This window comes from Ovis aries, chromosome 12, assembly GCF_016772045.2.
Source record: "Ovis aries strain OAR_USU_Benz2616 breed Rambouillet chromosome 12, ARS-UI_Ramb_v3.0, whole genome shotgun sequence".
Lineage (NCBI taxonomy): Eukaryota > Metazoa > Chordata > Mammalia > Artiodactyla > Bovidae > Ovis > Ovis aries.
Genome location: NC_056065.1, coordinates 70,399,280 through 70,470,696, shown reverse-complemented (window position 1 = coordinate 70,470,696; position 71,417 = coordinate 70,399,280). Strand labels below are relative to the sequence as shown.

General features: G+C 45.4%; 1 protein-coding gene and 1 long non-coding RNA gene across 8 annotated transcripts; one reads left to right on the top strand and one right to left on the bottom strand.

Moving 5' to 3' along the window:
• Window positions 1–12,307: 12,307 nt before the first annotated feature.
• On the top strand, window positions 12,308–70,713 carry ATF3 (activating transcription factor 3). 6 transcript variants are annotated; one of them, XM_060396719.1, is made up of 4 exons: window positions 12,308–12,381; window positions 64,196–64,439; window positions 67,758–67,865; window positions 69,262–70,713. In XM_060396719.1, the coding sequence occupies exons 1-4, from the start codon at window positions 12,308–12,310 to the stop codon at window positions 69,457–69,459; spliced, it is 624 nt and encodes a 207-aa protein (XP_060252702.1). In that variant the 3' UTR covers window positions 69,460–70,713. The 6 variants fall into 6 exon arrangements, with proteins under 6 accessions (XP_060252702.1, XP_060252701.1, XP_060252705.1 ...); XM_015099372.3 differs by lacking the exon at window positions 12,308–12,381 and adding an exon at window positions 57,818–58,011; XM_060396718.1 differs by having other exon boundaries at window positions 67,758–70,713.
• LOC105607667 (uncharacterized) lies at window positions 52,300–56,230 on the bottom strand. Of its 2 annotated transcripts, XR_009595872.1 has the most exons (4): window positions 56,134–56,230; window positions 54,954–55,482; window positions 54,052–54,223; window positions 52,300–52,841 (listed from the first exon to the last, which is right to left on the bottom strand). It is a non-coding gene; the product is annotated as an uncharacterized LOC105607667 (long non-coding RNA). The 2 variants fall into 2 exon arrangements; XR_009595873.1 differs by lacking the exon at window positions 54,954–55,482 and having other exon boundaries at window positions 52,434–52,841.
• Window positions 70,714–71,417: the final 704 nt, after the last annotated feature.

Sequence of the window (71,417 nt, the reverse complement as noted above, 5' to 3'; positions counted from 1 at the left end):
GACTGTGCTCCCAAGGCAGGGGACCGGGGTTCAATCCCTGGTCAGGGAACCTGAGCCCACACGCTGCACCTGAAGATCCTGCATGCTGCAATGAAGACTGAAGATCCTGTGTGCCCTAACTAAGACTTGGCTCAACTAACTAAACAAATATTTTTTTTAAACCCACAAGAAAGAGTAAATAAGTGATGTTTCTTCTTTATTAAGGCTTCAGTAGAAACAAATATATCCAAGAAACCATTTACAAAGGACCCAGCCTCAGAATTGTTTTAGAGACCAAAGTCATTCCCTTGCCACTGGAATTTGCTTGTGAAATAGTACAAAATTGCACATCAGACTTCTCAGAGTTTTATGATTCCTACTTTAATACCCTCTGTTTTTATTCTCCCAGACACACCAAAGACCACCAGGTCAATTTAAATTAGGAGGAGTAATGTAATTCCAAGCTCTGGAAACCCTAGAATAGACTGTAACAGGAAGAGGAATTATCTTACCTTGATTAAAATAATATACTTGTGGCAGATGTCATTTGTCAATCAAAAAACACATACTTGATTTTTTTCTAATATGGCAGAAAGTAAAAGTGAAGTCGCTCAGTCGTGTCTGACTCTTTGCGACCCGTGGACTGTAGCCCACCAAGCTCCTCCGTCCATGGGATCCTCCAGGCAAGAATACTGGAGGGGTTGCCATTTCCTTCTCCAGGGGATCTTCCCGACCCAGGGATCAAACCCAGGTCTCCCACATTGCGGGCAGATGCTTTAACCTCTGCACCACCAGGGAAGCCCAATATGGCAGAAGGATGTATCAATATTTTTATTTGTGGCTTTGATAAAAATACCCGTTAAGTGTATTGTGCTTGGTCAGTTAACTTTTGGAAGAATGAAATATCCCTTAAGTGAAAATACGTGACAACTATCTGTTAACAAGTGTCCTCTCTCAAAGAAGCTCATCTTCCAAAATCTATCTTAAAATTTTCAGTTTTTTAAAGATTTGTCAGGCTTGACCATAACTCTTGAATATCAATAAAATCTGACTTTTTCCATTAAAAATGTTTTCTAATGTTTTTATCTTGAATAACAATTAAAAAACAGCATAAATATCTCTGAGAAAGTACTACTTTTTAGGAATGACCATGCTCTGTATATTAACGGACAATTAACTTGCTAAAAAAAAAATGCTCTGACTAGCAAGTGTTGGTAAGGACATGGAGAAATTAGAACCTCATATACTTCTGGTGGGATTATAAATTAGTACAGCCACTTTAGAAAGCAGCTGCTCACAGCTGGAGGGTTTAGAGGGAATGGGTGCAAGATTTTTTGAGACAGTGATGGAAATGTACTAAAATTAATGAATCCTGGTGACTGTTGCTCAATTCTGTTGCTGCTGCTGCTGTTGCTAAGTCACTTCAGTCGTGTCCGACTCTGTGCGACCCCATAGACGGCAGCCCACCAGGCTCCCCCATCCCTGGGATTCTCCAGGCAAGAACACTGGAGTGGGTTGCCACTGCCTTCTCCAATGCATGAAAGTGAAAAGTGAAAGTGAAGTCGCTCAGCTGTGTCCGACTCTTAGCGACCCCACTGACCGCAGCCCACCAGGCTCCTCCGTCCATAATGTACTATTAACTCCTACCCTTTAAAAGTTGCTAAGTTGAAAGGTATGTGAATTATATTTGAATAAAGCTGATGCAAAACTAAAAAAAAAAAAACCCAAACACAAATGTTCTAAGACTGTTCATGAAAAAATGAAGAACTAGCATAATGATATCCATGAAAACTGCCTAACATGTCCTAGGATGTAGCAGAATAGTGCCAATCAGGCAAAAATTAATGTTTCTATTCTTTTCAGAATAACCAACAAATTTTATAAACAGTATTTATTAAAAGTACATATAACAGATCACGGAAATACTGTTAAATAACCAATCTGCGGGCTGTGGGTTCACAAGACCGAACTCGACCAAGTGAAACCCCTGCAGTGACAGTGCCTTGTTTTGGGGGGAGGGGTAGAGAGGTTAGAGAACCAAAGTGACAGTAACAGTGATGGTAGTCAAGAGTAAACGATCAGAAAGCTTGGTCCGAAGGAGGTGGCTGAGAGAAGGGAAGCAGCTCAAGGGCTCGCTGGGCTCTACCACCAAGGAAGAGGATGAACGCGGAGTCAGGTAAGACTCGATAGTGTGGTGGGCATAAGTTCAAGGGTTACATGCAGAGAGAATCAGAAAGCTTGGAGTGTAATTTGAAGGCTGGGAAGTTATTCTAAGGAGGCGAATGGTTGTGTTGCATGTGCTCTTCAGAAAAGGATTCTGAGTTGGTGACTGATATTCAAACACCTGCAATAATTAGGTGTGCTTATGTAGTAAAGAGGGGCAGGGATTGTGACAGGTATTCCAGGTGAGGGGGGAAAGACTCAGGGTTAAAGCAACTTTGTGAAACCTCGAGTGGGAGGGTGCCATTGTGAAAGAACATTCAAAGCAAGGGCTTCGGAAATCAAATGGATCTGGATAACACTTTATTAACCAGCTATTTGATCAAATATTATCCGGGTGTTTCCTTGAGGGGGGTTTGGGAAGAGATTGGCCCTTAAATTGGTAGACGAATGAAGCAGATTGCCCGTGATGTAGATGGCCCTCAGTCAGTTGAAGGCCTGAAGAAACAGGCTGCCTCACCTCAGAGTAAAAGGGAATTCTTCTGCCTCATGGCCTTCAAACTGGAACATCAGCTTTTTCCTGCCTTTTGGACCCAGAATGGAATACTTCTGGCTTTCTTGGGTCTCCAGATTGCCAATTCACCCTGCACATTTGGGGACTTGCCATGAGCCAGTTCCTTATATCCTTGTACTAAATCTCTCAATATATGTTATATACATTACCTGGGCTTCCCAGGTGGCGCTAGTAATAAAGAACCCACCTGCCAAGGCAGGAGACATAAAGAGGCACAGGTCTGATCCCTGGTTTGGGAAGATCCTCTGGAGGAGGGCACGGCAACCCACTCCAGTATTCTTGCCTGGAGAATCCCATGGACAGAGGAGCCTGGTGGGCTACAGTCCAAAGGGTCGCAAAGAGTTGAACATAACTAAAGTGACTCGCAAATGCACATATATCACACATGTATGTTTGGACTTCCCTAGTGGCTCAGACTGTAAAGCGTCTGTCTACAATGAGGGAGACCAGGGTTCAATCCCTGGTTTGGGAAGATCCGCTGGAGAAGGAAATGGCAATCCACTCCAGTGCTCTCGCCTGGAAAATCCCATGGACGGAGGAGCCTGGTGGGCTACAGTACATGGGGTCGCAAAGAGTCGGACACGACTGAGTGACTTCATTTTCACTTTCATGTTTGGAGAAGACCCTTGAGAGTCCCTTGGACTGCAAGGAGCTCAAATCAATCTTAAAGGAAATCAACCCTGAATATTCACTGGAAGGACTGAGGCTGAAGCTCCAATACTTCAGCCACCTAATTCGGAGAGCTGACTCATTGAAAAGACCCTGATGCTGGGAAAGATTGAAGGCAGGAGAAGGGAGTGGCAGAGGATGAGATGGTTAGATAGCATCCATCTCAAAGGACATGAATATGAGCAAAGTCCAGGAGATAGTGGAGGACAGGGAAGCCTGGCATGCTGCAGTCCATAGGGTTGCAAAGAGTTGAACACGACTTATCCATTGACCAACAACGTATATTACATACACACACACACACATCCTATTGCTTCTGTTTCTTCAGAGAACCCTAATACAATCTCAGTTCAAATCACAGCTGTTTCTTAATAGCTATATGACCTTAAGTAAGCCCTTTAACCTCCCTGAGCCTATAAAATAGAAATAATTAAACATCCGTATAGCATAGGATTGTAACAAAGATTAGCTGAAATAACTTCATGAAGCATTGAGCACAGTGTCTGACACATAGTGCTCAGTAACTGGAAGTTGTTGTCCATTTTATTTTTTATTACTATTACAGAAGACTCTCTTTTGAGGAAAAAAATACAAGTAAAACAGGGCCTGAAGATGTATTTTTGGTGAGAAGGATGGTAGGCAAGTGAGTAGGAACTGCTAAAATTTTACCTAGTCACCAGCAAAAAGTCCCTTCTCTTCTGTTTTCAACAAAAAGCTACTTTTCTGTTTCATCCCTCTCAGGTAATTCTTTGCATGGCAAAATTCAGCTGAACCACTTTCTAAAACCTAATTAAAATCTTGTTAGAAAATCTTCCCAAATATACATCATCCTTTCTTGACTTAAACATAGTGGGTGTAAAAATGTGGACCATCTGATTTTGAATGTTGCAGAAGTACTGCGTTATTACAGAAAATATTAGTAATCACTGTTATGTACTGTGTATATATTTTCAAAACGAAATCTCCGATAGCAACTTATTCTGCTGTCAACCTTCTGTAAAATTCAGTGTCTGACATCAATTCCAGTTTGCTAAGAGTTTTGGCTAGTAAAACTTTACTGTAAAAATCCCCTCCCTTTGACCAGTTTAAGGAAGAGAATAAGTACATTATCTTCATTTTATATACTTAAATCCTTTCTCAGGGTAAGCATTAAGCATCATTGTGCAGAAACCCATTCTATTTCAAATGTAAACATTCCATTCACCAACCAGTCTTAACTGTCCAGTCACAGCAGAGGTCCTGAATTTCCTATTTTTTTTTTTTTTTAAGAGTAAAGACTGGACAACTGCTCTGTGAAAAGAACCTGACTAATGCCAGTGTGTGGATTAGTTCTGGACGGGAGAGCCAAGGTTCTATCATCTTGACTCTAAAAGTACAGTATACTATTGAGATCCCAAAATAAGGTAGAGTCTGGTTGTTGGCTTTATTTTCCTCGGCTTCTTGCTCGTGGGTGGTGGTGGTGGTGGTACCAGGGAACAGGTTACAGCAGATCTGGAAAAGAAAGGAACTGACTGCCCTACAACAGCAATACAGGTCCACCCTCTCAGCTACTAACAAAACGAAACAAAACCTCTCTTCCCAACATGTGCGATTTGATTTGGAACACTCAGGTTATTCAATGAAACAAAACACCACCAAAGTAGCTCTTTCTTACTACACGCCAGCCCTATTCTAGATGCCAGAGCTACAAAGACAGACACTAGCTCATGGGCCCAGGAGTTTAGTCTAGCGGGAGAAACAAACCAGTAAGTGAACAATCAGGGCACAGGGAACAACTGAAGAACAGATGACTCAAAGAAAGCAGGGACAACGTGGGGGCAGGGAAGACCTCACAGAAACACTCCCAGGCTGTCTTCAGGATGCACATGGCCCATTTCAAGGTGAAGCATTCTTAAAGCAAGAACTCAGCTTCCGGACTAAAAACCTTAACTTCTGAACGTGAAAAACTTGACGTTCAGGTTCTTATACATTATATACACACACAACAATAACCTTACACAAAGGGAAATTAGCTCAGTCTGAGACCATGATTCATCAACACTGACACCTGCTCAACTGAAGTCCCAAATAGGCACCATTGAGGAATATGTGGTAGCAACCATCCAAAATTAGGACAAAGAGCCTTCTGTTGCTAGAACAATATAAAACACTATGCATACCTCCGGATGTATTCAGTTGTGAAGACTGTAAACTGCTAGTCCTTTCTAAACTGTTAAGATGGATACTGAATGGGGAATAAACACTCTTGCAGTTTCCATATTTATATCTGAAAAAGATCTCCAATTTACCAAAACCAATGCGGTATTTCTTGGGGAAAAAAATGAAAATTACGTATCTGATTTACAGATTTGTCATTCATTTATGTCACAATCCTCAAGGCTACCTTTATTCCACAACGAACTTTCCACCATTTCTAAGAAAAGGACATACGCAAAGTTGCTTTTTTTTAAAGTTTCCAGCCTTCAACAACTTGAAATGTAAATTTGAAAGGTCCAACAATTAGAAAAGTTACCCTACCACCATTTGGCATTCCCAGTTTATCATTCTATTTAATATTATTTTGTAACATCTAACACCCTTCACCTAATAAGGTCAAAGGAACCGTTCTTCAATACTGTTTTACAAGCTGCCTACAAACTCCGGGAGATGGTGAAGGACGCAGGAAAGCCTGGCCTGCTGCAGTTCACGGGGTCTCAAAAAGTCAGACACGACTTGGCAATCGAACAAGAAACAATCCCTGTGAAATCTGAGGATGCCAGCCAACAAGAATGCAGGTCCACCGAGGAATAGCAGACCACTATTAAAGTGGTCAAAATTGCTGTTCACTTTATGATCACAGAGCCTCTTTCCAAAACTACCCCCCAGTTCCTTCAGACAGACGCTCAGTCATGTCCGACTCTGCCACCAAATGGACTGCAGCATGCCAGGCTTCTCCGTCCATCACCAACTCCCAGAGCCTACTCAAACTCATGTCCATCGCATCGGTCCCCCACCTCCCAAAGAACAAGAGAGTATCGATTTCACAAGGTGTCGGGCACTGCTTTCTTTAAAATAAAGCTTTCATGATTCCTGGAAGGTCACCTGGGTAACTCCCGGTGCTCGGGATGGAGCCTCTGGGTTTTTGAGCATCTCCGATGTCTCCTCAACTTGAGGCCTCTGTACTTAGCCCACCCCCTGGACGGCCACCACACCACTGAGGGCACCGTCCCTACCGCTGTCACTGACTTGGGCGTGGCTGCTCACGGAGGGTCCCGGCCGCCTTCCCTCCCCGCCCACACCACCACCTCCCCCAGCTGTGGGCCGCACCGGCCAATCCCGGGGTCCACTCGGAGAGGCCAGGCGGTCGCCCGGGGAGGTCACCGAGGGCTGACGCCCGAGCCCTGCTCTTGCTCTGACTTCAGCCCCCAGGGAACTTTCCAGAACCCTGGCCCTCTCTGGGAAGCCCCGCGTCGCATCCAGGAGGGAACCCCGATTCTGTTTATTGAGCGCCTACGCCAAGCTCAGGACCGGGCTTGCAATCGCCCGCACTCCAGCAGCTCGGGCCGGGACCCGTCCTCCAGGAGAACCGACGGCGGGGCAGCAAGGGACGGGCAGAACCGCGCCCCCAGCCCCCCGCGTCCCCTCTGCTGGCCTTTACCTCGCCCGACCCCATGGGGGCTGCCGGAGCTAAAATTAGGCGAGCGCGGGGCGCGCTCACGTGCACCCGGCGCACGGGGGCCAGGGGCGCGGCCCGAGTGACTCACGGCCCCGCCCCCACCCGCAGAGGACGCGCTGACGTCAGCCGCTTCCCCGAAGGGTGACGTCAGCGCGCCTCGGGAAGGCCGCGGGGCCAGCCTAGAATGTTCACTGAGTTTCGATGCCTTAAAGGGACCAGGCCTCGGATCGTGAAAGATGTGGGGCGAGGACCCCGCTCACCCACCCGTAGAGTGGGAGCCAGTTTTATATTCCTTTGTACTGAGAGAAGGTGATTGCTGAGATAGGAATGAAAAAACGGAAAGCAACTGAGCCTCATTGGAGGCGCCCAGAAGCCCCTGAACCTCCTCCTGGAAGCCCTCCTTGCTTAACCAGAATCAGCTCTTGACCCAAAAGTCGAGAAGTTTTCCATGGCCCTTGACTGCCTACTCCTTCACTTACACCTCTGCTGACAGAGAAAGGCTGTGATTTGAATGTCTGATAATTCATCAACTTGGGCCCCCTTGGCCCTTTTATCAGTATTTTTTGACCTTGTCCAAATTCTCTTGTTAGGTGTGCGACCTGGAACAAGAGACTCTATGGATGTGAACTTTGTGAACTGGTATCCACGCCTCCTTTTAGGCTAATGTTGCCTGTGGACGTTCCGGAGGCAGGAACACCATCCAGTGCTTCGCCACTGAGCACGATCACAGTCTCACTGGGGACTAAGAATCCCCTGAGGTTTACCGTGTGGCAGGTTTGTTCATTATGCTGCCTCCGCTCTTGTTAATTCTCTCTTCTGAGATGGTTCTTATTGTCCCCATTTTACGGACGAGGAAGGGAATCCGGGCACAGCAGGATTAAGCACGTTTCCCTAGGTTACACAGCTTAAGGAACAGCAACCTGCAAGTCACTCCCAAGTCAGTTGGACTCCAAGTCAGTGTTTTTGGTGATGAATGTGGGCTGTGATACTGTGTTTTATTCTGGGTGTATTGAGTCCTGGAGAGTAGTTTTTCCCCTTTAACTGCAATTCCAGTGCCTCTGAACAGGTAACCCAATAGTAACCCCAGCCTGCGGATACAGGAGAGCGAGACTTCAGAGCCTGGCCCGCATGAGAGTAACGTGAGTGAAGAGGCGCTTCCTCTCGGTGTCCTTCCTGTACCTGCGGGCACCCGAGAGAGAGCGGGCACCTCCTTGAGGTTTGCACTCTAGGCACCTCACCACACCCTAGTCCCAGCCCTGCCACGCCTACCCTTGGCTCTGTTTTCTCTCTGGAAACGAGAGAGGGCATCCCGCTTAATGCGTCCAGTTCTGCCCCAGTGCTGAAGAAATACCTTGTTTCTCCTGCATCATCATTTCCTCTCTGTAAAGCAGCTATTTCCTATTGAAACAGCATCGTCATGCCAAGATGAAATGAGACAACAGCTTCTTAACAGCTTTGAGCAAAACGCTGCTGCCTGTGTCCTGGAAGTGGAGGTGGGCCGTGAGCCGCTATCACTGGTAGCCTCAGACAGTCGTTACCGGTCTTTGGCTGAGCGTCACAAGCGCGTCCTCAGGTCACACCTGCCAGGTCTATCTATCAGGGCTGCCTTCCTCCCCCGGCTCAGCCCCCAGAGACATTTAGAACTGACCCCTCTCCCCTAATACCCAGTCTCCAGCCAACACCCAGCTCTGTCTGTGTGCCCTGCTGCTGGCACCCCCATCAGGCTGATGAAGTCCCTGCCACTGCTCTTCCTGTTCTCCGGGTTTTCTGGAGCCTCTGACCGAACACCCTGTGTGTCTCCGATGGCAGCCTTGGGAGAAGATGGAGAAAACCACCAGCTGTGGCCAGCAGCTCTCCCTCTGTATGGGGCTGGACACGCAGACATGGAAGCTTAGAGCAGTAGGGGACCTTCAGGCCAGCCAGGCCAGCCCCTATTTTACCACCAGAAAACTGAGGTCCGGGTGAAGTGACCTGCCTGGGGCCACGTGGCCTGTTATGCAGAGAGTCCTAGTCACTTGATTAGTAGCTCACTGTGCCTTTCACGGTTCACGCCTCTGTTAGGAGTCTCAGGTGAAACAGTGAGCATAAATGTGCACGGGGACCTTCCCGACCCAGGGATCACACCTGTGTCTCCCACACTGCAGGCAGGTTCTTTACCATCTGAGCCAACTTAGGCGCATTTCCCAGTGGAATGAGAACAACAATGAGTTGGGCTGCTGTTTTTAAACCTTTGGTAATCAAGATGCTGTGTGTCATTCAGGTTTTGATTATTTGATCTCCCAGCCTTTACTTCCCATCATTTTCCTATCCCCCAAAAACCTCATTAAATGTTGGTAAGAACCATCAGTGTAATTGGCTGCTAACCTGGAAGGACTGTGATTCCAGCAGACAGCCCCAGCAAAGAAAGGAGCAGGGATCCTGGATCTGTTCCCAACTGTGCCAGTGACTCACTGGATGATACAAAGCAAAGTGCTTCTTTTTTGTGGGGGCGAAATGGAGAATGGCACTCACAGCTACTTGCCTAACAAAAGTGCAGGTTGTGATGTAGGGAGCCGTTGGCAGGCTCCCAGCATAGCGGAAGCCCAGGGGTCTCTGGGTACACCCAGGTCCTCGATGACCGCTTAGCAGTGGCTGCAGGGTTAACCCTGAGCTCTGTCTTGCTTGAGCACCAGCCTCCAGTGGAGCCACTAAGATGGTTGGGTGCGATTATGGCACTTGCCCTTCGTGATGTCATTCTCATTGGTTAAGAATGCACCCTGGTTATTCCTAACTCCACTTTAATAACGTGTTATAGATCTGCTCTCCAGGAATTTATTTGAAGCTTTCTTTAATCTATTTTTATTTCAGCTTGTACAGCGTGTTCAGGCAACAAGGAGGTTTACCATCTATGTAAAAGCACTAAAGGGGTTCCCTGGTGATTCAGTGGTAAAGAATCCGCCTGCCAATGCCGGAGACATGGGTTCAGTCTGTGTGTCGGGAAGACCCCTTGGAGAAGGAAATGGCAACCTACACCAGTATTCCTGCCTGGGAAATCTCATGGACAAAGGAGCCTGGCGAGCTACAGTCCATTGGGGTCACAAATGAGTTGGACACGACTTAGCAACTAAAGAACAACAACAAAAAACACACCAAAACACAGAAAGCGCTATATAAGGACTTTTATTGTAATCATACCAATAGTTTTTTAATTATAATGTTAAGTGTAATTAATTATAATTGGATGATGCTAATTCAGATGGTCTCACAGGCTTATTTTTAGTCACTGTGTTTGCCTTTGTTTTTGTCTACACACACACACACACACACACACACACACCAGCAAAAAGTCTTTATTCATGGAGCAGGGTGCTGTGATAGATGTAAGTGCATGCAAATTTACATAAACACGTTCAGTGTCCTCTAGAGACTTTCCATCTAAGACCGACATAGAGGAGGTACTCAGTAAATAGTTTTGGGTGGTTGGATGGCTGGAATTAAAAAAAGAAAAGAAAACCTGTGTGGTAACTGGTGAGATATATTAGGAATGATTGTGTTGGGGGCTGGAGGGTAAACATTGGGCTGAAGGAAGAAGGGAACGTGAGATGGTTTGGCCACGTGCATGTATGAGCTCTCCTCAGATTGCCTTAGTGCTTGTTCTGGAGGAATAGCTGGTTCCCAGGCTGCAAAATGATGCATAGCAAGAGAGACCAAAGTGGCACCCCCTGACAGGTGCCATGTGGGTGGCAGTAGTGAGGAGGTAGGTATGAGGTCCAGGAGAGAAAGACCAGTTCTTGTGGCTATCTCTGTTTTTAATGTAAACCACTATAGAATGAATGGTTCAGCGAGTAAAAAATCCACCTGCAGTGCAGGAGACACAGGAGACTCGGGTTCGATCTTTAGGTCAGGATGATCCTGTGGAGAAGGAAATGGCAAGCCACGGCAGTATTCTTGCCTGGAGAATCCCATGGACAGAGGAGCCTGGTGGGCTATAGTCCAAAGGGTTGCAAAGAGTCTGAGCAACTAAGCACGCACACATAGTAGAATGAAATTTTAAAAGCTAGGTGATTCAGCAGGTGAATGGACAGATAAATGGTGGTACTTCCAGACAATGGAATATTATTCAGCACCAAAAATAAAGAGAGCCATGGAAAGACACAGAGGAACAGTAAATGCATATCACTAAGTCAAAGGAGCCAACCTGCAAAGGCTACATACTATGTGATTCCAATCATATGACATTCTGGGAAAGACAAAGCTATGAAGACAGTAAAAATGTGAGCGCTTACAAAGGGTTAGAAGGGAGAGTGGGATGAATTGGGGAAGCACAGGGGATTTTTAGGACAGTGAACCTACTCTGTGATATTCAGTGATGTATACATTCATCATACATTTGTCCAAACCCACAGAATGTGCATCCCCAAGAGTGAACTGTCATGTAAACTGGACTTTGGGGATTATGATATGTCAGTGTAGGCTCTTCTGTTGTAACAAATATACCATTCTGGTACATCTAAGTTGAGGAGAGTGGAGGTGAGGATGGGTAGGGGCACATGGGAAAAACTGTACTTTCTGCTCAATTTTGCTGTAAATCTATAACTGCTCTACAAAATAAAGTCTCTTTTTAAAAAAATTCATGTGAGGTGATGACACTCTTCTGTATGTAGAGTTCAGTCCATCCTGGGTCACAGAGACTTGGGCTGGCATCTGAGCCCTACCACGATCAGCTCTGCAACTTTGGGAAAGTCCTTAACCCCGCTGACCTCAGTTTCTCTAACTCCACAGGATTGTGTTGTCTTCCTCAGGGCATTTGGAAAATTAAATAAAAAACCATATGTAAAATGTCTAACAGTACTTAGGTTATGCAAGTAAATATATACAACCCCCTCCCCAATTCCTCGCTAATGACTCTGATTATTAAACATCCTGATGGCTACTAATTTCAAAGTCAGGCCAGTGGAGGAAAGTCAGTATGGGACTGGACATGTGTGTGCTCACATGCTCGGTCACAGATGCTGACCACAGAGTGCCAGGCATGAACTTGAGCCCCGAGAGGCAGCCTCAAGCCCCTCACTCAGCTTTCTCCTGTGAAAAGGTCAGGATGATGGAAGTCTGTCATATTTAGCTGATGGCTCGCAGAGAAGGCTCGATGAGTTAGTCACCTATGATATGACATCATATTGCCACTCAATATAGTAACAGCTGTTGGTTGCTTTGGGGGGCAGGGGGCGGAGTTAGCTCTTCTCTACCAACCATGCCTCAAGGATAAATTGGATGGCACCAGAAGGGGAGACATGCCGAGGAGAAATCCTCCTCTAAACAGGGTGTTCCGCAGCTCCCTAAGGATTTTCGGCACCCACCTCAAAATGTGAGTCTTGACTTTTCTTTGTCTTTGGGGCCAAGCGGGGGAAATGCCATGGCAGAAAGGTGTTTGGTCAGGAAACCTCTAGCTAGGGGGACATACCCAGCATGGCCAAGGTCAGCCTCACCCTGGAGAGAAGTGGGAAAGTGAGTTCCATGCACCAGCCCCGTGATACCTCTACGTCACCCAAAGGAGTGGTCCAAGGGTAGGTGATCAGAAGGCCTAGAGTGAGGGTGCTGAAGAATCTCTAGGTTGGATTGGGCATTTTACCCCTCATAGGTTACATAACTACAGTGGGGCCAAATGAAGGCAATGTTGAATTGCCTTTGAAATGAGCCTGGATGAAGCCATGGTTTGAGGGTACCATCGATCATTGCCATAGTTAATCTGGGGTATTGATCAGTCATACCATCTTGGGAAGCCACTGGATGCAGTTAACCCTTTCCTTCCAGTGAATTTTCCTCCTTGACATCTCTGCCTCCTGTGGGGCCTTGTGCTTTGGGAATAGAATGCTTTTAAAAAAAAAATCAGCAGTGTAGATGCCTAGATTAACTATGGAAAACAGACTCTTCCCAGGTCTAACCTGGGGTAAGTCCAGAGTGAGGAAATAATGAGGCCAGAGGGAAAAAGCCCTGGATCAGGGGTCAGGAGACCCTGTCTGGCAGCTTCTCCTGTCACTTTCTGAGCCTGTGACCTTGGGCAGGTCACTGCCTCTCTGTAGATTACAGCCAACTAAGAATCTTACTTGGCTGTAAAAATATATATACTTTTGGGGTCCTTTAACCCCAACTGGCATTGTTCAGTCCTCTAGGTATGGACTCCCAGCTCTCTGTTGGCAGAGCAGGAAGGGCCCCACGGTCTGAGTGTGTGACTCTGTCCCTCACTGTGTGACCTTGCACAAGGACACCCCTTCCCTGACCTCTGTTTCCCCACTTATAAAATAGGCATTATCATGAGACAGGGGTGAGATAAGGAACCTGGATGCCTTCTTGGGAGGGAGGCACCATAACCATGTATTTAAATGATTTCCTGAGTTCAGAGGGGGACGGCAAGCTGAGAGGGGACCCTGGGGTTGCTGGGGGGCTGGTCTGAGACCAGGACTAGAGCAGGGGGCGGTAGCAGTGTGGTTACCGAGACCCGAAAACCTCCAACCCTGTGCTACTCGGTTCCTCTTCATTTCCCAGCATCTAGGAAACAATCCAGAGCTTGTAAGTGATGCTGAGCACAGCCCAAGAGAGTGGCTGCAAACTTTAGGCCGAGGGGGGTCGCGCTTGCCCAGTGGGCACAGCGCCAAAGCTAAAAACCCCAGGGGAGCCGGGCACCGTCTGGGGTCCCCGTGCGAATGAGCCCCCGCCGCCGATTTCCTCTGGCTGTCCCAGGATGATGATCCTCCGTGCTCCTCCTGGGCTGCCCGGCATCACCTCCTACGGGTGTGAAAAAGGTCCCAGGGGAGCCCGGGAAATACCATCACGACTGTGTATTCACGAGTGACCTGTCTCAACCCATCCCGGCGGGAAAAATCACAGCTGTCTAGAGGAAACTCGCCAAATTCTTGTTTATTCTTCACGTAAACGGATTAACCTAGGGTTAGCGATTTCGTTCTGACTCTCCCTTTCATGTTGCAGCTAAAATGAAATCAGCCACTCTTTGAAGCCGTTCTTTGAGCCATAAGCATTCATTTCTCTTCTCTCCTCCCCGAGAGGGGGTTTCTCTCTTTTTAAATTCTGCCCCCCCCCCGTTCCCCGCCCCCCCCGCCCCAAGCCTCAGGAGCTGAGAGGCTGGCCAGAGGCGTGACTGCCATAGGAGCAGCGTGTGGTCCCCCTGCTGACTCATCTGACATTAACATAATTATGTTTCAGGAGTCAAAGTGATTTTCAAACTATGAGTAATGCGCGGTGTTAGAGAGAATGTTTACAAGGCAGCAGTTCAGCACACTGAGGGCGCCAACTGCTGCTAACAGCTGAAAGAAGTAAAGGAATAAGGAAAATGCTCTCAGGAAAGAGAACCTTTCTTTCTGGGTTCCTCTTCCTCGAAAAGGATTCAGATTTCTTGAAAGGCGGGTGAATGCAGAGTTCCAGGAAGAAGGGTCCAGATGGAGCATTTTTTAGCCGAATACCTGGATGCCTGATCATTTTGTATTAAAAAAAAATTGTCAAGCTTTTTCACAGTCTTAGTTTTCACATGACCGACTCTAGGGAAAGATGAATTTAAAGATTTCAGCAAATTATTTCTTAAAGCTGATTTATTACCAGCATTAATAATAATAACAATTCTAAAATTGTGTGAAAAATAGGCTAGTTCATCTAAGAAAGGAATAGGGGCACAAATCAGTTCCTGAATATTAAAGATGCAGAGCAGAAGCCCGCAGTGAAGTGAGAACTTTCTTAAAGCAGCTTTGTGTAATTAGTAAGAGAAACGTTTGACAGCCAGTTGAGTTCCGTTAGCCAACTGTTAGGCCTCCAGAGAGAAAAGGTGAGCTCCAGTTGTGATCCAGAGCTATGTCTGTCCTCTGCCTCAGTTTCCTGGTCTCATAATGGGAAAGTTAATAGCACTTGTTCTGCCTGCCAGAGAGGATGAACCTTGAGCTCTGGGAGGGCAGGATCAGCGTCTGTCTACTGTACCCCCCTGCCGCCCCACCCCATGTCTGACCTGGAACTTGCCCATAGTAAGTGCTCAGTAAGTGTTTGCAGAATTAATGAATAAGAGCTTTCAACTTCAGAGCTCTGCTCTTCTGTTTATCTGGGCTTCTTGCCTTGATCTTCCTGCCTTGAGTTCCTTCTGCCCAGGGCTGCGGGGCTCAGCAAATAGACTCGTCTACTGAGGCACCAGCACTACTAAGGAAAAGTAACCGCTAACATCCCCTGGGCTACCCACTAAAATCAGATGGAAGTGCAACACTGCACTCAGAAACTCTTTTGGAAAAGGCTCTCCAAAACACGGCAGTCATTTTGTTTCTGTGTTAGAGGTGCATCAGGAGAACTGGTAGGTTTAATTTCGCTTGCTGAATCTTAAACTGAGGTCATCACTGCAGGTATAAGAACAATGGGGCCAACTTAGTCTGAGGCATTGTGATGGCAGTTGAAAGATATGTAGTTGGACTACATAAACTCTTGGAAAACACAAATTCCACCCAGATACATGCTTGAAGGTATAAAAGAAATTTTTAGGAAAGATTAATTCTGCTATTCCCCCTCCCCCGCCCCCAATGGGAAAAACATTCACTTTCCTGTTCATACAGGCAAGAGCAGATTTCCAGATTCTGTTAGGGCTTCAAGGATAGCTCATTCTCTTGTTCTTTCCATTCCTGCTTCAGCTTCTTGGCCTTGTCTCCTTCTTTTCCCTCTTGCTGCCATCCCTCAATAAATTATTTCCTTTTGTTCTGGCTCCCATGTTGCTTTCTCTCCAAAGCATTTCGTCTCATCCTGTAAAATGTCTAAGGGTTTCTAACCAATTGTCATTCACATGGTGAGCAGTCAATAAAAGCTGTTGTTTTTAATGTAAAAAAGAACACGTCTTTAATTATAAGCTCACATATAAATAAATTGTTTGCAAATAAATTGTTAATTATTTTTAACCCAGCAAGCTTAATCATACATAGAAATGCTCCTGTTCACTTTGGAATGTCTTTGATGAAGCAGTAAAAATCAATTCTATCAAATCTCATCCCTTGACTACCCTACCTTTGAATATTCTATATTTGCATCATGGGAAAAAAAGGAGTGGCCCCCAGCAAAGAACTCACACTAAGAACCCTAACCTGCCCTCAACTGAGAGGCCCAGCTGTGTTTTTTGTGGACTATCTGCATTAACTGATTTCTCCTCTCCCCACCCATGGAAATAATATTCTTAGGCTTACTTCAAGCAGTAAATATAAACCAGTTTATTCATGACTAATCAATCCAAAAATGGTTGTAAAAGAGGATCAGGACATATGGTCCTATCCCGAACATCCGAAGATGATGCCAAGAAAGAAAACCTGTGGGCTCCCAGTGGCTGTCATTTGGTGCTTGCTACCCTAGGCACGCTCTCCAACAGGGTAAACCCAAGTTGCTTCTAAGGTTCTGAACCCCCACTGGTGTTTCAATCAGAGCCACACGTCCAGGACAGTCTTGATTTCACACCTCCTACTCCATTGTTTGGTACACTAATGCTTGCCAGGCTGGGAACCCTAATGTGGGGTTGGAAGACACAGTCCCTGTACATTAAGGCTTCTTAAGTAAAAAGACTCTTCACTTTTGATCTTGATATATTTTATAAATATTTGTCAATGATTTAATGCTCATGTGTGTTTAGTCGCTCAGTCATGTCCGACTCTTTGTGACCCCATGGACTGTAGCCCACCAGGCCCCTCTGTCCATGGGATTCTCCAGGCAAGAGCACTGGAGTGGGTTGCCATTTCCTTCTCCAAATGTTCATGTAGTAGTGTTGTTAAGGTAGTAGCAAGTTGCTGAATATTTGAGGTCCAAATGTTTAACATATATTCTAAGATAAACTTGGGCTGTTTAGACCCCTCATAGACTAAACTCATTCTAATTTTCCCCCATATTCTCCCTTCATATCTTTTCCCCTTCTTTCCTTCCCTCTCTTCCTTCTTTTCTCTTTCTTATGCTTTGTTTGTTCCTTTTAGTAGATGTCTTCCTGAAAAAATGTATCTTGAAGAAGATAAGAAAAGCTAATTAAGTCTCCTGGGTCTGGACGGATTATTTTCATCATGCATTTTTTGACTGTTTCAATTTCTGATCATGTGCCTATATACTTTTTCCCAATTAAAAAAAAAAAAAAAGGTTAACTGAAACAGTATTTTACACTTTCTCTTTTTATTTTTTTACATGTCTTTCCCCCTCCCAGTTTTGAGGCTAGCCTATTTGTTCTTCCCAGAACAGCTTCCAAAGGGAAATGGGAAACAAGGAAAGTTGATAGGAACCAAATGCCCGTGTGTCCACAGCATTGATACAAGGGAATGGGTTAGCCTAACAGGATGAAGGAAATTTTGGCCTTTTGTCCTTTTTTTTCTAACTCAAGATGTAAACATATTTCCACACCATTAATTATTTTATAATATCATTTCACATGGTTGTGCAGGAGTGCTAAGTTATATTAATATCTTGTACTGTAACTTATTTCATTAACACTCTCTGTATTAAGCATTTGTGTTAACACCAGATTTGTCAGTGTTTCAAATGATGCTGCAATAAACATTTTTGTAGCTAAATCCTTGTGCATAACTGTTCTTGTTCTCATTAAATATCTCTTCTCAAAGGAGAATAAATATATTTCTCAAAGGAAAATAAATCAAAAGGCATACAACTCCTAGCGCCTTTGATGTGTATATTGCTCCTGATATAATTTAAAATTTCTGTAAATGAGAGAAAATTTCTGTAAACAAGAGGAAATTCCCTTCGTGTTTGTTAAATTTGATTTACAATTTATGAACTTTGTGTTCGGAGTCTTTGCCCTCATATCTGTTGGTAGCTTAATATCTGCAATGATTTAGAATGTTTTACACATATAGCAAACTTATAGACAAAACCCTCCTTTTCTAATATTTTTTAAAAACATAATTAATCTCTGGCTTGATATTTGCATTTAGTGTTGGTCATATTTATATGTTTTTGACACACAAAGATTTTTGGGTTTAAAGTGATTAGGGCTTCCCTAGTGGCTCAGATCTATCAATATTTTCTTTTCTGAAGAATGACCCTTTCCACATAGAACTTTGAAATTTATTTCATATTTCCCTCTAATAAAAAAGTTTTAAAGATAAAGTTTACATACATATTTACAAGTCGATTATTCATTGAGGTTTGATAAATGAAAATGCATAAATCTACAAAGATTTAAAAATTTGAAGGGTACGATTTCTCTTTAAGCTGGTGGTTGCACATATTGAAGAATAGATGTTAATCATTAATATATTCACATAATATATTAATCAGTGGATTGTACACTTTAAATGGGTGAATTGTATAGCATGTGAATTTTATCCAAATAAAACTATTAAAATATGTATAGAAAGAAATTAATATCATCCCAGAAAGTTCCCCAGTGTCCTTCCCCCAGAGGTCCTTACTCTCACTTTACACCAAAGGCAACCGCAGCCTGTAGTTTCTTCTCTGTCAGTTAGTTTTGCCTGCTTTAGAACTTTATATAAATGGAATCATGCAGCATGAACTCTTTTGTGTACAGTTTGTTTCACTCAACATGATATTTAAAAAATTCATCTGTGTTGATGTGTTCCAAGACTTTCTTTTGGTTGTCAAGAGTAATAGTTCATTATGTGTCTGTATTACAGTTGCGTGTCCGTCCTCTACTGATGGACATCTGAACTATTTCCAGTTTGGGGCCATTATGAACATTCTTGTACATGCACTTTTATGGGCGTATGCTTTCCTTTCCTTTGGGGAAATACCTAGAGCTGGAATTGCTGAGTCATGGTGTGAATATTCGGAGAAGGCAATGGCACTTCACTCCAGTACTCTTGCCTCGAAAATCCCATGGATGGAGGAGCCTGGTGGGGTGCAGTCCATGGGGTCGCTAGGAGTCGGACACGACTGAGCGACTTCACATTCACTTTTCACTTTCATGCATTGGAGAAGGAAACGGCATCCCACTCCAGTGTTCTTGCCTGGAGAATCCCAGGGATGGGGGAGCCTGGTGGGGTGCCGTCTCTAGGGTCACACAGAGTCGGACACGACTGAAGCGACTTAGCAGCAGCAGCAGCAGCAGCAGTGTGAATATGAGCTTCCCTGGTAGCTCAGACGGTAAAGCCTGTGATGCGGGAGACCTGGGTTCAATTCCTGGGTTGGGAAGATCCCCTGGAGGAGGGCATGGCAACCCACTCTAGTATCTTGCCTGGAGAATTCCATGGACAGAGGAGCCTGGGGGATTACAATCAATGGGGTCACAAAGAGTCGGACACAACTGAGTGACTAAACACAGCACACGGTGTGAATATATGCTTTCATTTCTTTGGGGGAAATACCTAGGGGTGGAATGGCTGAGTCAGAGGACGTATATATAGACTCAGTTTTATACGAAACTGCCAGACTTTTTTCCAAAGTAGTTGTATCATTTTATACTCCCACCAACAATGCATCAGAGTTTCAGTTGCTCCGTATTCTCGTCAACTTTTGATGTTGTCAGTCTTTTTCATTTTAGCCATTTTCTATTGGGTGTGCAGTGGTGGCTTATTATAGTTATAATTTACATTCCCTTGATGATTTAAACTACTAAACTCTTACTTTATTTATTTATTTATTTTTACTAAACTTTAGAAAATGTATTTCTAGTCGTTTTAGTTTTAATGGTTTTATATTTATATATTTACACCTATTTACCCATCTAATGTTATTTTTATTATATGCTCAGTTGCTAAGTCGTGCTCTACTCTTTGAAACTCCATGGACTGTAGCCCACCAGGCTCCTCTGTCCATGGGATTTCCCAGGCAAGAATACAGGAGTGGGTTGCTATTACCTTCTCCAGGGTATTTTCCTGATCCAGGGATCAAACCCATGGCTTCTGCCATGTCTTCTGCTTTGCAGGTGGATTCTTAACCACTGAGCCATCTGAATCTTTAAATTTATATTTTCTTAATAGTCAACCCAGCATAGTTTATTAAGTAATAATTTTTCCCTACTGACTTGCAATGCTGTGTTTATTGTAGATTAAGCTCTTGTGGTTATTATAGTTTCAGAATATCTATTCTGTGCAACTGATTTGTACATTTATATATTTGTTCTTTCATCAGTTCCACACCATTCTATTTACACCTGCTTTCTAAAATTGTTTAATACAGGGCAGGGCCACTTTCTCATCATTCCTTTCCATGTTCAGCATTTTCTTTGCTGTTTATACCTAGTTATTCTTTCAGTAAACATTATTGTGATAATATCAAATTCTGAAAAGAATCTTATGAAATTTTTATTGAAAGTATATTGAGATACAAACTAATTTGAAAAAATACCGACATTGTTGCCATGGAACAATATCCAAATTCTCTTCTGTATTTGTCAGTAACATTTTGTAGTTTTTATTATATAGATCTTTTACTTTCTCATTAAAGCTATCCCAGGGAATTTAATAGAGGTTTTCAATGTCATCATTGCTCATTTTTACTACTGCAGTTTGAGTTTTTAAAGTTATACCTTCTAACTGGATAGTATTTCTATGTAGAAAATCTACTGGCTTTTGTATCTCTTTTTTACATATAGTAGTTTTCTGCTAGGATGTATACTGTTTAACTGGTGAGAATTCCTTCCAGTTAAAAATCAAATAAAATTGGCAATGAACTGTATCCCTGCTTTGTTCCTGATTTTAATACTATTACCTTAGTATTTCATTCTCACAGGTGGTTTTGAAATAAATATTTTGTTATTGTTAAGGAGTTCTTAAATTTCTGGTCATTTTAAAATAAGAACTAGTTGACTTTTCTGCATCTGTTGAGAATCTCATTTGGATTTTCTTTTTAAACTGGTGGATGCGGTATATTATACTGTTGGATTTTTCAAATATTAAGACATAAAACCTTTTCACTCTAGGTTAAATCCTTTTGGGGTTATTCTCTTGATACTCTGTTATCTGTGTTTGGATTTGTTCTCTATGTTCATAATTTAGATAGATTCATTATTTTCTTTTTTTGAGCTTTTTTTTTAGGTTTTGACATCAAGGTTATCTTTGTGAAGTAAATTAGGTACACGTTCCAAGTCTTTCAGTGTTTTTAAATAACTATTGAAGCATAGTAATTACCTAATTCTAAAGATCTGAAAGATTTTCCCCATACAGTTTTCCAGGCCTAGACATTTTCTCCCAGGAGGCAATTCTCTCCATCTTTTCTTCCCTTAGTTTCTTCAGTGTGATTAATGTATTTAGGCTTAATATTTCCAATTTTTGCAATATGTGTATTTACAGAAGATGATTTCATCTAAGTTAAACTTCATAACTTGCAATTTTGCTAAGTGTTATCTTATGTTTAAACTATATCCTCATCTGACATTGAATCCCTTCTTTATATTTCCATTTTATTATTTGCAAGTTTTCCCTTTCTTTACTTTCCCTAAACTTTGTCTATCTTATTGTTTTTAAATAAGCCCTCAAATTAATTTTATAAATTTTCCTATATTCTAACTCATTTAATCTTGTTGTTGCCTTTATTTTTTTCTTTCTCTTGACTTTTGAGGGATTTTATTTTTGTTGTTTTTGTTATTAAATCCTTGGACTGAAAGCTTTCATTTTACCTTTCCTTAAAGATAATGAAAACTTGGAGACCATGATTTCATCTTTCAGGATACTTGAATAGCATTTCATAAATTTTGATACGGTGTGTTCTTACTTTAGTTATCTTCTCACTGCCATGATCTTATACTTTAATTGTTATTTTGTTTTAATTTCTATTTATTAATAGTGTTAGTGCCCTGTGATCAAAGAATTCAACTTGTGTAATTACTGCTTCTTAGACTATCTCCTACTTATGATTGTATGCATTGCAAATACCTTCTCCTGTTTTATAATTTCTTTCTATTGTGTTTGTATGTCTTTTTTTCTTGTGCATAATCTTTTGATTTAATGTAATCAGATAGATCCCTCTTATTTGGTTGTTTGTATGTTTGTATATTATATAAGAAATCTTTCCCTTCTTGGTGATAATAAATGTATTTTCCTACATTTTCTTCTCAAAGTTGCAAGCTCGCTCTCACATTTAGGTCTTTAGTCTTTATGGCTGGGGGCGTAGGAGGCTGTTTTCTCCTGTTTCCCACGTGGGTAACTAGTTTTCTCAGTCCCTCTGTTTCCCCCACTGTTCTGTGATGTACAGAGAGTTTCCTCATGTGTCTAGGTCATTCCTGGGATTTTGTTCTGTTCCATTCATCTATTTATCCCCTGACTCAATACCATCACAGTCTTTTAAAATATCAGAATATCTAATAAGACAAATCTATCTTCTTCTTCAAAGTTGTCTTGACTCTTCTTGTCCCTTTCACAAGAATTTCAGAATTATCTTATCAAGAATCACACACAAATACACACACATTCTGAGGATTTTAAAAATTAAAATTGCTGTAAGCCTATAAATCTATATGGAGAAAATTGACATTTTTATGATACTGAATACTCTAATGAACATGGTATTTCTCTAAATTTATTTAGGTCTTTATATTGTTCAATAATGCTTTTATAATTTTTTTCACAGAGGTCTTGCACTTGTTTTAATAAATTTAATACTAAGTGTCACATAATTTCTACTATGGTGGATAGAATTCTTTTTTTCCTATTATATTTTCTAATTAGTGACTACTGCTAAGAATGATATTAATTTTGTGTGATCTTTTTATCTAGCATCCTCATTGAACACCTTTTAACTCTAAGAATTTCTCTGTGAATCTTCTTGAACTCTTTGTGTAGACAATTACATTTTCTACAAACAAGAACAATTTTCTCTCTCTTTTGGTCTCTGTCTCCCTCATTTCTTTGCTAGTGCAAAGAAGACCAGTCAAGACCCTTAGTACTACGATGAATACAGGCTTATAACTGGTATCCTTATGTTATTCCTGACTTAGTGGACATGCCTCTAAAACATAACGAGTTGGTATAATACTTGTAAAATTTTCATATATAGCCTTTGTCAGGTAAAGAAAGTTAACTTCTATACCTAGTTTGCAAACATTTTTCTTCAACCACAAATGAATTCTGCATTCCATGAAATGTCTTTTCTGCATTTATCAAAACGACACTAAAATATAAAAAATAAAGGAAAAGGCTTTATATCTCTTTTAACCTTTAGTAGGGTTTGTAACTTCAAATTATACTTTCAATTTCAGACTAAATCCTATTTGGTCATGATGTCTTCCTTAAGATTTTATCTCTACATGAAAAGTGAGAGTAAATAAATTTTTCTTTACTTGTACTTTACTTGTCTGACTTTAGTATCTCAAAAAATAAGTTAAATAATGCTCTTCCTTTTTTCTCCCTCATTCTCTGAAATGAGGTTTCTTTTGTTTGTTTGTTTCTAAACAGTGTTTATACTTTTGAAGATCTAGTAAAACTATTTGGGCCTTGTTTCTTTGAAAGATGGAGACCTTTTGATTAACAATTTTTTTTATTAGCTAAGGCTTTATTCTGATTTCATCTGAATAAATTACCAAAATTTATTTGTTCTTTCTTAAAAATTACCCATTTCTTCCACATTTCCATATTTATTGACATTAAGTTTTTAATAGCATTCTTTTACATATTTCTTTATCTCCGTTGAATTTATTTCTAACCTCTTTTTATTCTAATTTTCTGTTTGTGGGGTTTGATTTTTTTTTTTCCCCATTTTTCAGTTTTGCTCAAGGTTTGTCTATTTCTGTAAGTTGTTTCAAGAAATCAACTTTGGGTTTTATTCATTCTCCCTAAATAATATGTATTTAATTTTTCCTATTATATTTATGATTTTCATATTTCTGTTTAGATTTTTCTGCTGTTCCTGTTTTCTTAAGTTGGTCACTTTATTTACTGAATATATTTTTAAGGTATTATGTATCCATTGTTCTTTTGATTACAGCAAAGGCCCCAGCACTTTTTTTTCCTCTTTATTTTTTTTATTGGAGGACAATTGCTTTACAATAGTGTGTTAGTTTCTGCTGCACAACAACATGAATCAGCTGGATGTATACACACAGCCCCTCTGTTTGAACCCATCCCCACACCATCCCACCCCTTTAGGTGGGACGAGCTGAGCGCCTGGGCTATACAGCAGCTTGCCACTATTTTGCAGATGGTAGTGTATATATGTCAATCCTATTCTCCCAGTTTGTCTCACCCTCCTGTTCCCTCTCTGTGTCCACAGGTCCCTTCGCTGAGTCAGTGTCTCTTTCCTGCCCAGCAAACAGGCTCATCTGTACCATCTTTCTAGATTTCCATTCATATCCCAGCACTTTTTAGTAAACTGGTGAATCCTGCTTCCTATCTTGTTATTTTTGTTTCAGAGTTGTAATTTCACTCTTTTTAAATATTAAAAAAAGGTTTTGGGTTTTTTTTTTTTTTTTTTTTTTTGCAGTCAATAGCTGGCTATATTTACTAAAGTTTAGTTTAGTAGTTCTTTTAGTGACGGTCAGTAATTGGTAAACCCTTGGTCTTGGCATGTCTGAAATGTCTTTCTCAGGATATTGAATTCTGGATTGACGATTACTTTCTCTCTTCACTTGGAACATACCCCTTGTCTCCTAGTATCTATTGTTGTCATGAGAAGGCTGCCATCAAACTAATTTTCATTCCTTTGCAGGTAATTCATCTTTTATCTCTGTTAACTTCAGACTGTCTTTTTCCTTAATGTTCTGAAATTTTGCTACCATGTGTTTAGGTATGAATTTATTCTTATTTCCATGCTTGGTACTCAAATGTAATTTTGATTTGAAATCTTCGAGTCTGAAAATGTCTCAGAACGATCTCTTTAAATACTGCCTGAGTGTCCTCTCCTTGCTCTTCCTTCAGAATTCCCCTTAGATAATGGTCAGTGCGTGTCTCTAAATCAATCCTCCACACCTCTGAATATTTTCTCTTTCTCTGCCTGGACTGTGGGTGTGTTCCTGGCACCCTCTCCACCTTGCTACTGCACTCTTCAACTTTACTCAGACCATAAATTTTCTCATCCAAGGCATCTTAAATTTCAATGATTGCATTATTCATTTCTGAGGTTTCTAGTTGAGTCTTTAAAAATAATAATAAACCTGGTATTGTTTTTATCTAGTTTGTTTTATAATTTCCTAATTTTTTTTATCCCTCTCTTTAGATACCTTAGATGTACTTATTCTAAAGTCTTTGTTAGGCTGATTTATAAAGTTAGTGTTAATGTGGAATAAAATCTTGTCCTGATTATTGACTTCATAAAGACTGTCTTTCTGAGCATTAAGTTTCTCCATGTATTTTGGAATTGAATGTGCAGGCTCATTTCAGGTGGAAGTCATATTTGATTTGTTTCTATTTTCTTTCTCTCTCTTCTTCACTCATCTCTCTGTTTTCTTCCACTATCTCATTCTTCCACTCAGCCCTCCACTTCTCAACTTCAAACCAGAGTTTCTGATGGCATTTCAGGGTCACTGCTATATGGCAATGTCAAGGACACCGCAGATCCAATCACTGACTCATTCCCAAGCACCAGGCCATGTCTGCAGCCTCCTATACTCCTAGGGCTGCAGCTTCTAGCAGTTAGAGCCCAGGCAACTCCCTGCAACCTCAGCCTCTCCTCCCAAGTTTGGGAAACTGAATTCCGTGTACTTCTTGTTGTTCAGTTGCCAGTTGTGTCCAGCTCTTTGCAGCCTCATGTATGCCAGGCCTCCTTGTCTCTCACCATCTCTGGGTGTTTGCCCAAGTTCACGGCCATTGCATCAGTGATGCCATCCAGTCATCTCATCCTCTGACACCCTCTTCTCCTTCTGCCCTCAATCTTTCCCAGCATCAGGGACTCCATGTATTTCCCATCATAAAATCATAAGCTCCATAAGGAGAGGGACTGTATATATTTTGATCACCACTGTATACCCAGTGCATGAGATAATGCCAACATATAGTAAGCTGAATGAATGAATGATGACTAACATGTTGTGCATATGTGCATGCTAACTCACTTCAGTTGTGTCCCATTCTTTGCGACCCTATGCACTGTAACTCCTCTGTCCATGGGATTCTCCCAGCAAGAACACTCAAGTGGATTGTCAAGTCCTTCTCCAAGGGAACTTCCCAATCCAGGGATCGAACCCACGTATGCCTGTGGCTCCTGCATTACAGACAGATTCTTTACCCCTTAGCCACTGGGGAAGCCCCAGTATACTGTAAACATGACAAAAATTTTGGAGTTGAACCTGGGACTTTGTTTACTCCCGGTCCCCCTGGAGCATGGTCAATCTAATACAGAGGATAACTGGCATCTGTAGAAGAGAAGGGACACTGGTGTAAGAGTTTAAAGACCTTGTTTTCAGGATGCCTCTGCTCCTTGCCTAGCTAAATCAGTTAATCATCCTAAGGCCAGAATTCCTCTTTTATAAAATGAACATCCACGGTTGGACGGCAGCACTCTGTGCAGATGGTGTCCAGCTTTGTCAGCCTGGATTTCAGAGTGAGAACAATAGAGCAGATCTGCAGCTGATGGATATGTAGTATGAACAAGAAACAAATTAATTGTTTTTAAGGCACCAAGATGTTTAGAGCTGTTTGTTACCTACGTAACCCAGGCTATCCCAATGACACAATTACTTACCTGTATCACTCCTCTGCACAGAGTTTGAACTATTGGGGGGAGGGTCTTCTTTTTTGCGGTACTGTTCCCCAATATTCAGTTTAGTATGTAAATATGATCATTGTACTTTATTTTCACTACTAAGGACAGGCACATTAAAAGCCAGTAATTATCCCACAGTTGCAGTCTTCCAACATTCTGAGAAAACTGTGACATTTGTCTAGAATCCTTAGGACACTAACACTATTTTCAGAAGTGTCATGGTGCTCTTCATGGAAACGGGAAGACAAAACTTTTGACCTGAACATAATTTAATTTTTGCATGATGACATGCAACATTATCACATGCCTCAGTGACTCAGTGATGCCCCGACAGGAAATGCCCTCTGAGGGTGATGCTTGGTCCAGGTTTCTGGGGAGCTGACCTGCTGATGGTGGTGTGCAGCCTGGGGTGGAGAATCCAGACACCTTCCTAACTTGTTCCCCAATGTTCCCTCAAGGTGGAAAACAAGAAAACTAAGAATGCAGAAGGACAATGACGACACAATTCAGTTCTGAGCTGATATCTACAAAAGGTTTAGCAGTGCCCTGAGTAAAGTGCTTCCCTGGTGGCTCAGACGGTAAAGCATCTGCCTGCAGTGTAGGAGGACCCGGGTTCAATCCCTGGGTTGGGAGGATCCCCTGGAGAAGGAAATGGCAACCCACTCCAGTACTCTTGCCTGGAAAATTCCATGGACTGAGGAGACTGGTAGGCTACAGTCCATGGGATTGCAAAGAGAAGGACATTACTGAGCGACTTCAGTTTCAGTTTGAGAAAAGTGTATATGGCCCAAGGCATCTCTTCTGGGTGTGGACTTTTGTTTCTTTTTTGTTATCGCTGTTGTTGTTTTTACCACTGGAAGCATGCTTCATTGAATTTAAAAAGCAAAAAGTACTTGTGATTCCATAGATGTTTGCCCTGCTATAAATATTAAACTTCATGATATAATTGTTAATGACTTAAGGGAAATAACCGACATAAACAAAATATGGCCTGCTTTCCTGTTCAAGTCACAAAAGTCTTCCTCACTGTGATTCTCTGCTTATATGGGCTTCCTAAATGGCTCAGTGGTAAAGAATCTGCCTGCTAATGCAGAAGACACCAGAGATGGGGGTTCCATCCCTGGATTGGGAAGATCCCCTGGAGAAGGAAATGGCAACCCACTCCAGTATTCTTGCCTGGAAAATTCTATGGAATTTTGAGATACTCAAGTGGGAATTTGAGATACTCAGCTAATAAAATGCTATATAGAGTCATCTTTCAATGGAGCAAGTTATAAAAAGCACAGTGATTTTTGAATAAAAGAGAGCTTCTAGAATGTGTATGAGGAGCCAGAAAATAGTGTTCTCTTAGGCCAGTGAAACATCTCTCTTCCCCACCCCATAGGGCTTCCTGATTTAGTGAATAAAAATACAGAACGCCCACATGAATGGGAATTTGAGATACAAATGAAGACTTTTTAGTGTATCCCACATAGCGCAGGCGTGCATGCTGAGTTGCTTAGTCATATCCGACTCTTTGCAACCCCATGGACTGCAGCCCGCCAGGCTCCTGTGTCCATGGGGATTATCCAGGCAAGAATACTGGAGTGGGTTGCCATAGCATATCAGATATACTTATACTAAAAACTTTTTGCTGTTTATCTGAAATTCAGGTTTACCTGGGCATCCTGTACTTTACCTGGCAGCCCTTACCCACCTCACCTCATCTCACTTTTTTAAGCCTCACTTTGCACTGGAAAGAAGTTGGCCAGCCTCTGCCCCAAACTCGATACTAGTAAGCTTGCATGAATGTGTTTTCAATTACACATTGTGAGGCTTATAAAGAGAACAGGATCACCAACCAATGGGTCTCAAACCCACTGCACCCTTGTAAAGCAACGCAGCCTCTAGAACTTCTCCAGGGGGAGGGCTGTGTGGGCTGGCCCCATAACACCCTATTTTAGTCACTGTCATTAGCGCTGGAGAAGAAACACACTGGTCATGAGATTCACCTTAGGCCATGTCGCAAGAGAGTCAAAACTAAATGCCTGAAAGGAAGCTTGGGAGAAAGATCTGTCTCCTGAGCCGGAGTCTCTGGACTCCTCCTTCTGAAACAGGCCTGTATTTTGTTGGCAGTCAAAACCCCTGACAGCTTCCCTGCATAGAGATTTAACAGCATTTTTTTTTTTTGACCTAAAAAAGAGACTCAGTGATTTCAGGGACGTGTTCAGGCACTGGCACAAGACCAGGACTGCAGAGATGTAGGAGACACCTACTTTACTGAACTGGTGGTGTAAACACACAGGTCGATTCACTCCTCGCTCCCTCCTGCTGTGCATGGCCCCACTTTGCAAATCGGGAAACAGAGGCTCAGAGAAGTGAAGCCCCCTTGCTCAGTGTCACATAGCTCCTAGCAGAGCTTGGGTTCAAATTCAGGCTTCTGGGGCCACAGAAGGCTAAGGCTGAGCCCTACTTCCGCACCACCAGCGTTCCTCTCTGGGAAGAGGGAGGCCTAAAGAATGTCAGGTCCGTAGACCCTTCTACAAGAGATTACAGGATGTCATGGGGTAGGCTCATCCCTAATCCATTTCTGAGAGGGCAGTAGGGGTAGTGAGGTAAAACAAAATGAAAACAGACTTCTGAACTAGACACACCTGGGTTCAAATCCTGCCTCCACCGCCTTTTAGTTTTGTTACCTAAGTTTTCTTCATCAGTCAGGATCCCAGCAGGAAAATGAATGCACAGACCAGGGATTTAACTGAAGAGAGTTTAATGGAGGGATTATTACCTGAGGCACTGGCAGCATTAAAGCAGCCAACGGGGAGGCCGAAGGACAGATAAATGGTGCTAGCAGGAAGCCGGATCGGCCCTCCCCCTACCCAGGCCTGCAGGGCAAGGAAGGGAAGATTTTATTGGATCCTGTTGAAAGTCGAGACCATAAAATAGGGGGGCTGCCTGACGGACGAGCCACAGCCCCGGAGGACACAGTCACTGTCGGAACCATACGCTGGAACGGAGGTCTTAACCTTGGCCTCTCCTTCTCTGGCCAGAAGCCCAGGTTATCTCTCTGTAGAGGTCATCTTCACTGGGCCCGGAGCAGGCGGACATGGATGGAAGGGGTGGGGGTGGGGTGTTGTAATCAGAGAGCTCAAGCTGAGCATCGGTTTGCTTTTTTTAAAAATGGAAATTGCAGTCCTGAGCATGTGGCGTTGTTGTGAAGATGAGGAATAAATTAACTGACAGGGTCAACAAGTACTTAGCAAGCACCTACTGTGTGCCAGGCTCTCGCAGACGCAGTGGTGACCGAAACAGTATCTCTGCCCTCGGGCGATTATATATACAAGAAAGGCAGATGTTACAAAAGTACAAGGGGGAGGAGATAAAACACTACCAGAGGGTACTCACAAATAGTAGCTGTAATTATTTTTTCAAGTCTCATTCACATTATACTTTTCAATTTCACACAACAAAATTTATTAACAACTTTTACCATCAGGCTAGTTTTCCCCACTGTATTACAAAGTTCTGAGCACCCTGAAAAGAGAAAACAGCTGTTATTATCTGTATTAGTTGGGGTTCGCTAGTGAAACAGAACCTATAGGAGGGAGAGAGAGGGAGCAAGAGAGAGATTTATTATAAGGAATTGACTCGTGCAATCATGGACACTGGCAAGTTCTCAGGTCAGCAGTCAACAAGCTGAAGACCAAGGAAAACTGATGGTATGGTTCCAGTCTGAAGGCCAACAGGCTTGAAGCCCAGGAAGAGCTGATGTTTCTGTGCAAGTCTTAATGCAAAGGGCTTCAACTGATTGGATAAGGCCCACCCAAGTTAGTAGAGCAATCTGCTTTACTCAGTCTGTTGATTAAAATGTTGAGTTCATCCAACAACATCCAGAATAATGGTTTGACCAAATATCTGGGCAGTGTGTAGCCCAGGCACGTTGACACAGAAAATTAACTATCTCACTGCTCTAGAGTCAAAAATTCTTCAAGTTGCCCCTCTGTCTTCTTCCTGCCTAAATCTGACCTCTGTCTTTCTCCTGGAGTTTCTCCAGTTGCAGCTTCCAGGTCACCTGCCTCAAACTCTTGTAGGAGTTTGCTGATTGTACAGATTGCAGGGCCCAGCCAGGCCTCCCGCATGAAAATGCCTGGAGGTAGACTGAGGAATCAGCCCATTTTTAAGCTCTTTGACCATCTAATAGTGTCCCCTCTCTGACCTGCCAGATACCAAGAAGAGGAGGTGAAGAAAACTCTCCAGGGGAAGGTCTATTCTGAGGACCAGGGAGGCCTCCAAAGGCACAGGGGAGAAGGCCCTCTGTAGTGAGGCAGAACCGCAAGCAGAGTGGGGAAAGAAGGAGGCTTCTGAATGAAGCCATGGATTGAAGGAGGACTTCTATTTGTGGTGGCTTTGGGGCTGCTAATGACAGAAGTACTTGAAGGCCCAGGTGGACCCGCCTACTTCTCCACCACTCCAAACCCACCTTGCTCCCTCCCTTGCTCATGATGCTGGTCACACTGAACTTCCTGCGGTTCCTAAAATAGCCGACCTCTTTCCTGCCTCAGGACCTTGGCTTGTGCTGTTCCCTCTGCTTAGAGTACTCTTACACCTTTCTGTGTGGCTGGCTCCTTCTCATCCTTCATGCTTCACCTTAAGGAGAGCCTTCTTTAAAGGGCCCTCAGCATCCCACCCCGTTCCACACGGATGCTCCCTCTCAGCCTCTGTTGTTCCACCTGCTTGTTTCCCCCAGAGAATCTATGAAGATGTGTGAATTTTAAAATGTTAAGTGAAGCAGGAGCAAATTTTATAGGCTACATACTTATAGGTGTAAAACGTAGTCAAATATATTTCATAATTATTCTTTGTCATAAGAAAAACAATCTAGTCTTCTTGGGATAAAGTTGCTCAGCTTAATGATTATGGAATGATTTCAGATTATCCGTTCAGTCAAGTTTTGCATTCTGCCCTTGTGTCTCTTTCTCAAAATACTGACCACTGCCATTCATTGCCCTGGCTTCCTCGCAAATGATCCAGGTCTTGTTGTGGCCTCCCATGGTCTCTGGCATCTTCCTTTCCCCAAACTTCCTGGTTCTCCAGCCTCTCTCGACTCTCCTGGGTCCTGCCTGTGGGCGGGGGAGGTGGGGGGTAGGGGGGTCTTGGCTACTCTTTGTGCACCACGCCGTGAGTCTGTTCTGGGCCCATTCCGTATGCATCACTCAGCCACACCTCTTTACCCTCACACGTAGTCTTCTCAGGGAAGTTACTTATGGTAGGGGGTGCAGGTCTCCTCTCTTCTGAGGTTACCCAGTTTTTCATCCGGTTTCTCTGATTTGCTGAGTCTGGAACCTGACTGGAGATGGAGGGAGACCCACAAGGCAGGATCCCCACTTCTGGCTCTCCTGATTCTTCTGTCCCAAGCCAGCAGAGTTTTATCTGGGGTAGCGGGAGGTGAGTGGGTGGGAATACTCTTCTGGGACCACGGTACATAGTTGATGGTGCAGAGTTGATGATACAGAGTTGGTGGTACAGGGTTTCAGATGGTACTCATATCAGTATGAGTTTTCTATCTTGGAGGATAACTCCTGCCCAGAATAACCTTGGAGAAAGTGCCAAAGAACTTAGTTTGGTGAGAGTTTCAAATGTCCCCTGCGAAGTAGTCGTCCCCTCTCCTCCTGAGTGAGAGCGCTGCTCTCTGTGAGCCAGGAGCGAAATAAACACACAAAGTGTCCCACTGGCCACAAGCTCCAATCACCTTTGAATTTTACGGGAAGGCAAAAAATAACCATCGGTTATCAGCCACAAGCCTTTAAAAAATGGGCTCTTTGTTCATGTCAGTGCTAAAGACTCAGAAATCTCAAAGATAGCTGAAAAAAAGCTTATTCCCAGTTTTACCCAAGTCCCTGCAATACCCTGGAGAAAGCATGATGATTACTTTCTAGAAGGGCCCTGCCTGGGCACAGGAGCCCTCTGGGTGTAGCGAGAATCGTTGGGGACCTTCCGTCTGACAAATGAACATTTGCACTGACTCTGACTCCGGCTTCGCTTCTTTCTCTTAAGGTGAGGTGGGTGAGTTGGGGGAAGGACAGAGGAAGAGGGTTATGTTTGGGAAAGGGGTGACCATCTGGAAGTTAAAAACAGTGAGAGCCAAAAACTGAGCAAAGTGATGTATTTAAAAGACTGTGTATTTAAAAGATCTGATGATGATAATATAGTTCTCAAATCACACATAACTTGTGTTCAATAAATTTGGGGCATGGGTACATTAATAAATACAGGGAGGCCTGGCGTGCTGCGATTCATGGGGTCGCAAAGTGTCGGACACGACTGAGCGACTGAACTGAACTGAACTGAATTCATATCTATGAGCTTAAGAAAGCTGGCCTGGGAGCTAAAATATTCCTTTATTATATTGTTTCTATAGAAAAATATGTTTTGCATTCCAAACAACTGACTTTAACTGGATTTTTGCAGAAGTTGGGTTTGCTGCCATGGGGGTGGGTTACATGACACAAACCACAGTCTCTAGCCTGGGCCTCTTGTGACCAACCCACACATTTAGAAGCCTACGGGGTCGGCTCAGGGAAGTAGCCATTGGCTGAGGGACAAAGTATTGCTTACAGGGTGATACCCTAGGATGTAAACTCACAACAGAGAGCAGGAAAATGTTAAATAAAACCCAGCCTTTCTGCTTTAAAGTCAATTGCAAATTAGTTAACCATTAACCATTCATTCACTCATTGCTCATTCAAAATTAACTGGGTAATCTCCATTTTCTCTCTCCACAAATGCTCTGAAAATAACACCAAAGGGATTTTAAAAAATTGCATTAACTTATAAGGACAGAAAGGACAGGATAATAGATAACAACAGAGATATCAGCAGAATTGTGGAAGACAGAAAGTGGGCGTGGGATGGGGCACATGTAATTAGCAGAGCAGAAGGAGCCCAAGTGAGGTGCTTATTGGAGAGGGTGACGGGGCGGGGTGGCAGGTGTGGGGGTGTAGGTCTTTCTACAGATCCCTGTGAGGCTCAGCATCTGGGGGCACCAGTTAGCTGGAGTAAGAGTGAGGGGTGAGGCTGAAACCAGGGAGGTAACTTACAAATCTGAATCAAGAGGATCATCCCCTAAGTAGCTTATCCTACCCCCAACAGCCAGGTGGCTACCCTCCCACCCTGAGAAGGTTCTTTTAAAGGAAAATTGAAACTGGGGAGGTTTAGGACATGAAGATTCCAGGCAGGGCATGGACTTGGATGAAAACTAGCAGGTTCAGTGAGGCTCTGTGCATTCTAAACTTTGGGATGCTCAGTACCATTTCCTACCCTACTCACAGACAGCCCCCAACAGAGGGAAGTTGGAGAAAAGACAGGGATGCTAACATCCCTGGTTTTCCAGTGAAGAATCCATCGCATCACCCTGGGGCATCATCACCAGGCCATACGGCTCAGTTCAGTTCAGTTCAGTTCATTTCAGTCGCTCAGTTGTGTCCGACTCTGTGACCCTATGAATTTACAGCATGCCAGGCCTCCCTGTCCATCACCAACTCCCAGAGTTCACTCAAACTCATGTCCATCAACTCAGTGATGCCATCCAACCATCTCAGCCTCTGTCATCCCCTTCTCCTCCTGCCCCCAATCCCTCCCAGCATCAGAGTCTTTTCCAATGAGTCAACTCTTCCCATGAGGTGGCCAAAGTATTGGAGTTTCAGCTTTAGCATCATTCCTTCCAATGAACACCCAGGACTGATCTCCTTTAGGATGGACTGGTTGGATCTCCTTGCAGTCCAAGGGACTCTCAAGAGTCTTCTCCAACACCACAGTTCAAAAGCATCAATTCTTCGGCGCTCAGCTTTCTTCACAGTCCAACTCTCACATCCATACATGACTACTGGAAAACCATAGCCTTGACTATGTTTGACATAGTTGACAAAGTATGGACGGACCTTTGTTGACAAAGTAATATCTCTGCTTTTGAATATGCTATCTAGGTTGGTCATAACTTTCCTTCCAATTAGTAAGCATCTTTTAATTTCATGGCTGCAATCATCATCTGCAGTGATGTTGGAGCCCAAAAAAATAAAGTTTAACACTGTTTCCTCATCTATCTGCCATGAAGTGATGGGACCAGGTGCCATGATCTTCGTTTTCTAGATGTTGAGCTTTAAGCCAACTTTTTCACTCTCCTCTTTCACTTTCATCAAGAAGCTTTTAGTTCCTCTTCACTTTCTGCCATAAGGGTGGTGTCACCTGCATATCTGAGGTTATTGATATTTCTCTCAGCAATCTTGATTCCAGCTTGTGCTTCTTCCAGCCCATTGTTTCTCATGACGTACTCTGCATATAAGTTAAATAAGCAGGGTGACAATATACAGCCTTGACAATATATTCCTTTTCCTACTTGGAACCAGTCTGTTGTTCCATGTCCACTTCTAACTGTTGCTTCCTGACCTGCATATAGGTTTCTCAAGAGGCAGATCAGGTGGTTCGGTATTCCCATTTCTTTCAGAATTTTCCACAGTTTATTGTGATCCACACAGTCAAAGGCTTTGGCATAGTCAATAAAGCAGAAATAGATGTTTTTCTGGAACTCTCTTGCCTTTTCCGTGATCCAGCGGATGTTGGCAATTTGGTCTCTGGTTCTCTGCCTTTTCTAAAACCAGCTTCAACATCAGGAAGTTCACGGTTCACGTATTGTTGAAGCCTGGCTTGGAGAATTTTGAGCATTACTTTACTAGTGTGTAAACAGTGTCAGACTTTATTTTGGGGGGCTCCAAAATCACTGCAGATGGTGATTGCAGCCATGAAATTAAAAGACACTTACTAATTGGAAGGATGGAGAAGGCAATGGCAACCCGCTCCAGTGCTCTTGCCTGGAAAGTCCCATGGACGGAGGAGCCTGGTGGGCTACAATCCATCGGGTCACTAAGAGTCGGACACGACTAAGCGACTTCATTTTCCCTTTTCATTTTCATGCATTGGAGAAGGAAATGGCAACCCACTCCAGCATTATTGCTTGGAGAATCCCAGGGACGGGGGAGCCTGGTGGCTTGTTGTCTATGGGGTCTCACAGAGTTGGACAGGACTGAAGTGACTTAGCAGCAGCAGCAGCAATTGGAAGGAAAGTTATGACCAACCTAGATATCATATTCAAAAGCAGAGACATTACTTTGCCAACAAAGGTCCATCTAGTCAAGGCTATGGTTTTCCCAGTAGTCATGTATGGAGGTGAGAGTTGGACTGTGAAGAAAGCTAAGCACTCAAGAATTGATGCTTTTGAACTGTGGTGTTGGAGAAGACTCTTAAGAGTCCCTTGGACTGCAAGGAGATCCAACCAGTCCATTCTAAAGGAGATCAGTCCTGGGTGTTCTTTGGAAGGAATGATGCTGAAGCTGAAAGTCCAGTACTTTGGCCACCTTATGTGAAGAGTTGACTCATTGGAAAAGACTCTGATGCTGGGAGGGATTGGGGGCAGGAGGAGAAGGGGATGACAGAGGCTGAGATGGTTGGATGGCATCACCGACTCAATGGACATGAGTTTGAGTGAACTCCGGGAGTTGGTGATGGACAGGGAGGCCTGGTTTGCTGCAATTCATGGGTTCGCAAAGAGTCAGACACGACTGAGCAACTGAACTCAGCTGAACTGAACTGAGATGAGTGCAATTGTGTGATAGTTTGAACATTCTTTGGCATTGCCTTTCTTTGGGATTGGAATGAAAACTGATCTTTTCCAGTCCTGTGGCCACTGCTGACTTTTCCAAATTTGCTGGCATATTGAGTGCAGCACTTTCACAGCATCATCTTTCAGGATTTGAAATAGCTCAACTGGAATTCCATCACCTCCACTAGCTTTGTTCATAGTGATGCTTTCATGCGGCTCACCCCCACGCAAATGAGCCCCTACATCCTTTTTTTAGCACCTCACTCTCACCTGCCAGATTGGGTCAGCGGTGAGTATCTTGAAAGTGAGATGAGAGGGATAATTACTCTTTTTTCAAATTTAATTGTAATTCTTATCAAAGTGATACGTGTACAAAGTTTTAAAAGTCCAACAATACTACAAGGCTCCAAAATGAAAAATGCAAGTATCCCAGCTCCGGCAGCCCCATTCCTGTCTTCTATTCCCCAGAGGCAATTATTTTCCATTCTTTTAGCCATTTCTTCTCTGTATTTATAAATCATATGCTTATTCTGCTAACTTCCCTATTTTTCCGTTGTTGAATGCTATGTATTGATTCCAACTATGGACATTTTGGATGTAGCTCTCTTCTTCCACCATCCACATAATCTCTCCTTAAAATGCTCAAAATAATGCCACATTTCAGTTGTCTTCAAAGTTGATCAATAGCTTCCTTTTAAAAAACGTGTAGACATAGTTATATTTTTTAAAAAAGAAAGTGATTGTCTGAACTTGAAGCCAGATAAACATAGCATCACTTTGAACAAAAGAAACAATCCAATTGACTGGTTTGACTACGTATGTTTTCCGTTTAGTGGCCGAGAGGTGGTGATTCTGAGTTAGCATAGGAGATATAACACCAGCTGGTCCTGGGGAACAGTACAGACAGTGTCGGCTTATGATGCTTCTGTTCAGTTGCTTATAATGCAACTGTTCAACTTGATGATGGTTTGACAGTGATATGCATTCCATAGAAACCATACTTCAAAGTTTAAATTGTGATCTTTTCTCCGGCTAGTGATACACAGCGTGTACTCTGTCTGAATGCTGGGGAGGGGCATTGAGCCACAGCTCCTATTCAGCCACGTGATCACCGGGGTAAACGGCTGATACACTTAAAACCATTCCGTTTTTCACTTTCAGTGCAGTGTTCACTCTATGACATGAGATATTCAACCCTTGATTATAAAATTGGCTTTGTGTTAGAGGATATTGCCCAACTGAAAGCTAACGTATGCGTTCTGATCATGTTTAAGGGTGGCGAGGCTAAGCTTCAACGTTTGGTAGGTTAGGTGTATTAAATGCATTTTTGACTTGGGATATTTTCCACTAATGATGGGGTTTATCGGGATGTAACCCCAGCATAAATTGAGGAAGATCTGTAATCCCAATTTACATAGTTGCAATGATGCAAACCCTGTCTATTAGCTTTTCACCCTTAAAGTCAAACTACCTACAGGCAAGGACAACTTATGGTGGTGACAGAGCTGACTAAAGCTGCTTTCCTTCCGGATGTAAAAGTAAAGGCACAGATAGCAGATAATGGGAAGCAAAAGAGAGAGATTGACAGAAGGGAACTGGGCTAATATCCTCAGCTTACGCTGCAGAGAGTTCAAAGGTACTGCATAGGTGGGAGAGAAACTGGAGGAATAAGCATGTATCAGTGTGCCAAGGGGACCAAGAGAATTAAATTATAAATCAGAAAGCTGGGGGCAGGGAGTAGGAAGCTTACGTCCTCATATTTTATGGAGATGAGTCCAGAAGAGTCATTGTCTTAAACTGACCAAGAAATTGGCTTTTAAAAAATCTGAATGATTTTTTAAAATAATTTTTAGGACAGGCAAGTGAAAATAGTAGTCTCTGAAAAATGGCATGAGTATCAGGGTGAATACTGTTGCTTTGCTTTAAAAACACTTCCAAACTATTGGAAAAATTTTCGTCTTGTGCATATGTTGCTTCAATGTTAAAAATGTAAGAGAGGGAAATGCCTTGAAGAAGTACAGCTTTTTTAAGGTTTTGAAACTTTTTCTTTTATATTGGGGTATAGCTGATTAACAATGTTGTAACAGGTTCAGCTGAACAGCGAAGGGACTCAGCCATATATTTACATGTATCTATTCTCCCCCAAAACCCCCTCCCATCCAGGCTACCACATAATATCTAGCAGAGTTCCACGTGCTGTACAGTAGGTTCTCGATGGTTATCTATTTTAAATACAGCAGTGTGTACATATCCATCCCAAACTCCCTATCTCTCCCCTCCATCCTTCCCCTTCAGGCAACCATAAGTTCCTCCACTAAGTCTGTGAGTCTGTTTCTGTTTTGTAAGTTCATTTGTATCATTTCTTTTTAGATTCCACCTATCAGGGATGTCATGTGATATTTCTTCTTCTCTGTCTCACTTACTTCATTCAATACGACAGCATGGCTTTCCATCCGTGTTGCTGCAAATGGCATTATTTCATTCTTTTTAATGGAAGAAGCATACATTTTTAAAAGTTGAATTCAGTGTGAATACAGGACCCCAAACTACAAATGTTTATTTTGCAATGGTTGTGTGTCACTATTCCTTCAAAAACCACACACTTTCCAGGCACTTCTTTAAATGGTAATATAAGCTTAATGGGTCTCTTATTGAGGGATGTAGGAAGTTGCCATTGGCTACAGGCAGCACTGAGGGAGCAGGATAATGATTTTCATTGCTCTTACTTCTGGCTACAGGAGCTAACTACTTATATAAGGAGGAGAGGCTGCATGGAGTGAGAAACTTCTCTTTATTATGAACCTGGTTCCTTGTGTCAAGCTCTATTTATAGTCTGGAATCTTCTTTTAAGTCCTCAGCAGGTGTCTCTTACTTGCCCTGGTCCCACTTCATACCTGCAAAGCTGGGTGAAGGGGGATTAGAGAGTCAGTGTGTAACATATCACTCTGGACTCTATAGCCGCATGTCCCAGGTGGTACAGTGGGTGATCACTTCCCTTCATCATCTTTCTTCTTAAACTTCTTTGGAGGAAAGGGGCACTGCTCATCTTTGCGAAGAATGTGCCCCTTAGTAGGCTCAGTTTGTTGAAAGGATGAAATTCCTAGCAAGACATATCAAAGCATCCACCACCTGATGCCAGCTAGCTTTTCTAGCCTCTTCTTCCCTCCTGGGTCCCTGCACCTGGAGATGTTCCCCTTTGGGCCCCAGGCCTTGGTAGATCCTGATTCCTCTATCGGGAATGTCTTTCTCCATTGTCTTAAGGATATGTCTACAAGACTCACTTTCTTTAAGGCAACCTCTCCCGTGAAGCCTCTTCAGGGACCTTAGGCAACAAGGGTTCCTCCCAAGTGTTTTTAACAACTGGTATCATCCTGTTGCTCAATAGAGGTTCTTTATACTCAGCAATTATCACCAGGCCACTATGACAAGGAAAACTCTAAAGCAATATCTTGGCTTATGCTTGTGGAAAAAATATAATCTAGAAGCTCATCAATCTGGTTGAGAAAGGTTGAGAAAGGTATTAGGTGTTCCCCCAAGGGCAGAGGTCAGGAAAACACTGTCACTGAGGGATGCAGCCTTGAAAAAGCCAGCACTCCTGAGACACTGATGGCCTATGGAGCATCACAGGGGATTCGGCAGAAGAGGGTCTCCACAGCTCTGCTCCCAGTCCGTGGCGGGCCCTTTCCAATCAAGCTGGGCCCAGTTACATTTGCTGACAGATTTGCACTGTATGTTTTTACTCTTGAGAGCTAGACATTAAAAAAAAAAAAATTTAATGGTGGGATTTTTTCAAACATGTACTTACAGATTACCCAGCCTTAACAATGATTAGTATTTTGCCAGTGTTATTTATCTGTCCTTCCACGTGTTTGTTTGTTTTTTTTTTTAATGGGGGAGGGGAAGGGAGAGTAGGAGCATCTTAAAGCAAATCATGGGTATCTCAGGGTATATCTTTTTTTTTTTTTAATCTTTTAGCCATGCTACATGGCATGTGGAATCTTGGTTCCCTGACCAGGGATCAAACCCCTGCCCCCTACAGCAGAAGCACTGGGTCTTAAACATTAGACCACTAAGGAAATCCCTCAGGGTATATATCTTTAATAAATAAGTACTTTAAAAAAAATGTGGTAAAGTACACAAACATAACTTTGCCATTTTATCCATTTTAAGCACACAATCCACTGGCATTCACATTGCTGTGGAAACATCACCACCATCCATCTGCAGAACGCTATCTTCCTACACTGAAATTTCACATCCATTAAACAACACCTCATCCTCCCGTCTCCAGAGCCTCTGGTAACTTCTCTTCTACTTTTTGTCCCTGTGAATTTACCCATGCCACACAGCTCATATGACTGAAGTCAAACAATATTCATCCATTTGTATCTGGCTCATTTCACCTAGCATAATGTTTTCAGGGTTCATCCATGCTGTAATGCGTATCAGAATTTCATTACTTTTTCAGACTGATGAGGACTTTTAAAATAATAATCACAACATACCTAATAAAATGAACACTGATTTTAACAGTCATCTGATGAGCTAGGCTGTGCTATGTTCCTGGTTCCAAAATTATCGCTTGAACTGTTATTTACAGTTTGAATCAGGTGTCAAAAGTCAATGTGTTGCTGTTAAGTCTTTTCAGTCTCTTTTAATCTATGATAATTCCTCCTTTGTTTTTTTTTCATGCTATTTATTTGTTGAAGAAACAAGGTCATTTGAATTTCCTCCATTCTGAATTTTGCTGATTGCATCCTCATAGCATCATTTAATCATTTCCTCTGTCCCCTATCCTGAAAACCAGTGGTCAGATCTAGGGTATTATTAGATTCCAGTTCAGTTCCCTTGATGTGGTGTTTGCTTCCTAATACACCAGAGCAAGCGGTCCCACTTCTAGGGATACCCCTAAGGTCAGTGGGTTCAGGTGCTGCCAGCCTGACCCACTCATTGATAATATGGCTTTTAAAAATTAGTGTTTCCCCCTCAAAAAAGTTAATGTTCTCAAGTCTTTGTAAGAGATCTTAAGCATGCGTATTTATGTCTCTCCAAGTATGTGGTTTTAGTCACCAGGCTCAGCCTAGAGCTGTCATTTACTTGTTCCATAGATTCTGAAAGCTCCCCATAGTCCTGCTCACTCTGTGATACCTAATAGCCACTCCTGGAACTCTTGAGCTTTCTGATTACACCCAAGACAGCTTTCAGTTTCCCGTCAGTCCTTGAATTGCCTACAAATGAGTACCCACTCAGAGCCACACAGACCTACCTGAAAGAAGTCCTCTCTCAACTGTCTTGATAGCCTGTTCTAATGGCTAAGCTCTCATGAGAGTAAATGTTCCTTCTGTCTATTCTAGCCCTCTTCCCGGAGTTGAATCCTGTTTCCTCTAGTTTAGGGCTCAGTGGCACTGAAGAGTAGGTGGCCAGCAGACCTTGCAGAAGGGAGCTGGGGAAATGATGCCCCAGGTTAAGACCGATCCCAGGTACATGAAGCATCTACACAGTTCATGAATTTAAGGAAAGAATGGCAAGGATTAGAATACGTTTTATTATAACTTCCCAGCTTGCATTTGTTATTTTTCTTTTAAAATTAAATACAGGTTAAGTTATTTTTTCAAAGTAAATATCCAGAGAATATTCTTAAACTAAAAAAAAAAAAAAAAAAAAAAAACAAACCTTGATAACTTTTCAAAGTTGATGTAGTGCTTATTCTGTGCCCTTAAAAATCAGTAGAAAGCAACAAGCATCGGGCTTAAAAGTCAGTCTGCCTCTTACACATTCTGTCCCATTAGGGAGGAAGGATGGAAGCTCAAGGAGGGAGAAGGCAGAGCAGAGACAGTGGGGCAGACAAGCCTCAGATAAGGGTGGCCAGAGGAAGAGGAGAGCTTGAGTCTATAGATAGAAACAGAGCAGAAGCCAGGATGCTAGCTCTAGATCAGCTATCCAAAAGAAATAAAATACGAACCATGAATGTGAGCCACATAGATGATTTTTAATTTTTTAGTAGCCACATTAATAAAAGTAAATGAGATGAGTGACATTCATTTCAACAATGCATCTTATTTCACTCAGTGTATTTAAAGTATCATTTTGACATGCAGTTAACATAAAAATTAATGTGGTGTTCTACATTATTTTTTTTTGTCCTAAGTCCTCAAAACCCAGTGTGCATTTTACACTTTCAGCACGTCTTTATTTGAATTAGTGGTCACTGGCCACCTGCAGCAGGCGGCTATCGTGTTGGACAGCGGTGCTCTAGATTTTGACAAAACTGCCCAGACTCTTCCTTCAACTTCTAGTCTGTACAACAGAGATAACTCTCCCTGTTCAGATCCCTTCCCAGGGTTGTATGGGACACATAGGGGCTAATGGGTGTAGGTCCTTCACAGGCCCCCACCTGAGGAGAGAGAAGACAGTGTTGTCAGCCCCTGTGAGCAGAATTAACCCATCAACTTATCACTGGGTCATCTGGACTCAGCACGCACTAAACGAAGTGGAGGTACGGCAGCGCCACTAACATAGGCTTCCCTGATAGCTCAGTTGGTAAAGAATCTGCCTGCAGTGCAGGAGACCCTGGTTCAATTTCTGGGTCGGGAAGATGCCCTGGAGAAGGGATAGGCTACCCACTCCAGTATTCTTGGGCTTCCCTTGTGGCTCAGCTGGTGAAGAATTGGCCTGCAATGCAGGAGACCTGGATTCAATCCCTGGGTTGGGAAGATCCCCTGGACAAGGGAATGGCTACCCACTCCAGTATCTGGCCTGGAGAATTCCTTGGACTATATGGTCCATGGAGTCGAAAAGAGTCGGACACAACCAAGCAACTTTCACTTCACTTAGATTTCACAAAGAAAAAAAATCAGAGTAATAAAGATGAGGTGACCAACTGTGGTTTCTCCATCCACTATCACAATTGTTCTGTTTGTTTTCAAGTTGAAAGGATATTTCAAGACTATCCCAAGCATCCAGGGATGGTAAGATGAAACAAACGAGCTTCTTGCTCCCAAGGAACTCATAAACAGTGAGGGAACACATACAAAAATGTATAAGAACCAAATAGAAATGTGTTTCCCTGGGATTCTTGTTTGCAGGTGTCAGAAAACCCAATTCCAAATAGCTTATGCAAAAAGGAGGGATTTACTGGCTCAGATAACTGAAAAGTGCTCGGTACCTGTGCCTGGAGGCCCACCTTGCTGCAGAGCCTCTCACATTCTCTATCTCCTGCTCCACGTGACAACCCCAGCAACCTGCTGGCTCACAGCAGTCCCCCACGCCCCTCACTGACACATTCAAGTCTGGCAGGAAAGGGAGGGAGTTGCCTCAGTCAACCGGTCCCAACAGCTCCTTAGCTCTGATTGGGTCCTGAGCTGGTTTCTGGACCAATCACCGTGGCCCTTGGCAAGGGGCGTGGCTTTCCCAGAGGGAAACTGGGAAACCTAAATTGGGGTGGATGGATGTTGAATGGCCAAGAAACAACAATATCGACTAAGAATTATGGGAACACAGAATGAATGTTACCAGGGCTGGCTCGGTGAACATGTGATCTGCCATCCCACTCTTTAAAGGTCCCACGCTTAAAGCTCCGCTGTCACAGTTTGAAATTCTTAATCATTTTTGAACAAAGAGATTCATGCTTTCATTTAAATTACAAATTCATAGCTCATCCTGGTTGGGACTGAAAATGCATACGTGAGAAAGTGACTTTGGAACTGGATTTTGAAAGATAAAACACAATAGCAATTTTCCGGGCAGAGAGGGCTGGGTTGTGGGAAAAAGGAGGGAATTTCAGGCAGAAGGGTCAGCACACGCAACGACGTAGTGATGAGAAGGCAATGGTACCCCACTCCAGTACTCCTGCCTGGAAAATCCCATGGACGGAGGAACCTGGTGGGCTGCAGTCCATGGAGTCACGAAGACTGAGCGACTTCACTTTCGCTTTTCACTTTCATGCATTGGAGAAGGAAATGGCAACCCACTCCAGTGTTCTTGCCTGGAGAATCCCAGGGACGGGGGAGCCTGATGGGCTGCCGTCTATGGGGTCGCACAGAGTCCGACACACTGAAGCGACTTAGCAGCAGCAGCAAAAGTGATGTGAAAGGCTCAGTGAAAAGCTGGAACTACTAGCACCTCAAGTGGTTGGGACCGATAGTGCTGGTGGGAGTGACCCCAGCTGAGCTGGAAAGAGGGGCCCGAGAAGGACCTGAAGTGGCAAGTCAGGAGGTTGGCACTCAATAAGTATTCCTTAAATGAATTAATACATACAAGCCAAGTGAATTGCAACCTTAGAGAAAAAGTATTTTTAGAACCTATATTATTCCAAATGATCCTTACAAAATAACTGCCCAATTTTCCACTTTCCTTCTGCTCCAGACTAAAGCTAACTTTTCACTGTGTAATATTAGTATCTACTGATCCTTATCATCAGCGTGTTAGCAAGGTTAGCATTCCACCTCTGTGACTTCACGATCCAAGTATTTATGAATCAGAGAGATGTTTCTAAGAACATGTTTTCCAATTGTTTACTTTATAGCAATAATAGTGTGCTTTAATTACAAAGATGACGTTTTTAAATCTAAATAGAACCAGTCTCAATTGTGTGGGAGTGCATTGCTTTGGTGATAAAGGAGAAACACAGACAGTGACTCAGGTAGAACACTTGTTTCATTTTCATTTCGTGTTTCCCTTAGTTCTACATGTCAGGACATGTAGCAGAGCCAAAGCAGAGGTGCGCTTCGGGGAATGTGAAAATTAAAGCCAGAGCTTTCTGTGGAAGAATGAAAGTACATGGCCCCCATTCACCCAGCCTCTCCCTTTTCGAGGCCAAAATGAAAGGGGAAAAAAAGGTGTTGGCTTCCTTCCAGCACATAGACAACGAGCTGGTAAAAGTCAGTATTTTGTTGCCTAATTATTTTTTAAAAAGTGTGACAGAGACAACATTGGTTCTTCTGAGCTGAGAATCCTTTTGAGTTTCCACACCAGCTTTATTTTAATTTAAATTGAATGTAACAAGATCAATGTTCAGGTATCAGCTAAGTGCCAAATGTGGTGCCTTTGTCTGCCTTGTTCTTTCTTGTCTTCCTAGCACCTTGAACAATATATGGTATGAAGCAGGCATTTAAGAAATATTTGATGGATAAGTCAATGAATTTATTGCCCACAGTAATCTTATGTGGCTGTGGCAACTTTTCAGATCAGAAAACGGAGGCCAAGACTATGAGCTAGAAATTGAGGGAAAGAGATAATCTGTCTGGGCAGGGGGTGTTTCCCAGGCTGGCAGAGATAACATGGGGCTTCCTTGATGATTAACTTTTATGCAACCAGGTAGGTATCTCTTCTGTAGAATCCTCGGTCAACAGAAAATGACATCAAGAGAAAAGGGGCTTTTAAAGCGTCACATCCTCATCGTGGTCATCGTCATCTTCATTGACCTTAAACATAGAGCTTAAGATCAGGGAATGGAAGAATAGTTTAAAAAATTCGGAATTTATACCACTATATTTATATAAGTGAGGTAAGAGACCTGGGTTCAGTCCCTGGGTGGGGAAGATCCCCTGGAGAAGGAAATGGCAACTCCCTCCAGTATTTTTGCCTGGAGAGTCCCCTGGACAGAGGAGCCTGGCAGCTACATGTAGTCCATGGGGTTGCAAAAAGTCAGACACAAGCAAGTGAGGGACAGCCCTCCAGATGGGATAAGTTCTGCTTTAATGAAGGAATTTCAACTTTGCGATGGAAAGAGGGGACAAGCAGTGACTTCACTTTCAGTACACATAAGAGCATATGGTTCATGGATAATTTTTATTTCAGATGAACAACACAAGAGAGTGGGGTACCACCACTTCCTCAGTTCATCTGGTCTTCCATCCTGACCAGTTGCGGCTTTCTGATGCCTCCGCCTGCAGCCTCCTCTCCCATCCAGTCCCCCCTCAGTCCTGTACCAGCAGTTTTCCTAAACAGGTTTGCCGTGTCCATACACTGCCGAAAGACCCTGTGACCCACCGCTCCCCCATTGTCCTGGGACACAATCTGAACTGATTATTACAACCTTCAAGGCTGGTCACAGTCTGTTACCTACCCACTAGCTCCCAATCCCCTTCCCTTCCACACACATGCCTGCTCAACAGCTGCTTCACCATTCTCCAGACCTGCTGTGGGCTTTCACAATTCTGTGTTCTCACTCATGGCATGCACACCTACTGTGTGCCAAGTCGGTGTCTGCAACAGTGCAAGGAGCTGGGGATGAATAGACAGACGAGCAGGGCACAGTCTCTGACTTCCTGGCACCTGCTGCCTCTGCCTCTGCTTCTCTCTATGCCTGGAATGCTGCCCTCCTTCCCTGCCCAGAAGATGCTCAGCTTCAACATCTGAGCTCAAAAGTCACTTTGTCCATCAGCCTTTGCCAGCTCTCCCAGGCAGAGCTTTCCTGCCCCACTTTAGCCCTTATGACATCAGCTTTACCTGTTGTCAAAGTCTGTCTCTCCACGAGCTGTGAGCATCTTCCAGGGTGGGCAGCAGCACCGTGTATCTGCAGCTCTCATCATACCACCCAGCATATTGTTAAGTACCCATTAAACGTCTGCTGAAATAAACAACCGCTATGTGCTGGATACTGTTTCAGGCATCTTCATTTGCCATCTAAACAAGATTTTAAACTCTTCAAGGGCAAAGGATACTCTGGCATTGCCCTTGTAATCCCAAGATGTCTAAACATACTGCCGAGCACATGATCTGGCAATAGCACAGAATCTGAAGGATTGACTGGTAGGTATACAACTCACCGGAGTGACTCACTCCACCCTCAGCCACTCCAGTTTCAAGTCCAAGTTCATCATCAGATGATTTCAGTTCATCGTATTTTGGGAAACTGAACAAAAGTCCGAAAAGCCCTACTCAGTTTACTCAGTCAATAGCCGGGCTTATGTTTGTGGTTAAAGCAAATTATGGAATAATTGCAAATTTGGCAGACAGGATAGTATCACGAGGGCACAGGGATCTGGAATTTGTCACATGGGAGACTTCTGAGACTTTAGGAGTACGGTAAGGTCAACACTAGAAGGTTCCAGGCATTCAACAAGACTTGGGTGGGTGGGTGGGGGTGGGGGAGGCTTTTCAACAAGAGAGGCAAGGCTAAAGGAAAATGAGCACATTTTAAAACTCTCTAATATTTGGGGGGTAGTGGAAGTTAATAGAAGTTTTGAAGGGAATTAGACCTGTGTTTGAGTCAAGTGCCTAAGATTCAACCTTTCTGAGCTTTGGTTTCCTCATTGATAAAGCTGAAGTAATAATACCTGCCTCACAGGGTTGGCACAAGGATGAAAATAAGATACTGGATATTTTTTAAAGTGCTTACTATTGTGTCTGGCATGTAGTGTGTGCTCAGTATATAGTAATTACTAAATATGACCTAGCCTCCCATTGATTTTTTAATTTCTTTTAAAATCAGTCGGTAAGTCGACCTGACAGATGGTGTTTTTCATTGGGCTCTAGACATTTCTGATGTATCAGGGTTCTTTATGATGTGTAGGCTTCAAGAGTAAGGCAAGGGAAGGAAAACAGTGTAGGTCCAAGGTTCTTTCCACCATCCCTGCCTCCCACCCCTCTGCCACTCACCTTTCAGCTCCGGGGTTGTTGCCCATGGTCAGTCAGGATGCCCCCAAAAGGTTGCCCATCCCTCTCACAAGTGGCTGTTCTTTACCTTGACCCCATCTTAGCAATGGAGCATCTTCTGGGGGTAAAGGGCATGCAGGGAGCTCAGAAGTCTTCTGTTAAGCTTCCTTTCAGTGTAAGAATTTATGATTCTGCACACTAAGTGAAATAATTCAGAGAAAGACAAATGCCACGTGGTATCACTTATATGTGTAATCTAAAATACGACACAAACGAACATGTCTATGGAACAGAAACAGACTCACAGACACAGAGAATGGACTTGTGGTTGCCAAGGTGGGGGGTGAGGGGGAAGGATGAGGTGTTTGGGATGAGCAGAGTCAAACTATCATATATAGGGTGGATAAACAAGGTCCTACCGTATGGTGGCTCAGCTGGTAAAAGAATCTTCCTGCAGTGTGGGAGACCAGGGTTCGATCCCTGGGTTGGGAAGATCCCCTGGAGAAGGGAATGGCTCCCCACTCCAGTACTCTGGCCTGGAGAATCCCGTGGACTGTAAAGTCCATGGGGTTGCAAAGAGTCAGACACGACTCAGGGACTTTCACTTTCCCTTCACTGTATAGCAGAGTGGAACTACACTCAATGTCCTGTAATAAACCCTAATGGAAAAGAATATGAAAAAGAACATGCATAACTGGATCACAACTGTCCAGCAGATATTCAAACACTGTAAGTCAACTATATTTCAATAAAATAAAAACAACTTATGGTTTGTACGAGCGCCACTTTTCCTCTGTGAGTCCAACATCCCACCGCATCCAGTCAGGATGCTGAACCTTGTCAGAGCTCCCCAAGTGTTCCTGTGAGCATTTGCTGAGAGGCAGTAGGTGTCATGACTTGGAGCCAGCCCAAGCTAAGTGAAAGTTGCTCAGTCATGTCCGACTCTTTGCAACTCACGGACTATGCAGTCCACCAAATTCTCCACACTGGAGTGAGGAGCCTTTCCCTTCTCCAGGGGATCTTCCCAACCCAGAGGTCGAACCCAGGTCTCCCGCATTGCAGGCAGACTCTTTACCAGCTGAGCCACAAGGGAAGCCCACTTGGGAGCCAGCCTACTTGAGCTCAAATCTTGCTCTACCACTCAATAGCTGTGCAACCTGTCAATTGTTTACCCTCTCTGTGCTTCAGTTTCCTCATCTACAAAACAGAGATGTCCATAGTAATTACCTAATAGGGCTGTTATGAGGATGACAGTCACTAACTACATGTAAAGGGTTCAGCCCATTGTCTGGAACACTGTAAGTGCTACACAACAGCCTTTGCTCATATTACTTTATATTTAAAGGCACTTAAGAGAGGGAACTTTTCATACTGTTCATGGGGTTCTCAAGGCAAGAATACTGAAGTGGTTTGCCATTCCCTTCTCCAGTGGACCACAAAGAATGCTCAAACTACCGCACAATTGCACTCCTCTCACACGCTAGTAAAGTAATGCTCAAAATTCTCCAAGCCAGGCTTCAGCAATATGTGAACCGTGAACTTCCAGATGTTCAAGCTGGTTTTAGAAAAGGCAGAGGAACCAGAGATCAAATTGCCAACATCCGCTGGATCATAGAAAAAGCAAGAGAGTTCCAGAAAAACATCTATTTCTGCTTTATTGACTATGCCAAAGCCTTTGACTGTGTGGATCACAATAAACTGTGGAAAATTCTGAAAGAAATGGGAATACCAGACCACCTGAGCTGCCCCTGGAGAAACCTACATGCAGGTCAGGAAGCAACAGTTAGAAGTGGACATGGAACAACAGATTGGTTCCAAATAGGAAAAGGAGTATATCAAGGCTGTATATGGGGTCGCGGAGTCGAACACGACTGAAGCGACTTAGCAGCAGCAGCAGCACTATATTGTCACCCTGCTTATTTAACTTGTATGCAGAGTACATCATGAGAAATGCTGGGCTTGAAGAAACACAAGCTGGAATCAAGATTGCTGGGAGAAATCTCAATAACCTCAGATATGCAGATGGGAGAAGGCAATGGTAACCCATTCCAGTACTCTTGCCTGGAAAATCCCATGGATGGAGGAGGCTGGTGGGCTGCAGTCCATGGGGTCGCTAAGAGTTGGACACAACTGAGCGACTTCACTTTCACTTTTCATTTTCATGCATTGGAGAAGGAAATGGCAACCCACTCCAGTGTTCTTGCCTGGAGAATCCCAGGGACTTGGGAGCCTGGTGGGCTGCCATCTATGGGGGCGCACAGAGTCGGACACGACTGAAGCGACTTAGCAGCAGCAGCAGATATGCGGATGACACCACCCTTATGACAGAAAGGGAAGAGGAACTAAAAAGCCTCTTGTTGAAAGTGAAAGAGGAGAGTGAAAAAGTTGGCTTAAAGCTCAACATTCAGAAAACTAAGATCATGGCATCTGGTCCTATCACTTCATGGCAAATAGATGGGGAAACAGTGGCTGACTTTATTTTTGGGGGGCTTCAAAATCACTGCAGATGGTGATTGCAGCCATGTAATTAAAAGACGGTTACTCCTCGGAAGGAAAGTTATGACCAACCTAGAGAGCATATTCAAAACCAGAGACATTACTTTGCCAACAAAGGTCTATCTAGTCAAGGCTATGGTTTTTCCAGTAGTCATGTATGGATGTGAGAGTTGGATGGTGAAGAAAGCTGAGCGCCGAAGAACTGATGCTTTTGAACTGTGGTGTTGACGAAGACTCTTGAGAGTCCCTTGGACTGCAAGGAGATCCAGCCAGTCCATCCTAAAGATCAGTCCTGGGTGTTCATTGGAAGGACTGATGCTAAAAGCTGAAACTCCAATACTTTGGCCACCTCATGCGAAGACTTGACTCATTGGAAAAAGACTCTGATGCTGCGAGAGATTGGGGGCAGGAGGAGAAGGGGATGACAGAGGACGAGATGGCTGGATAGCATCACCGACTCAATGGACATGAGTTTGAGTAAACTCCGGGGGTTGGTGATGGACAGGGGGCCTGGTGGGCTGCGATTCGCAAAGAGTCGGACATGACTGAGCGACTGAACTGAACTGAAAAGAGGGAACAAATCCCTCCCAGGGTCCTCGGAGTTTAACTTTTGGTAGCCTATCCCAAGCCCAAAATGTATTTGATGTCTTCTTCCTTTCCTTAAAAATTCTTGTGTGACGTATTTAAATTCAATGTACCCACATTTGTTTCATATAAAACAATATTTAAGGCATGTATTAATTAAGACAGATGCCCTCCAGCAAGATGCCCTCTATCTACTGCCTGGCTCTGGCGCCCAACAGTGAAGCCACGAACAAGTTCATGCCCAGTTTGATGCAAGCATATGATTTCCAAAGTCTTTTTGGCACTGGTGTTTTATAGTTTGGAAAATCAGTGCCAGCAGACTCAAGGGACCTGCTCCAGTGGCTGCCTACCTGGCATCACCCATGTCTCCCATGCTGCCGCACTGGCATAGATTTTACACCAGAGCTGAGGTGCGATCTGTGCCATAGGGAACAACTGCCCGGAAGGCACAGTTGCTCCAGCTGTTCTGCCTCTGTGCCACTCACCCGTGCCACAGACCCGATTGTCTATTTTAAGGTGGATACACAGAAAATAAAGGAGGCTGGCAAAGAAGTGAGTGTGCGTGCATGTCAAGTCGTTTCAGTCGTGTCTGACTCTTTATGACCCCATGGACCATAGCCTGCCAGGCTCCTCTGTCCATGGGATTCTCCAGGCAAGAATACTGGAGTGGGTTGCCATGCCATCCTCCAAGGGATCTTCCCAACCCAGGGATTGAACCTGCGTCTTTTACGTCTCCTGCATTGGCAGCTGGGTTCTTTACCACGAGTACCACCTGGGAAGCCCAAAGTAGTGAATGGAAGGATTAAAGGAGATGCTCCATGGGAAAAGTTCCTGTGGGAGTTTTTTGTTTGGATACTTAAGAACCAAGAAAAATGCACTGGTAATCACGATCATTCGGGATCCTCCCATCTTCCACTACGCCCCGTGTAGCACTTAAGATAGAAATGAAGACCCTTCTCTAACTCCGTGCAAGCAACCTGGACAATGATGGAATCTGACACCTCTCCCCGTAATAAAGATTTAAATCTACTGCTAAATGTGTACAGCACTCTAGCAGCACTCTGCTAAAGGTAGAGGAATGACTAAATAAATCATATCACCACTACCAGCCATTAAAAACTATAGTTAACAAGAGTTACCATTATGGTAACAAGACAGCAGTGACCTCTGGGAGGTAGAGAGAGGCAGGCGTAATCAGGAATGGTGGCATGGGGGCTTCTAAGGACTTGATCTGGTGGGCTACTTCTTTACTCAAATGATAGGTCCTTGAAGTTTTACTATTAAAATAAGTACATATGTTCTATAATCATCTGTATATGTGCTACATTTCACAATAAAATGAACAACACTTTTGAAAAGAAATAATTATGGTAATAAGGACCATATTCAATTCAGAGTAATAAGCAAAAGAGCAAATTTCAACATTGCTTGCAATCCCAATCACAATTCTGTTTTTAAAAATCATAGGCATGAGAAAGAAGACCAGAAACACACCAAAATGCTAATAATGCTGAAATGATGGGTAATCTTTTTCTGTTGCTCATTTCCCAAATTTTCACAATGATTAAAAAAAATTATACTAAATCCTCCAAAGGAATCTTTAAAAGTACAATTTTTAAAATTGTTTTCAAATGACCTTCACAGCTATTATCTCACTGCTTCTTTTGTAAAATGTGTATTTATTTACTCTTGGCTGTGCTGGGTCTTCATTGCTGTGCGGTCTTCTCTCTAGTTGTGGCAAGAGGGGCTGTTCTCCAGTTGAGGTGCAAGGGCTTCTCATTGCAATGCCTTCTGTGATTGCGAAGCACAGGCTCTAGAGCATCCGGGCTTCAGTAGCCGCAGCACATGGGCTCAGCTGTCCTGCGGCACGTGGGATCTTCCTGGCCCAGGGGTCAAACCCGTGTCTCCTGCATTGGTAAGAGGATTATTTACCATTGTGTCACCAGAAAAGCCCTATCTCACTGCTTCTTGCAACAGTTTGGAGGGAGTCAATATTAAAGAGTCAATGAGTGTGTGTTAAGTCGCTTCAGTCATGTCCGACTCTGTGCTACCCCATAGACTGTAACCCACCAGGCTCCTCTGTCCCTGGGATTCTCCAGGCAAGAATACTGCAGCGGGTTGCCATTTCCTCCTTCAGCTGATAATAAATATGAAATAAATTTTACAGACCAGAACATGGAGGAAGTGTTTATGGCTTGCACTAAGTCACGCCATTGGCTGGAGGGGAAATTTCAACTGGGTCCCAGGTCTCCCAAGTCCTGATAATCCCTTGACTTCGGGGACTCAGGTGTTCTGGGGCTCCAGGATCCCCACTCAGGTGCAAAAAGCTGATACTTAGGCTTTGGTCCTGTGGTCCAAAGTGGATGTCTATGGCACACCAGAAGGTCCCCAAAGAGGCAATCTCTGCCTTGGGTACTCCTCTCACAGCCCCTCCTACCTAGCAAGGCACCAAGCTCATGGGTAAAACTCTTTGGAAATACTCCTTAGAAATGTTAAGAGAGAGAAGAAGGAAGAGGAGGAGAAAGGAAGGAAAATGTGTGGATGGAAAATGGGGATTGCTCTCATTGTTTTCTTTGTGGTGTCCTATCCCCGCTCCCCTGAAGATGGTCATTTCCTGGATGTAGCTCAACTTCATCCACAATTCTGCCACTGACCAGGCAGACAGAAGGGCTTCCCTAGTAGCTCAACTGGTAAAGAATCTGCCTGCAAGGCAGGAGACCCCACTTCAATTCCTGGGTCGGGAAGATACTCTGGAGAAGGCATAGCATAGGCTACCCTCTCCAGAAATCTTGAGCTTCTCTGGTAGCTCAGATGGTGAAAGAATCCACCTGCAATGTTGAGACCTGGGTTCGATCCCTGGGTCGGGAAGATCTCCTGGAGGAGGGTATGGCCACCCACTCCAGTACTCTTACCTGCAGAATCCCATGGACAGAGGAACCTGGCGGGCTACAGCCCACAGGGCCGCAAAGACTCAGACACGAGTGAAGCGATTGAGTACCACAGGGAGACAGAATGGGCTCTGGGACTCGGGTTTCCCCAGAATGCCTCCCTTGATTGGTAATTAATGATACCCCTACTGAAGACTGGCTGTGTGTCCCATCCTCAGGGAATCCTTACATGTTAAATGCCATTATGAGGGCCATTTTTCAGCTGAGGAAACTTAGGCAGAGAGTGAAATGACTTATCCAAGATGACACAGCTGAAGAATGTCACAAGATAGGCTGAATCCCTAATCAAAGCGCCACCTGCCACATTTCAGAGTCCTCGATATGCTGCCTCTTCGTGTTTCCTGAGGGAGAAGACTCATATTAGTAATCCCCCATGCAAATCCACTTGATAAAAAGTGTGGGTTTTTGGAAAGCAGAAGAGAGAAGAACAGAATTCCCTTCCTGAGGTGCAGAAGTCGGCTGGGCCAGCAGGAGCGGGCTCCAAGTGCTCTTTCCCTGGCGTTTCACTTGGCTCTCTAGAGCTGCGAGCAGATATAATCCGGAGGTTTGAAGAAGAATAATGGAGGGTGGGGGAAGGAGTGGGAAGGGACTATTCCCTGGACTAAAGAAAGGGCTAAAACCTTTAAATATCTCTTGAACTTTTATTCCCCCCTCTCTTTTGGCTCCCTGCAATGTTTTGATGTTTAGATTCGGTTGCCACAGTGGGCTGTTTTTAGCTGCCTAGTTCCATCCCCTCCCCTTTTAACTTTTTCCCTTTCCTTTTGCACTTGCCCCAACATGAAGTTTCCAATTCTTATCTCACTCAGCAAAACATACTGGGGCTGGTTCTGAATGTGGATTCCCCAGGCATTTTCTCCAGCGTAAAACCTCAGCAGTATTCAAGTCTCTGCTTAACCCTCTTTCATTGAGGATTAACCCCTGAAATAACTCTACCCAGGCTTCCTTCTCAGGGAGGGGACAGGCATTCTTTGCCTTGTGCAGAGAGGCTCTGTGGTCTGGGAATCCTCTCCTGCCCCTCCCCTAGATGATACACGGGTTGGGGTTCAAAGTTAGGGTGAATTGAGGACGCACCGAACTCAGGGATCGATCATCCCACCGGGTCACACAACCTGGGGCTGTCCCCTTCTCCGGCTCTTTCCCGGTGTCTCTCTCCGACCAGGCAGGTTTCACAGTCCTCCTGGGGGCTGGGGGCAGGGAGGCACGCAGCAGTCGTTTTTGTTTTCCTTGGATAAGAGCTTCATTCACAAGGGGGTGGACTGACTTCTCTGTCAAGATTCTTATCGCTTTTCAAGTTTCCGTGGGAGGGCGACGCTCAGACTTCTGCGAACAGCTGACAGCGTTTCTACCCAGGTGTGACTTGGGTATTCAGAACCAAGACTTACTAGAATGAAGCAGGCTAACGAGGGAAGCGGGAGGTTCCATGGTAATAAAAAATAAACCGACCAGGGGTTGTGGATTTCTCTGGCTTAATTACCCTTCTGTGGTATTGTTGTTGCGGAGGCTGGTCTGGCTGTTTGCTTACCTATGCTCCAAGCTGAATTTCCTTTTAACGACAGGACATAAACCTCCACAAATCTGGCTTGGGTGTATTAATGGATTCCTAGTTTAAAATGTAAACCGGTTAAAGATTCCTGTAGGCATTTCACAAAGGGGAAAAAAAAAACTAGTGGTGGGGGACGGGGGGGAGCGGGTAGCCTTCACGTGTTCTCCCCCATCTCCTTGTTTCGCTTTATAAGGGTGGCGTTTACTCGAGGGCAGTGGACGAGCAGCTAGAAAAGGTATGTAGAGACGCTCAAATAACTTCCATGCAAATTTGCAAACGCCCTTCCTCCTGCTCTCGCGGTGTTCTACGGGTTGTTAGGACACGCCCGGGGTTTACCTGGCTGCCCCGGGTCTACCTGCCGGTGCGTGGGCAGGAGGGCGGGTGAAGAGGGGTGGAGGTGTGGGGACGTGGAGGTGGGGCCCGGAAGTCCGTTACCAGGGTGAAAAGTAAAGCAAAAACAACGGCCCCACGCTTCCCGCGCGACTTCGCTGGAGATTCGCTGAGGTCCTCGGCGGCATCCTCTAGGACCCTGCGTAGGACCTCCAGGCTACCCGACGGGCCGGGGGCGAGGGTGGGGTGGGAGTTGGGTGCGGGATGACTTCCAAGGCCGCTCTCCGCGGGGTCCTGGGCCCCGAAGCTTGTGGGGCGGGTGTGTGTCCCGATGAGGCTCGGGTTCTGGGGAGGGGAATCAGGGTGCTGGGGACTCACCTTTACCTATAGCTCTGAGGGTATCTATCCCAGGCCGCTGGGCAATCGGAGAGGCCGGGGAGACGGGCCGAGCCCTCGAGGGTGCGGGACTGTGTGTGTAAGAGAGGGAGACAGACACAGAGAGGCCCTTCCTTGACGGCTGTTAACAGCCGAGTGGGGCGGGGCTGTGGGAGAGATCTGGGCTCCCAGAGCCTTTTAGTTCCTAGCCCAAATTGCCACACTAGAACCCTGGACCGTCTCTCTGTCTAAAGGCAGGTGGAAGCAGGTACCCCTCAACCCCACGGGCGCGCGGGTCTCCCTCTCCCACAGGTGCCAACCAGAGCTGGCCACAGTCGCGTCCACCCACATTCGTCCATGAGCAGTTGAGAAGGTCTCTGGTCCTAGACAGCTGGGCTCGGGGAATCAGAACTGGAAGCTCGATTTTAAGATTCAGATCCAGTTCTAATGAAGACTCGGCTCGAGTCTGGGCCGCGAGATCCCGCCCCCCGCCCCGACTTTAGGGAGAAAAGGATTTCTGCTACGGGGCCTAATTTGCTATGCGGTTAATGCGTCTCCAGCCCCGGCGGTCCCGTCCCCGCGCGATCCTCTCTGGGCGCAGTAAAACACGCGAAAGCCGAAGGTGTATTTTCCAGCAACATTGCCAGAAAGCCGGGCGACCCGCGCCCGGCCCGGCCCGCGGAGACCAAAGCACCTTCTCTTTACTTCTCCTTCTAGTCTCTAGGCTTCAACCTTACTTTTAGCCCTTCTCTGAGTTGACTCTGATTTTTCCAGGTCGCTCATCTTTTCACTGGCTTGTTCGTTTCACTGTCAATTTCAAACGCTTTGTGGCTGTTAAAAAAAAAAAAATATCTCCCTGCCGCTCGCCCTGGCCTCAGCGTCGGGTTCCCAAGCCGCCGGGAGGCGGTTCCGCGTGTGCGCCCACGTGGGATGTGCGCGAGCCCCGGGCGTGGGCGCACCGTGCCCGCCGATCGCTGACAAGTCTTCTCACGGTCCCGGCCGCAGAGGTCGCCCCCGGCGGTAACGGTGTGGATTCACCGTAGGGTGCCTCTGAGCTCTTCTTCCACACTGGGGAAATGACACTCCTCTTCGTACCCCGTCCCCTACTTGAAAAGGAGGCTTTCGACGGGGAAGCGGAAGAGGAGGGTGGGTGTACTTTCCCGAAGCTCCAGAAAATGACCACGCATTTTAGAGAAAGGTCGTTTCTAGCTTCCCAGTCTCACCTAGTCTGGGCAGCGTCCAGGACCCACCTCTCCAACCTCACCGCCCCCCCCCACCCCCCACCTCCCCAGCCTAGCGGAGGGAGAGATGCCAGCGCGGTGGAGTCATGCCGCTGGCTTGGGCACCATTGGCTCATGCCTGGAGTACGCACATCTGGCGGCCAGCCCGGGCGGCTCCGGTCCTGATATGGAGCGAGAGGGCGGGCGGGTGCGTGCGTCCCAGGAGAACTCGCCGCGGCCGGCTCCTCCCCGAGCTTGCATCACCGGTGCCCCTTCTCCCCTCCTCCTCGTTGGCCCCTCCCCCCCGCCCCCCGCTCACCCCTCCCGTCCTCCGGCCCAGCCTAGTTCTGCTGGTTCGCCGGGGAAGCTATTAATAGCATTACGTCAGCCTGGGATTGGTAACCCAGAGTATTGGGCGCGCCGCCAGCCCGAGGGCTATAAAACGGGTGATGCAACGCGCTGCCAGCCACAGTCGCACGCAGAGAGGCGCGCACCGCACAGCGCTCACCCTGCGCCGCCGTCCCAGCGGACCCGCCAGCCCGCGCGCCGGTCGTGAGCCCCTCTGTGCTCGCCATCCGACCCCGCAGCCAGCCAGCCAGCCCGACCCCACCCCGACCCTGCCCGCCCTCCGGACCCTGGCCGCCCCGAGTGGATACAGGAGGTGAGCGCGGCGAGGGTGGCTTGCTTTATCTTTGCGCCCATCTAGTAACCAGTCCCCGACCCCCGCGCCCACTCCCCCGGCACTTGCGCCGCAGCCTCCAGCTTGGAAAGAACTCTGGCTGAATCTCTCTCCCAACCACCGCTGCTCTTCCGCGCTTTAGAAACTTTCTCGCAAAGAACTTTCTCTTTTGATTTGGGGCGCGAAACGTTCCTGGCAACTGAGAGGTCGTCCGCTGGCGTCGGAGCACAGCTCCTCGCCGCCCTCTCGTTTACTTACTCCCCGGGGGCGATCGAGGTGCTCAGATCGGTGAGTACTCAGTGGCCGAGCCAATCGGGCTCGCCAGCCGGCTCCATCCCTGGCTCGGTGCGCCGGCACTTGCTACTCCCGAGCCCAGCTTTCCCGAGACGCACGGAGGCCGGGGCTCGCGGAGCGGCTGCCGCAGGGGCGGAACGGAATGAATGGGGAAGGAATGGGCGAGCCGGGGTCGCGGGCGCGGCCGCTGGGGGTCGCCCTGCCCACCCCGGAGCGCGGGGCGGCAGGACTGCGCGGGTAGCCGGAGGCTAAAGTTAGGAAAAGTTTTAAGCCGTGGCGCGCGCTCCTATCGCTGCCCTGGGGCAGAAGGCGGAGAGAGAGCACCGGGGACAGGTGCCGGAGACTACTTGTCCCAAGTTTCTCACACGCTTTTCTCTCGTACCTGTGACTCCAGTTCTGGGCTCTTCCTCTGGCGGGCGGCTCGCGGATTTCTCTGCTTTTCATCCTGAGAGACCCACCGTTGTGGCGGGGGGTGGGGGGGAGGAGCGAGAGTGCGAAGCCAGTTGAGATCTTTGAGCGACAGGATCTGTGATCCAGGGAGCCGAGCCGGCACCCTGAAACTTTCACTGCCCTTAGTGGCTTGGAGCCTCAGCATCCCTGGCCGCTCCGCCTGTTTGCAAGCACAAGACGCTGGTTAGACCGGATAACCATTACGGTCCTTTCTGGACAAAGGTTTTCAGATTCTAGAGTGGTGTTAACTAAAAGAAAAGCGACCTAGGAGGGGACTTGAATGAGGGGGCTTGGATGTCGCTGGCCGACCTCTGAGGCAGTGAGGGGAAAGGGACTTCTGTACGGGGCATCTCTTCCCTTCCCAAGGTGCTTTCCAGTGGATGGTTCTCCTTCTCTGCTCCCACCGCCCCCCCCCCCCCGCCCCGCCATTTTCATCTCATCAAATTACTTCCTTTCCTTCTAACCGTTTCCTTTCCCCTAATTTAATTACCAAATCACAGTAGGCTGCCTTTCCTATGAAGGAGCTGCTCACCCCTTAATAGAGCCAGAAAAAAAAAATAAATTGGGCACTAGAAAATGTGGGTGCCCTCTGAATGCATCTATTTCAGTGTGGGTGACAGTCGCATATGTTTGGGGGCCTCCCAGTCTTTCAGTTTGAATGAAGGAGAAATTGGTATGACTGTCCCCTTGTTTGGCAGTTCCTATTTGTTGTAGAATAACACTGCAACAGGTAAGCTGTTGCTGTAAGGATTATCTGAATGAAGACCAGGGTGGGTTGCAGTTGTTACTGTCTAAATAGTTTCAGAGACAGTGCTGCAGGAAGCACTCCAGGCGCAGGGTGTAAATAAAATACAGCACCCAGCACCTGTGGCAGCCTCTGGATTCTTCTTGTCTTAACCCCACCATTCTCTCTCTCCCCTTGGTCTTTTCCCTCCATTATTCTTTCCTCCCCGCCCCCCCCATACTCCTTCCCTGTTTTAATCCTATCAAAGCCTCCTCTCTGGTGGGCACAGGCTCCCTGGACTGTTGACCATTCATCTACCTGGCCATTGGCTCTCTTTTCCGTTTGCCTTCTTGGGAATGGAGCAAAATGAACAGCAGGTGTGTGGTCAACAGCTTGGCCTGGGCTGGGCCATTCACCAACTTTATGGTGACCTTGGGCAAGTCACTTTACCTTTCTGGACCCCATTTTACTCAGTTGCAAAATGAAGATCTGACCTAAATGACTCTGGTTTTGGGTGTTCTATCCCATTGTACAGAGCTCATGATTTCCTCCTTTTTCAGTTGGGCTGGGCAGGGGACAGGGTCCGTGGTTCCAAGTGTTACTCGGCCCGGGAAGGAGGAAGTATGCAGCCAGGACACCACAGAAACCAGAAATGGCTTCATGTGTGAGAGCTGGCTATTTCTCAAGTACTTAAGACCAGTGGAGACGAGCTGGTGCCAGCAAAGAGTGGGGTGGAAATGATCTGTCAAGAGCCCTGAGGTCAATCAGAGTGCGAAAGAAGCTGTGACTGAGCTGAGTGTCTTGAGGGCTCCGGTTAACTTCTGATTAATAGGACCTAATTTCATTAACAGGAACTTTATGAGCCCCCACCCCCACCCCCCTGAAATGAGGGAAAGTGGATCACATCACAGTAACAATGGCTTTCCAGGATGTGTGTAAATCCACCTTCGTGTTTGATCTTCCTGACAGCCCTGTGAAGGGACTGGGGCAGGCAGTACTGGTCTCTCTTTTACAGACAAGGTGACTGAGGCCCAGGAAGCATATCCCTGAGAGCGCAGCGCGTGAGTGGTAGTAGGTAGGCCTGCAAGCATCGTCTCTGTCCTGATGCCTAGTCTTCCACCTACAACTGGAGTGTCTGTGAACCTACCTCCAGTGGGCTAGGAGAAAGACCAAGATCGGAAGTCAGTGAAAGAACTGGCTCTCTACTATGTTTTACAAGTAGTGCTTAGTGGAAAAAAGATGAAAATTAAAAGTGAAAATTCAATGTAGTAGCAGCTACTAGGAAATAAAATCTGGGAGCTGGATTTCCAGTTAGAGACGTAGATGAGTAAAGTTTCACTTTCTTGAAAATGATGAAACTACTGATGATATGACACGATTTTTGACTAGAGATAATGATGCAGAAGCCAAATGCAGGTTCTTTGTAACAAGTCTGGACAATTTTAAGATCAATATAGAAAGTCAGCTCAGAAAATCCTCTGAAATGTTTTTCTCCAAATGGAGATAGTCAAGGGTCTCAACTTTCTGAAAAACCGAAGTTTTACCTTCATTTTTCTTCTCAGGGACACAGCCTTGAGTCTAGGCTTATCACACTTTTAAGAGAACGAGGCAACAAATAACGAGAAAGTATCTCAGTTCAGGTCAGTCGCTCAGTCGTGTCCAACTGTTTGTGACCCCCATGGACTGCAGCACGCCAGGCTTCCCTGTCCATCACCAACTCTCAGAGTTTACTCAAACTCATGTCGGTGATGCCATCCAACCATCTCATCCTCTGTTGTCCCCTTCTCCTCCCACCTTCAATCTTTCCCAGCATCAGGGCCACCCAAGACAGACAGGTCATGGTGGAGAGTTCTGACAAAACGTGGTCCACTGGAGAAGGGAATGGCAAACCACGTCAATATTCTCGCCTTGAGAACCCCGTGAACAGTATGAAAAGGCAAAAGATAGGACGCTGAAAGAAAGTATCTCAAGAAACTGAAGATGAGCCGAGTGCAGGAATAGCCCAAATCTCTACAGATACCATTGCTTTACTTTCTGAAAAGATTTTAAACATTTTCACAACCAGTCTGCATCTTCAAGTAAGCCCACCCAATGCTTTTCATAAAACATTGCATACCACTGGCATTCTTCCATTTCTTTCATCAGGACTGCTGACTTTACACTAAGAAGGGGAGAAAAAAATCCCAAAGAGCAGATGCCAAGCCCTGAAAGCTCATTAATAAACTTGGGAGGTGAAATGGAACTACATTCAACTGCAGTGGAATTCAAACTGCCTCTGTGCCAGCCGTGCAGTCCTCCAGACAAAGGCCAGCCCAGTGGTAGCTCTGAATTCCATTCCTGAACTATTGGGCTTTTAATAAAGTTGGAAAGGTAGGGAAAACACAAATGCCTGGGAGGCTCTTAAGTCTTTCTGGCTTTGGAAAGCTGGCTTCTCAGAGAGTTTAACACCTGCCAGAAAAGTCTCCTCCCAACATCCTAAGATTATGGGATTAAATTGATAGGTAAGCATCAGTTCTGATTCATGACATATGGCTTTGGGGAGAGAATTAGTCAATTCATACATTTCCTGGGTTTCTTTGAATAGTCGGCAATGGTGGTGTTTGTTGACCTGGAATTCTTGCCTCCATCAGTGGATCTTGGATCCACTGGGGGATGTAGAGGTCAGAGCGTTCTATTCATTAAGTGTTTGAGATCAGAGAGAGTGACGAGCCACCCGTCTACCTGGACCCCCTCAGAGTCAGCCCTGGGCTGGCAAGATCCCTGGGAGGCCCGGTGATAACATATTTCCTAGTTGTAGTATGTTTTTCCAGGGCATATTCAGGCATTCTTTCGTCAACGCCTTGCTCAATTCTCTGGGAAAACAGGGTGATTGTTATTAGCCTTCTTTCTCGCAGGGGAGAGAGAAGGCTCTGGGAGGTATGATGATGACAGAGGAGGAAATGGGCCTCTAGTCTTGACATTCTGACCCCAGTCTGGGAATTTTGTGGATAAAAGATGCCCTAACACATACTCCCTGAATGTGGGGGCAGCCCGGGTGTGCACCCAGGCAGAGAAAGCTCAGCAACTCATCTCAAGCTTTCCATAGCCCTTTGTTTCGTCTCCTTGTCTGTCCCTTCAGCTCCAGGGCCCTCACCCCCTCCCCACACCTGCTCCTAACCACCAAGAAAACTGTGCTCTGGCTTTTTATTTGCTTTTGTAACGTAGAGAATCATATTCTATATTCTGTAAAGTGGGGGCATGAGTCTCGGAGTCAGACTTCATTCTAAATCCTGACGCTGCCGCCTACTAGCTCTGTGACTTTGGCCAAATTATTTAGCTTGTCTAAATGTTAGTCCCCTCATCTCTGCAGTGGGACTGGGACCTAAGTGGGTTCTCATGAAGGTGAAGTGAGGTTTCTGGTATGAGGGAGGCACTTGTGAAACGTTAGCAGCTTGCCAAAGGGCTTCTCGTCTGGTGGGATGTAGCTACTGAGCGCAGCTTCCCACACAGAGAGGGGTACTCCAAGAGGACCGCCCACCCTGACAGTTCCCACATTCATTGCCCCTGGAGAAGTGACTGCAGGGATGAGGGGCTTGGTCACTCCTGGAGGGAGTATAGGGCAGGGAGAGATTTACAGAGGGCTGTTCCAAACTGGAACCGTGGAACCATTATTATTTCTGCCCACTCCCCGCACCTTTTCCCTTGGGGCTCCCTGGGCTGTAGAATGATGGAGATAGATGGGACCTCAGAGGCCATTTGATTTGACCGCCTCTCACCAATTTCATATATTCAATCAGATGGTCTCCAGCGATCGGCAGGCATTGGGAGCAGCCAGAGCCAGGGTCAGGTTCTGGAAAGATCCACAGCGGGACTCTGCGCTGGTGCGGCAGGAGCTCCCTGATGATTGTCAGATGGAGGCTGAGCTCAGGTCTCACACCTCTCCCTAATGCCAGGTCCAGTCCCAGCCTCCTGTGTCCCCAGTCCACGCCCCTCCAACCATCACAGGGGTGAATACTTCCTCAAAAAAAAAATCCACATTCTGCACGCCTCACTTTTCTTTACTCTGAGGTCTTTTGCTTCACCAACCTTAACCTTGAGGGGTGACCTGAATTCCCACACCCAGTTCCTCTTAAACTAGGGTGAAGAAACCCACCTGCGACCGTGACTGTCCTTACTCTGACTGACTCAGATCCGACTTCCCAAGGGAGAGGCTTCCAAGATAGATTTCCTAAACTCAAGGGTCCCCACTCCTTGCTTTTACTTACCACTCACAGATAGATTCTACTTGGTTTCAGATACCCTCCGAGTTTCTTTTATAAAAGAGACTGCAGATGGGGTTACATAAGAGTCTCTGATTTTTTTTTTTAATGCTCTTCCTCTTTCAGGACTGTTTGAGGCTATATTTGCATATATGCACACCAGCCAACGCTAATAGCTCCTGTGAATTCAGAATAGCCTGAAACACCACCCTTTATAAACTTCAACCAAGCATTTTATCCACATCACTGAGCTGGGTTTTTTAAGAACCTGTTTTACTTAAGACAGGATGGCACAAAATGAAAACAAAGCAGAAGCCCGAGGGCTGATGGGATCTTCCTCTGGAGGTGGGGAGGTGGGACTTGGGTATTGGAGGTCTCAGGTGCGGGGGTGAGAGTGGGGGGACTTGATCCTGAGCCCCCAGATCCCTGAAGTAGTTTGGGTTTCCATGTGTCTTTTCAGCAAAATGATGCTTCAACACCCAGGCCAGGTCTCTGCCTCGGAAGTCAGTGCCTCTGCCATCGTCCCCTGCCTGTCCCCTCCTGGGTCACTGGTGTTTGAGGATTTTGCTAACCTGACACCCTTTGTCAAGGAAGAGCTGAGGTTCGCCATCCAGAACAAGCACCTCTGCCACCGGATGTCCTCGGCGCTGGACTCCGTCACCGTCAGCGGCAGGCCCCTCGAGATGTCAGTCACCAAAGCCGAGGTGGGTCCTCCCAGCGGCGGCCGTTCTTCCTGTGCTTACTTGTTGCACAGCTCGCCTGTGCCAGGCATGCTGTAGGCAGGGGGTCACGGTTGGATATTGGGTCTGGAGTTTAGAGGAGAGTCAGGGATAGAGATAGTGTTGGAAGCCACCAGAGTGTGGAGGGTATGGAAAGCCATGAATCCGTACGAGATTACCTTCTGTGCCCAGTTGTTCTGAAGAAGCAGAGAGTGCGGTGATGGTTTTCAACACCGTAAGAACCCAGACTGTGGAACAAGGACCAGCCAGCCATGCTCACTGCCTTGGTACAGATTCTGACCAACGTTCACTTCTGTCTCTGGCACCTGTGCAGTTCTCCACTTGGCAACCTTTTATAAGATGCCTGGAGTAATAGGCATGCTGAGAAGTTTGAGAGGTGGTTGCTGGCGATGCTGGGGGGCTCTCAAGGACTTCAGAGCTGAGTTCTCCACTGCTCTGTTGGCCTTGCCCTGCTGGATGCAAGATAGGAGTGTTTCTGACTCACTTATCTGGCATGATCACTGCCTTTGGGCAAGAGGTAGTAGACTTAGCCAGAAAAGAACTGAGCTCAAAAGGAAGTTGGGGAGGGGGGGTCTTTTATGATTCTAAAAAGGAGGGTGGAAGGGGTAATAATGTCTTCCGTAGAAATGATCCAAGGGGTTAAATAAGATGGCATTTGTTAAGAGTCTAACAGAGGGCCTGGCTGAGAGTTAGCATCCAGTGAATGGTAGGCAGGATGATGCTATATGATGCTGTATTCATAAGACATCATTAGGGACATTGGCTGTACCCTAATTAATGTCAGAGGAAGTCATTGGTGCCCAGTCCAACACTGGACAGTGTACGGTGAAACATGGGACCCTCAAGGAAAAAATTTAAAAACAATTTTTTTCTAATTAAATATCTTGAAATAACAGAAGCAGCTATACTCCAACAAAAAATTAATTTAGAAAAATACCTTGAGATAACAGGATAGCCTGGAAGTAGTGGGGCCCATGGAAAGAAGGAAAGCATTTCAGAAGGATGTGTGGAGGGCTCTTCTGAGGAAGAAGCAGGCCTCTTGCTTCATGGAAACATTCCTTAAAGCCACTCATCCACTCTGCTTCTGTGTTCATCCAGTGATCTTCTGATCTTTGATCAGTTTAACAAGTAGACTTTTCTATAGGGAAGAGGATGCACCTAATGGTCTAATTGAGTGGTCTGGTCTCCTTAGTGGTGACTGTAATTCACAACCCTGTGGGCATCCTTTGTGTCTGGGCAGTGCGAGCCTCCTCCCCAGGTCTCGGCCCCCTCTGCGAAGGCAGCCTGGGGTGACGAGACAGCTGTGACCCAGAGAGGGTGTGGGATAAGGAGACACACGCCTGGGTTTACATCCGGTTTTGCAGCCTGCTAGTCTGGTCGCCATGAGCTGGTGACTCCTGGTCCTCCTTGAGCACAATACTCTTGGCCACTCTTTGCCTTAGTTCCATGTCCATAAAGTGAGGGGATTGGGACTTGCCTGGTGGTCTAGTGGTTAGGAAGTCACCTGCCAATGCAGGGGACACGAGTTCGATCCCTGGCCTGGGAGGATCCCACATGTCGTGGAGCAACTAGACTCGTAAGCTGAGTGCCTGGAGCCCCTGCTCTGCAACAAGAGTAGCCTACACACTGCAACAAACAGTAACCCCTGCTCTCTGCAACTAGAGAAAGCCCACCTGCAGCAACAAAGACCCAGCACATCCAAAAATAAATTAATAAATACATTCTTTTTAAAAAGTGAAGGGGTTGAACTACATGGCCCTTAGAAAGGCTTCTCCGTGCCTGACAGTGTGTGACTCTTGAGATTTGCTCTACTTTCAAGTACTTCCTCTTATGAGAAAACTTTGAATCCTTCCTCTACAAAAATATCTGCAGAGCTAGTTGCAAAGGAAACACTAGAGTTGCTGATTTCTTGATGAAGAAATCTGTGATGAAGTTACTGATGATAACTGAAGCCTTCCATACCACTGACCATAAGTTAAACCTTATGCAGGGGACTTTATTGACATTAATTTGACCCTCATCACAACCCTATGAGGTAGGTAAGATGATTGATCCCATTTTACAAGTGAGGAAACTGAAACTCAGAAGAGCGTAATAATTTGCACAAGGGCTCATACCTGATAGGTGGTGGAGCTGAGATTCACAGGCAGTTTAGTCTAAACCCAGCATCTGCCTGTGGTTCTAGGATCTAAGACATAAAGGGTAGAAGTGCCTCTCATTGTGTTTCCCCCTTGGGCTTGGTTTCCCTATGTTCTGAAGCCTTCGTCTCAGCCTAAGCTAAGTCAGTGTCATCTAACCCAGAGTCAGATATGAGGTGATCATGGTGGTCCAAGATCTCTTCCGTTTGAGGTGGGGCTCCCATGCCCTTTCCAGCTGTCTGGAGCAGTGACAAGTGACATGGAGGCCTGACATTAGTGGCCTAAACCGTCACCCACTCTGCCCTGTGTGAGTTCACTCCAGCTGGACTCCAGTCTCTGAGTCAGTCCAGCAACTGGACTTGCTGATTCCCCATCAGTCCTCAGATAAAGTCAGAGTGATCGTCCATGGATGACCAGATCCTAAAGCCAGACCCAGGCCGGATCTCCGAGGATCCCAGGGCTGACTCAGGGTGGGGCTCAGAGGGAGAGATCAATATCATCAATACTTGTTGGATGAGTCAATGGATGGTTCTAGTTCTCCACCCACAGGTGGCACCAAGCCATGGGCTGATGATGCCTCTTTGATTGAGGAATAGGCTTGGGTCCCTGTTCTCTAGGAGTTGCGTGGGCTTCCTCTGAATTTAGGAAGGAGGTGCTATGATGATGCTCCAGGTGATGATGGCAATGGATAGAATATGAATAAGAGAGGCAGGGGAGTGAGTGGCGAGGTGATGCTCCTGAGGTCATTCTAGAGGAAAGGCCATACTTACTGAACAAAATCTGTTTCTTGCTCTAGTTGATTACAGTTATTACCAGTAGTTATCACTTTGAGTATCAAACCCCTATTTTAAAATCCAAATAAATGCTTTTTAAAGGTAAAATTTTAGTTTACCAGTATTGCCAATATAGTTTTAACAGTTCTTTGATTTCCGTTATTCATTCTTAAGTGTGAGTGTGTGTGTGTGCATGCATGTGTGAGTATGTGCAGGTGTGTTAAGGTTTCGTGCAAAAGTCTAGAGCTTTACTTCTAGATTCTTCAAGGCTGTCCTGGTTTGTCAGTTTTAGCCGGAAATAAAAGGCAGTGTATTTGAGGTGGGTTGAATTTCTGGCTTCCCTTTAAGCTTGTGCCTCTTGAATTTTACAGGTAGCCCCTGAAGAAGATGAAAGGAAAAAGAGGCGACGGGAAAGAAATAAGATTGCAGCCGCCAAGTGCCGAAACAAGAAGAAGGAGAAGACAGAGTGCCTGCAGAAAGTGAGTGCCTGTTTGCCTCGCCCCTCCCGTCACTCTCACCTGGCCCCTCTGACCTCACGCCCTACCCTTCCTGTCTCCTCTCTCACACCCGGCCCCTCGGACCTCACAGTCCCATGTGGAGAGGAGTTTGAAAGACTCCACCCAGAAGTGCTCTCCCAGGAAGGACCTGGTAGCTGGTGGCAGAAATGCCAATTGCAGAACAAGGAAGTAGTAAAGCTGATAGTAAGATAAATGTCTCTGGATGTATAAGATGCAGGTGTGTGAATTGAAAACGACAGGATCATCTGATGCCCGCACTCATCCTCAGTCAGTCCACACATGTCCAGACACTTCCAAGCTGTCGGATATGTCCGTCCAGTTCAAGGGGCTTCGCTCGCCCATTTTCCTGAGAAAAGGAAGCTGCCAGCTTTCATTTGGCTCACTGTGAAAAGCCTTTAATTAACCTCTTCAAACAAGTTATCTCCTTGCCCCGCAGGCAGAGGTTACATTTCTTTGCATTCTTATCTGGTTCTTAACTCTGCAGCCCTTCTCCTTGGCGCAGCTGAGAGTCTGTGCTCCCAGCTGTGTTCAACAGGCTCCCCTTCCGGAAGGGAGAAACACCCGTGGGAGGGGTGTCTCCGGGCAGGTGGAGCGGGGCTCTGGGGCAGTCCTTGCAGCGGCCGTGTCCCCTTCCCCAAGTGAGGACAGGCCAGGGCAGAGTCTTCACTTGGGTTCCACATGTCTCAGGTTCCATAGGTTGCATCAGGGGGGGTCAATGAAAATTAAGACATTTTGTTTATTTCTACGTACATTCTTTCTGTGGAGATGAGCTTCTCAGTGAAATCAGACTATAAACGTATAAGACTATAAATACCATTGAGTCTGGATTTCTTTCCAGCCCCCAAGGTCCTTTCAGGTCCAGACGACCTGCCTATGGGCTATTTGATTCTTAGAAGGGAGGCCTCTGCGGTTGGTTCTACTGCTGTTCCATTTCTATGAGGATCACAACCTGCCTCCACCTTGAGTGGAAAGGATATCTCTGAAGGAGCTCTGAGTTCAAAGGCTTCTCCAGGCTCTGGACTCTTTCAAACCTAATGCTGCTCTCCCAGCTTTGTGGGGCTTCATAACAGGGCGCCAACGGCATTCCCCTGCAGGCCATTCCCTACTTGATGAGCCCCGATGTGTTCCAGCCCTTGCCCCTGCCATCCAGGGGCCACCAGCAGGCCACCCCTTCCTCACTGGACCTTGGTTCCTTTCCTTGTTTATTTTTTGGCTGCACCAGGCAGCTTGTGGGACTTTTGTTCCCCAACTAGGGATCGAACCCGGGCCCCAGCAGTGGAAGCAGAGTCCTAACCGCTGGACCACCAGGGAAGTTCCCTTGGCTCCTTTCCTAATACCTCTGTTGCTTGTGCCCCAGGAGTCTGAGAAACTGGAGAGTGTGAATGCTGAGCTGAAGGCACAAATTGAGGAGCTCAAGAATGAGAAGCAGCATTTGATATACATGCTCAACCTGCACCGGCCCACGTGTATTGTTCGGGCTCAGAACGGGCGGACTCCGGAAGATGAGAGGAACCTTTTTATCCAACAGATAAAGGAGGGAACATTGCAGAGCTAAGCAGCCGTGGTATGGGGCAACTGGGGAGTCCTCATCGAATCCTCCTTTTACATCCGAAACCCTGAAGCCATTGGAGATCTGACTTCCTATGCACCTCTTGAATCCCAGCAGGCAAGAACCATCAAGGTGGGAGTGCCCTCCGTGACTCAGCCGGGCCTTTCCACTCTACTCCAGAGTGGACTTTGGACCGGGGCAAGGGCATCTTTTGCCTCCACTCCAGGATTTAAGCCTTAACATCCCGGCCATCCTTGGATTCTCCAGATGACCCCCAGTTAGGGTCCTGCCTCCCTCGCATCTGGATTCTGCAAAATTCAGGACTCCACCATTAGGATCCATGCAGAAGTGTCTGTAACCTTGGGTGGGTGGGGTGGGGCCACCTCCTCCGCTGCTGCCGCCACTGTCACTTGTAGGGGACATGGAGTGAGAATGGCATCTCGTGAAGTTGTGCAATGGCCAGGGTTGTGCTTTCTAGCAAATACGCTGTTCTGTACAGGAGTTGCTGTGTGCAAGGCGTTCGTTTCAAAACTAGGCGTTGTGCTCTACTGATGTTTGTGCCACACGACACCGCTGTGACTTTTTCGTGACTTAGCTCAGACCTGGTTTCTGAGAGTCTGGGGGGCTGTCACCACGTGCAGTGTCTTGCTAAGTGTTCAGGTGGCCAGAAGGGCTTGCCAGCTCTGGCAGGAGAGAACTGGGCCGGGCAGTGCTGAGTGCAGTTTTGTGCCAACAGAAAAGACCTCTTCCGCTTGGCTCTCAGGCATTAATGCGGGCCCTCTATTGCAAACTCAGTTATAAGGTCACAGGAAGAAAGCAGAAACACGAGTCCAGCTTCCAAAGGCTTAGGAGTCTCTGCTCAGTGACTTAGGTCAGGAATTTTTTTCTAGGTGGGAAGAGCCAAAGAATATTCCACTTTTCCTGTTCTTGCAACTGAAAACCACATTCAGTGGACGCGCATTTGAAGCCAGGTGATGCTAGGCTTTAGCATTATTAGATGTTAATGGCATCGTTCCTGTCATGCAGATGTTTGTGGAAATCTGGCCCAGAGCACTGATAGCTGTGAGAAAGTCGACTCACACTGGCCAGGAGGTCTCTGGCTACCGTCTGTTTAAATTCTGACGTTTCTGTGAAATCCTCAGAGTGTTTAATCCTACTCAGTAGTATCATTACAATTTTCTGTAAGAGAAAATATTACTTATTTATCCTAGTATTCTTAACTTGTCAATATAATAAATATTGGAACCAAGACATGGTGAACTACAGTGTGGTGCTGGTTTCTGTTCTTTTAAAGCAGTTGGTCCTTGAGCTCTGGCCATTCTCCTCCCCTCCCCTTTGGAGACGGTGATGTAGGGGGTGATTTGAGCTTTGACTATTCTTCAAGTGTTCTTCTTTGTTATCTGGGGTGCCACTTGGTGGGCTTTTTGACTTTCAATCCTATTCCTCAATTTCTGGCTTTTAATGCTCAATCTCTCATTGACAAACACTAGGACACAGCAGCAAGTATATCCTTTAGACTTTGGATACTAGGATAGAAATTTTATATAAAATCTGAATACCTGAACTTCCTGTTTCTCTATATTCAAAGGCCTAAAATGTACACCTGTTGTTCAACCTGAACCTTACAATCTGTGGTAGAACTCTTTGTGAAGGCTTCACTCGAATTACATTTCTTGTAATGTCCAAATATGTGTCTCACTGTTGCAAATAAGCATTTCAAATTTTGGAAAAGGACGGTGGGGAGGAAGAGAGAATATAATTTCAGACAGGATTAGTTCAGTTCAGTCACTCAGTCGTGTCCGACTTTTTGCAACCCCATGAATCGCAGCATGCCAGGCCTCCCTGTCCATCACCAACTCCTGAAGTTCACTCAGACTCACGTCCATCGAGTCCGTGATGCCATCCAGCCATCTCATCCTGGGTCGTCCCCTTCTCCTCCTGCCCCCAATCCCTCTCAGCATCAC

Excerpts from the sequence above, each read along its gene's own strand:
- ATF3 (XM_060396718.1), top strand. The coding sequence starts at position 12,308 with ATGCCGAGGAGAAATCCTCCTCTAAACAGGGTGTTCCGCAGCTCCCTA. Across the intron at positions 12,382-64,195 it reads TTCGGCACCCACCTCAAAAT|CAAAATGATGCTTCAACACC; the intron begins GTGAGTCTTGAC and ends GTGTCTTTTCAG. Across the intron at positions 64,440-67,757 it reads TGTCAGTCACCAAAGCCGAG|GTAGCCCCTGAAGAAGATGA; the intron begins GTGGGTCCTCCC and ends TGAATTTTACAG.